This window comes from Abrus precatorius, unplaced genomic scaffold (genome assembly GCF_003935025.1).
Source record: "Abrus precatorius isolate BTA unplaced genomic scaffold, Abrus_2018 Scaffold2, whole genome shotgun sequence".
In the NCBI taxonomy this organism is placed as follows: domain Eukaryota; kingdom Viridiplantae; phylum Streptophyta; class Magnoliopsida; order Fabales; family Fabaceae; genus Abrus; species Abrus precatorius.
Window position 1 is genome coordinate 23,840,504 of NW_020874362.1, and position 72,089 is coordinate 23,912,592.

Below are 72,089 nucleotides of genomic sequence, written 5' to 3' on the forward strand. Positions count from 1 at the left end.
TTAGAGCTTCACCAAATGGATGTAAATACCGCTTTTCTGAATAGTAACTTGGAAGAGGAAGTTTATATGGATCAGCCAAGTGGCTTCTTTGTAACACCTTATGTTTAATTTCAATAAATCATAATTTCACAAATTCGGAATAAAATAAATTTCATTTCAAATAAGGTTCTCAATCCTTAGTTTCATCAAATATTTTAAAATAAGGAAAGGGGTTACAATTTCTATCAAGTCACTACTACAAGACCCATTTAAATACATTAGTTTTAAATTAAAATCCTAGTCCTATAGCAGTTTCATCCGTCCCTTTCAATGAGTCTGGTGCTGATCGTCTTGATTGCCTGAAAAATGAATGTAAGGGTGAGTACTTGATGAATCCACATTTTATCATGTTTTTACTTATCTTTTTAGTTTTCCTTAATAGAAAAATTAGACTTATATAGTGTAAATAGTACAAAAATTACATTTTGAGTAAAAATCATAGGTTTAATAATTTTTAGTTAATTTGCATTTAATTACATAGATATAGATTGCAATTTTAATTTTCTTAATAATTTTGCAGAGTCCCCAAGTTAATTTTTGAGAAATCTTGGCCCTTGGATGAAGGTTGGCTTCAAAGTAGCCACTTTCAAGAGCAAAAGTGGCAACTACAACAAGTTTGGAAATTGAAGGACCCAAAGTAGCCACTATTGCCTATCATAGTGACCACTCCAGGGAGCTCCAGGACGCCGTTTGGGAAGCATTTCTGTGCGTGGACACTATTGGCTCTCATAGTGGCCCCGCGCACCAGAGTAGCCACTTTCAGCACAAAAAGCGGCAACTCTAGAGAAGTGGCAAACCTTTCATCCTGCGCGTGGACACTCTTTTGGCCCAAAGTTGACACTTTCAAAGCAAAAAGTGGACACTTTGCTGACATGGCATCCAATATAAATAGGTTTAAGGAATTAGGGTACGGGGCTTTTTAACACTTTTACACATTTTTCCTTTGCCAAATTGAGACAATTTCCCAGAACATTGGAGTCTTGGGTGACAGCGAAGGGTCCTCTATAGGTTTTAATTTTCAATTTCCCTTTTGATTTTTGTTGAATTTACATTGATGCTGCTTACGTTCTTGCATTTCTTTCTTTCATTTGTGAAGCCCATCCACATGGAGGGCTAAACTCCCTTGTAATTCCTAGTCAATGCACATGAATCTTGAATTCTTGGGATTAATTGCAATACAAATCTTTCTTTCCTTGAATTTATTGACCCCAATCTTTGAATGAAATGGAATTTGCATGAATGGAACATTGCTTAATGAACCCTAAATTACCCAACGAAATTCTAATTCAAAATTGCTTAATTTTGATTAATCTTTGAGGTTTCTTAATCTTAGGGATAGAGATTAGAGCCCATTAAGATGCTTAATTTTAATTGGGATGTTAGAGTTAATTTTTGCTTGTTAGATTAACTTAATTCAAGGGAAAGAAAGGGGATTATTGAATCAGTTGAAAAAATAAGGATAGAACTCATTGATTGACTAGGGATTACTCATTTTAATTGATTGAATTTCATTAATTCACATTTCGTTCTTGATTTAAATATGGAAATTAACAAAAATTTACCCCCATTTTACTTGCTTTAAAATCCATGTTTACACTTGTTCGATGTATGTTCCCATCCAAAAATTCCCTGGAGACAACCTAGGATAACACCCTAGTATTGCATTCATTTCTTGCATATTTGATGAGAATTAACGATAATCTTTTGCATGACGAGTAGCTAAATTCGTTTCATCAGTACTCTACACTACCAAAACATACAATTATGCATAGAGTCTCACCTCCAGCACATTTCCAATACATTAAACAAATACAAACACAGGCAGCATTATCACATCCATAAGCACAATTCATGAACCCATGCATACTCACACCAGCCACACTCACATTGATACTGTGATCACAGATTTATACCATGAATGGTTGCCGGTTACCCCCGCCTCATGGATACCACGTGGGCAGTCACAGGTCGCTCAGCAAAGGTAATGGTCAGAGGTCTAGTCAGGAAGAGAGTGTGTGGCCCGTGGTGCACCCGTTCCACAGTCGGTGTCACCATCACTCCCTTTTTCCTAAGATATTTCTACCGTCCTCATCTCTCACACCCCCAGTGTATCGCTGAACAATTCACAGCACATTACAAAGGCGTTACACGCCCCAATCACACACATTTCAGTATACGGCACATAGCCCACATTTAACAGTAGACGGCACAAGGCCCATATTTGTTCAACTTTATGGCACTAGGCCCACATTTCATTTTCACAGCACACACAACACATAGCCGACAATTCATTCAAGACACACGGCCCCTAGCCTATTTCCATTCATATTCCACGGCCCTCGGGCCCATATTTTCACAATGTTCATTCAGATATACACACATGTATAAACGGCATAAGTGCCCACATCACATATCTCAGCAATTTCCTACTCTCTACTCAGCTACATCATAATATCACACAAAATATCAGCAGATCACACATAAAGGAGTAGGGTAGAGTCCCCCTTACCTTAGATTGAAGACCCATGCCCGAACTCAACCACATAAATGCTCCCCACACGACTTTCGGCCTAAACACATGGAAGAATTCCATGAGAACCCAAAAAATTACCAAGAACAGAGAAAGGGAAGGAAAAACGAAAACCCTAACCGTTTAAAACTCACCTCCAAGCGTTCCCCACACAAATTTGAGCTCCAATCTCGCTCTCGAATGGCTTTGGAGGCAATTAATCAGTGGAATAGGGTTTGGGAGTGAGAAGGGATTTCGAAGGGAGAGGGAGAAATTACTCTCCCCGAACCCTAGCCCCCTTTAAATCCTTTTCTGGTCGCGACACTCTCGCTACAGCGAGATACCTCGCTGCAGCGACACACCCTCTCACTACAGCGAAAAAATCAGAGAAAACTGTACTCTAGTTTCTACAGAATCTTGCTACAGCGAGACCCTCTCGCTACAGCGAGACTGCACCCAGAAATGCACCATAAACTGTCGCTTTGTCGCTACAGCGAGATGTCTCTTGTTACAGCGAGAAGGCGATAGTTCTGGTCCTTTCTCCCAAGACCTTCTCGCTACAGTGAGAATCCTCTCGCTGCAACGAGAACAGCCCAGTATCTCGCCCTGTACTTAGACACTTAGCCCATTTCAGCCCAACCAGTCATACATACACATATCCATGTAATTAATACACATAAAATATCATTTTCAAATAAATCAAGACACATATGAATATATATATATATATATATATATATATATATAAGAATAATAATGATAATAATTAATATTACCAAAATTTGGGACTTTACATTCTTGACCACAGGCAAAGAAAGTTTGGTGTGTAAGTTAAAGAAATCAATATATGGGTTGAAACAAGCTTCCAGACAATGGTATCTTAAGTTCAATGATACCATCACGTTATATGATTTTATAGAGAACACCGTTGACCGGTGTATCTATATGAAGGTCAATGGGAGCAAGTTCATCATTTTAGTCCTGTATGTTGATGACATTCTTCTTGCTACTAATGATGTTGGGTTGTTGCATGATGTAAAATAGTTTCTCTCTAAAAACTTTGAGATGAAAGATATGAGTGAGGCCTTTTATGTGATTGGAATAACAATATTTCGTAATAGATTACAAGGATTACTGGGATTATCCCAGAAAGGCTACATTAACAAAGTCTTAGAGAGATTCAAAATGGAAAAGTGCTCATTACGGGTGGTTCCAATTCAAAAGGGAGATAAATTTAGTAAAATGCAATGTCCCAAGAATGAGTTAGAATGGAAAGCAATGGAATCTATTCTCTACGCATCAATGGTTGGGAGTTTAATGTATGCTTAGACACGCACTCGATCTGATATCAGTTTTGTTGTTGAAATGTTAGGCCGATATCAAAGTAATTCCGGAATGGACCACTAGAAGGCTACAAAGAAAGTTCTTAGGTATTTACAAGGCACCAAGGACTACATGCTTACTTATAGGAGATCTTGTCACCTACAAGTGGTTGGCTACTTGGCTTCAGACTATGTTGGATGTGTGGACTCAAGGAAATCGGCCTTTGGCTACATCTTCTTGTTGGATAGAAGTGCGATTTCATGGAAGAGCAAAAATGAGTCCATTATAACTACGTCTACCATGGAAACAGAATTTGTGGCGTGCTTTGAGACCACTATTCATGCTCTGTGGCTGCGAAACTTTATCTTAGGACTTGGTATTGTTGATAGTATAGAAAAGTCACTAAGAATGTACTGTGATAATTCTGCAGCTGTTTTCTTCTCTAATAACGATAAGTATTCAAAGAGAGTAAAACATCTGGACTTAAAATACTTATCAGTGAAAGAAGAAATGCGAAAACAAAAACTGTCTATTGAGCATATTGGTACTGATTTGATGATAGCAAATTCACTAACTAAGGGATTGTCCTCTAAAACATTTTCTGGCCATGTTGGAAGAATGGACATTATAAACAAGTCCTTGTTAGCATGATTGTGTGATTCATATATATGTGTATAAATTGTTTTGCTCATATCATTGTAGACATTTTTGGGAATTCAATAAAAGTATTGTTTCTGTTTGTTTACTTGTTATCAAAATTGTGCTAATGTACATGTATGGTTTGAGTTTGGTAACATGTTGAGTGTTAAAAACACATCAGAGTTGCAGTCTGTAGTATGATTGATTAAAGCTAACTTGATTTGAGTTGGTTCTGTGATACTTAGAAGGAATCATGTGTTAAATGACTTGTGACCGCCATGATCCGATCAATTCAAATCATCGAAAGATGGTGACTTGATAATATCAATGATATGCGCACTTACAGTTCATTGAATCTTCAAGTTATCACATAGGCCAAGTGGGAGATTGTTAGATTATTTTAATAATCTTATTATAGTGGCCTATGTAACTTATGGTATGACTCTAATTAATGATTTAATGTGATGATGGTTAAATATAAAATATAGAGTCATTGAGAGTATAATTATAAATACAATTATAAGGAAACCCTCCCTTCTCCCTTCAGATATATAAAAGAGCGGTTACTAAATAGAGGCTACGATATTCTCTATTCTCTATCACTTTCACGGTCTTTAACTGTGCTCACGGTAAATGCAAGAAAGAAACTTTCTCTCAACCATTCGAGAGGAGGTAAAAGAGGAAGGAAGAGTTGAAAAAAATACAAAAGGATCAACGACATCATAGAGAGAGGTAACATCAAGGAACAATGAATTCAGGTTAGTGTTTTCTAAACCCTTGATTGTGTGAACATCATATATAGTATTGTGAGAACAATGTAATTCAAGATCATAAATGAGAAATGGTAATTTCATAATAGTCATATCAAATGGAAATTACATAATAGAATAGAAAAATATAACACTATTGTCATGTGTTATGAATTGACAAAGTCTATGTGTACATATGTTACTTAGGCTTTATGCAATAAATATTAATACATTTTAACTTTAATCAATTAAATGAATATTTTAAGTGATTAAAATTCTGTTCTTAGATATTTTCCTTAATTATCAAATTATTAATTGATTATTTAAATTAAATTAAAAGTTATTTTAATGTGACAATTTATAGTGTTATTATGTAGCATCTATACTTTTATACGTTTCAAGTGGTTGTGACTTTTATATACCAAAGTTATTTTGAGTCTCATGCAATACCAACTTATTAAATAATATTTTAATCTTTTTAATAAAATATTATATTCATTAATAATTTCAAATGGGATTAATTTCATATTTTAAATTTTTTTTTAAGCAATATTTCTAATTTTGATAAATTAAATAACCAAAAGTTTGATTACTTAATTTTATTTCTTCATTTTATTATATAAAATTTTACAACATCAATTTGTAATTTACATTACCTTTGATTGTTTAATAAATTATAAGAGATTTATGTATAACTTACGCTATCTTAAATTTTTTTTCAATATAAATTTTCAAATTCAAGCATAAATTTAAGCCTTTTCATTTATAAATAAAAATATTTTTAAAATTATTTATTTATTTTTAACAATTTGCAATATAACTGTGTGATTTTCTCTCGTCTTTTTATCATAGGATATGTGTATAACCGTGTTATCTTGTATCTTAAACGTTAGAATTTTATGAAAATAATTTTAATCTTAAAATAAATTCTCTTTTACTAAACTTAATTTAATCAACCAATTTTATAATATTCTAGATAAAACTATGTGACTTTGAGTTCCTCATTGTACATATGTAGGAGCCAAATCCGTCTAATCAAAATAATTTTCAAAATATTCTTTCTCTTTCCTAAAATTCCAATTAATATTTCAATAAAAAAAATTTAAAAAATAAAAATAGCAACACTTATTGTTTAGGGGTTAAATAAATATTTTTAAAATTAAAATAAATTTGCAGAACTAATTTAAGGTAATCGTTGTTTAAGCAAACATTGTAGGATGCTAATGCATTCCCTACACGTAAATAATTTTTAAACTTATTTTTAGTTTCACAGATCATAACATTATAAAAGTTTTTCTAAAGTTTTTCTTTCATAAACTTTGGTAGCGACTGTTTTGATTTTTTACAAAATATTTTTTTAATAAAAAATATTTTTTTTAAACTTTTTGTCGTATCGTTAACTTAAAATCGTTATTTAAGAACTGAATCAAAATGTTTACTTGCTTAAACTTCAAGTGTTATTATCTAAATACTTGTGTAAAACCACTATTGAATTTTCTCAACTTTTAAACAAAATGGCTCTTTACACTTTTTTAGTTTGTTTGTTTATTTTAATTAAAGCCATCAAAATAAATCACATAAACATTATTAGGTAAATCTCCATTTAGAAAGAAAATGTTATTTTAATATTTATATAGATGACTTTTGATCATATAGGCACATTTTCACCTTATTGTCTTCCAACTAGATGATAATATTATAAAATTTAATACATAATTATGAACCATAAAGGGTAATATATCAAGCACATTATTATTAATTTAAAAGTATACATCCAAAAATAACCTATGGTGAATCATTTTCATAAGTTAAACTTATATTTCTAAAGATATATTGTGTAATCATGCGTAAAATATGTTTTTATTCTTATAAAATTAGAAAAATACAATTTTAGTTCTTGTAACTTTTTTTAAAACAATTAATTGATTCAAAATTAGAATAACCATTATTTTTGTTCATTGTTGTTGATTGCTAAGTTGTTTAATAAATGTTCTACTTATTAATTTACTGATCTCATTGACCTTTTGCTTAATATCTTAAGTATATTGATAATTATAATTAACTAAAAAAATAATTTTATGTCCAAATTAGTTATTAGAAAGATATTTTTTCTATTTCATTTTTACTCTTCATGATCTTTTTTTAACCTTAAAGCATGAGTCTTTGTAACAAAAGTTATTTAATCAAAATAAATTTATGCAAGGAGAACATGACAAGAGGATGCAACATCTATTACTATTAGCTTGCTAGTTGTTTATGTCTTGGTAAGAATATGCCTAAGCCTAGAAAGAATCCAAAATAGGAAGTTGAGCATTTTGTTAATTGGTTCTCATGAGTTAGTGAGATGAAATTTGATGTTACTCATAGCTCATATATATAATGTTCATTGATAGTTAACCTATCAAAATATTCATGGACCTGTAATTTTAGCAAGTATCTTTTATTTGAAAGTTTTAAAATAAATACAAAGAATATTTTTAGTTAATGTGCTAATATATATTTTTTACATATGTTAAATCTAATTAAATAATTTTATTTGCTATGATAAAATAAATATGATTAGTTTTGATATATTTTAAAAATAAAAACTTTAATTAATAAAAATAGTATATATAAAGAGTTAAGATATATTTTTTAAAATATAATGTGTCTTTTTTAAATTTATAAGAATGTGATAATGTAAGACCCTAAAATTTTAAATTTGTACTATGTACATTTTATTCTTAACAATTTTGAAATAAAACATCTATTCCTGGATGTAATGAACTTATTATAGTAAATTAGTGAAGTTTTCTTTAAAATATACGTATGTAGATGAGAATTTTGAATTTTGCAATTCTAATAGAACAATAATAATAAATTAAGGAGAGAATCAATAAATATCACAACTAAAATTTAGTATTCTCAATGGAAAACCTGGATATACATTACATAAAAATTTACAAATTGTTTGTCAAAATATATAAGATTTAAAACAATATTTACATAACCAAAATAATTACATTATATATTCAAATTCAAGTCCCAGAACAGTCTCCGCCATAACCAAATATTGAAGACTGGTCCTATTCATCACCTGTATACCAACTCTCAATCTTGGCCAAATCTTCTGAATCCAAATCATCATTTGATCTAAGGTAACGATCGGCTGAATCAGGTGTAACCTCTGTGTCAGTCACTTGCTCAAAGGTCCATCTGGTCGGTCTTCCAAGAGAGTCATAATCGTGATATGTGAATAGATAGGTGAGGACTGCTGGAGTTGTAACGATACCACTATAGATATAAATACATAGGGTCTGATGTATTCTACTACTAGGAAAATCAAAAGGGACATTATGGAAGAAATTCATTTCTAACAACAAAAATCCTAGGTTCATCTTCCACAAGAACAACAAATTTAAAATAACATACTCTTCGATACTCATTAAATATATAATTAAGCCTATTATGTACTGAGTTATTTATTAGCCTAACTCTTTCTTGAGGCTTCGTCATCCTGTTCTCCTGAAAATATTAGTAAGGATGAGCTTCTATTCTATCATTTACAAAACATTATATCATAGAATCATAACTTAAAATATAAATACAATACATCTATTTTCGCACTTATTCATATTGCAAACATATTCACATATACACAATTCAACAATTTATGGTACATTATCCATTCTCTTATTCCAATACGCATTTCTAGTGCATTGTGATCACAAATATCGATGCCTCCAGCATTTCTTGAGGTCTTACTTAAATAAGTAAATAGTCGCCGGTTAACCTATGCACATGGATATAACGTATACAATAGTCAGGCCCGTTAGCAAAGGTATAGTCAGGAGTCTAGTTAGGAAACGAGTGTGAGGCCATGTGACGCATTCGCTCTTAGAAAGAGTGTGTACACATACGCGAATGTCGCTTACCGCCCCCACGTTTTCTCCAGATTTTCCATCATCTCCGGACTCTATACCCCAGTGTATCTCTGTAACTATTCGCACTAGGTCCAATCCATATTCAACACTTAATGTTAGTCTCAGCGTTATCCCTTTTTTCATTCATAAGATCGTGCTTAGTAAAGTACTTCCAGACTAAATCCATTCCAATCTATCCCACTTATATCCTTATTAATGTAGTTATAATTATTAAATCCTTCAGATCAATATCATACTTTATCATATCATTTCATCCAGACATATTCCATAAAATCACATCATAATCATTTAGCAAGTTTAATAATATTTCACATTGAGTGCTCATCATGTAATGCCTATACCAATCAAATAAACATCTTTTCATTCATTATTTACACAATAGATATCTCAACCACATATTCTCATAAGATGTTCATGTAATAGTGCTCTATGAGCACCAATAAAATACTGTAATATAACAATAAAATAGAGCCCTTCTTAACTCAAAGACGAGTTCACAAAGAGATATTGGAGAAGATTAGAGATCAACTATGGAAGTTCTCTTGAATACCAAAAGATATCCATAAGAAACAAAAAATACAAGAAACAATAGGAGAAAACGAATTTTAATCTGAAGAAACTTACTTGAAGTCGTTTAGATTCAATGTTCAAGCTTGGATTTAAGAAACTTACTCGCCTATTTCATATTATTCAATATCAATTAATGACATGTTTACACATACATTCATTTTTATTCTCAATCACATCATGATATTCAATTTCACATATGGCACGTATGCCCATATTCAATCACATTACACTCAAACATTAAATTTTTATCAAAACTCCACCACAATCAAATTACTTTATCACATAATATCAACGAACGTCTAATATGTCGCACCCAACATGAAATGTCCATTAAAACACACATGTTCCTACATCCTATCTAAATCACATTACAACATATAGCAAAATAAATGGATTCTAAGCATAATGAGATAGGGTAGAGTCTCCCCTTACCTCGAAATGAAGACCCACAATACAAATCGACAATGGAAGTGCTCCTCACACAGATTTTGTCTTAAACACATGAAAAACTTCATGAGAAATCGAGAAAATGAAGAAAGGGACGAAAGAATGAAACCCTAGCCCATAAAACACTTCCAAACACGATTTTAACCTTTAATCTTGAACCCAAACGGCTTTGGAGATAATTTAATCAGCAAGTAAGGGTTGAGGGTCGAGAGAATCAGAGTTTGAATAGAAAGATAGGAAATGAGTTTCTCGAACCTTAAACCCCTCAAATACCCTAGGTTTCACAACACTCTCTCGCTACAGCGAGAACACAACAAAATCATAACCTTCATCCAGGACCTTCTCGCTACAGTGAGAATGTCCATGTAATACACACTTAATCCTATTTTTCAACAAATTCCAACACGTCCTCTTCTCAACATACAATCATTATTCACATCATTACGCATATACACATATATTCTCATTATTATATACATCACCAAACACACATTCATATAGCAATCCACATATTTATATTAATAATAAAAAATAACATTACAAAATTTGGGGCGTTACAACCCTGAGCTGTGATTACCCATGAAATTTTCCTCCTCTTGCTTAAATTCTGGACTTATAAGAGGTCTTACAAGTTGTTCTTAACACTTCATTAAAGATTTTAATTGCTTTGCAAGGGTTGTCATTTGGTTCATTAGTGAGCTGCTGCTCTCTGTTTGGTAGATTAGTGCGCTCTCTTTCCTCTTGATGTCGTAAGAGTTAGCGATATGCCACTAGAACTTAGCAGATGCCATCTCATCTATTAGCTTGTATGAATCATCTAAATCTTTTCTTATGAGGGACCCTCTTGTTGCGGCATCAATTGTAGCCCTATTGGTGATTGATAAGCCACTACAAAAGATCTGTACCTATCTTTATGTCAAAAAATCATGATGAGGACGCCTCCTCAAGAGCTTTCCAAATCACTCTAATGCCTCAAACAAGGATTCTGCTTCATATTATTAGAAGTAACATATCTTTGTCATAAGCTTAAAGGATATTGATGGGGAAAGTACTTTCCCAAAAATTGTTGAATAAGAACCTCCCAAGTTGTGATGGAATTGGCTAGGAGTAAGGCAAACCATACATTCTGTAACATCCTTAATTTATATTAGAATAGATAAAACTTTATAGCGAATAATAAAAAATTATAAAATGAAATTCTGTAATATCTTTGCTTTGAGATTAAATAAAGAGGAAAGTTTTTAAAAAATTATTTATCTTATATCTAATTCAAAATATTTACATATAAATTCAAAACATAAACAATGTTATCTTTCAATAAAGTAGATTTTCTATCTAAATTTAATATAACTAAAATCAAATTGCCAACTTCCAATATTACAAATACTCCAAATCAATGATTACAAGATTACTAGGTATTATAAATTTTACAATTTGTATAAAATATTTACATATCTTTATCAATTTAAAAATTGAAGCTGACTAAAATATTACAATTTTTAAATAATTAAATACTATCAGAGTAGTCCTTCATACCACTTCATCAAAGATATGATCCTAGAACGGATCAACCTTTCTTTATTCTTCAATCTTATTTCTTGGAAAATAATTTGTAAAAGTGAGTATTCCTGTCGCCATTAATTCATTTATATAAGAATCATTCAGAACAACATAAGAGACATAAATTTGTGCCAATATAGTAAATAATACTAGTTTCGATACTAAATTAAGAAAATCATACTAGCATCATATTATTTATACTTTAAATCATACAATATGTACTGACATAATATCAAATCATACATTACATTAACGATTGTTACAACAGATCAACAGATTATTCATCACATCATCACTACTTCAAACATATACTAGGTTCACATCACTTCATTCATTTTCACACCGAGCAGTATGTCATAATAAGTGCATTACAACCATATTAATTAATGCATTATAATTATATCTGTTGATGTATTACAATACCTGTATTATAATTACATTAATCAATTCGTTATGATTCACCTATTACAAACACACATCTCACAAATTTATAGTCATTGCCTCTGAGATCCCTTAAGGTCTTCCATAAATATAGATAGTTGCTGGTTAGCTGTAACAACACAGATACATCGTATGTCGACCTGACCTCTTCTAGCAAAAGGTATAGTCAGGAGTCTTATCAAGAAAATAGTGTATGCCTTGTGAATGTTTTTACTTTTAGCAAATCATTGTGCACCCATTTACAATTAGCATTCACCACCTTCATTTCTCCAAGATTTTTTAAATCTTCTCTGGATTCTATACCCTTAGTGTATATCTATAACTATCTATACAGTGTCTCAACATTCCTCATAACACTTACTTTCTCATGCATACCATTTACATCATCCTTCTATTTATCAAATCTTTCACTAATGAGACATTTTATCATGAATTCATCATATATCATTCTAACACAAATAAAACGTCCATCAATTTCATTCATCACTTCTTACTATTAATACATTTTTCCTTCATCTCTTTTTCCTCTTTCAATTCAATGAATCATGTATAAATTAAAACACACACATATTCAATTCACATTATATGTATATTGATAGAAATCGTTTTAATCATTCTAGATCAATCAAGCATGCACCATCCACTTTACATAATAGTCAAAGATTTCATTCAAGCATATATTGATGAAATCATGAAGCATCTCATCATACAATTCAATACAATTTATAGAAGGTTGGACACCTTCGAACTCAGACTAATCGTATCATTTAGAAATATATTGCTGGAGATCACACTCTATTGGTTTTAATAAAATCACCTATCTTAAAGTTTGACATCATTCAACATTCACATTATGTCTATTATCCAAAGTACTAAATAGCAATTTATAACTATACATGAATGATTTTCAATAATAAAATCATAATATTTCTTAAAACGATTTCATTCTGAGTTTTTCATATCTAAAATCTCCATTCTTAACAATGAGATTTTAAGAAACCTTAGGATTTTAGATTTCTACTAGGAAAAATTAGTATTTTTAATCCCAAAATACATAACTAGAAGTTAGGGTTTAAAGTTTACTCCCCTTACCTGAGAAAGAAGTCTCTAAGATCAAATCCTTCTTAAGGTCCAAAAGAAAGGTACAACACTTCTGATGGGAGGTTTTGTCTGAATATAAAGATCTTCCTAAGTATTACAAGGTAAACACTTGTTGAGAAAGAGAAAACCAAAGAAAAAGGAAAGCTAGAGATTTAAGCTTCGAGAAACTTACTTGAATCTGAATGGAATAGATGTTTGAGCTCAGATCTGGAATAGATTCACAGTTTGGGAGAGTTTTCTCTGATAGGAGAATGTAAGAGAATAAAGAGAAATTAGGAGGGAAGGCTATTTGGTTAGAAATGAACGTTTTTAGAGCTGAGGTTCCTTAAATACCCTTCTAAACCTGTGCGTTCTCGCTTGAGTGAGCCCTACTCTTGTCTGGGCGAGAAAACCAAACAATGATTTTTACCCAGTTTTCTACTATTCTTGCCTGAGCGAGAGGCAACCTCGCCTGGGCGAGAATAGTTCCAGAGAGCTCCTTGTTTTTGCTGCAACTCCTTGCTTGAACAAGCTAGTTCTCGCTTGGACGAGAAGACAATTGGGGCAACCTTATCCTTTCTCGCTTGAGCGCGATTCATCTCACTTAAGCAAGAAAGCTTCAGAACATCTTCTTTTAGGAAAGACTATTTTGCTTAAGCGAGAAACCTTGCACCAAAATATCTATTTTTCTCATATAAGGGCAACAAAATTGAGGGTGTTACACATTCACCTTTTCAGATACCAAAAAGGAAAAAAGATAGAGTCGAATGACATCGTTGGAGACTCTGTTGTATTTGATAGTTAGTCAGAGGAACTTTGTTAGATGGAGATTAGGGTCTTTGTTGGCCATGCTTCCAAACTGTATGGAGTTCTGGACTATGGTTATGAGTGCGGGTTTGAATTCAAAATTGTTAGCCTCCACATTAGGAGCCGCGATGCTTTTGGATTACCTCTAATAGTGGGTGTTATGTAATCTTGAATTGATCTTCTTCCTTCTACTATTCTTTGCTCTCTCACTTCTTTCCTTTGTCTACGCGTTGTTCTCTCAAATTCTGATCAAATAGATAAGCTCTAGAATACTTAGAATGAGTGAGCATACACTAAAATTATTTTATTTTATTTTTATAAAATAATAATAATAATAATAAAATGAGAATAAAAATAAACAAAATTAAAATTAAAGCAAACAAAACAAATAAATAAAATAAAATAAAACAAGGATTGTTCAAATTAATTAAATATGAGATTTTCTTAATATTGAAAAAAAATAATCCCTGATAATGGCGCCAAAAACTTGTTCGATGGACAAGTGTACCTATCGAGAAGTAATAAAGGGTTGTTAAATTAAGTTTCATAATTATTATCCCACATGGATTGTTTTCCAATTAGTAAGCATTTCCTAATTCAATTGTTTGAGTTTTAAAGATATAAAATTAATTAAAACAAGAATTTATAAAATCAATTATAGAACTATGAATAAGGAATACAATGCATGTCTTGGTTGAACTTATCGGAGAGTAACTTAGGGCATATAAGTTTTCTCATTCATTCCTTTATGTTATTTTTCTGTTTAATTTTAAGTTTGATTTCCTTGTGATTACCAATCATTCATACAATTACTATTAATACCCAATGGTCATGCAATATTAATATTCTTTTCTCTAAACTAACATCTCCAATGGTCATGCAAGATATTAATTCAAGAAAGCATAAAGCACCTATAAACTTATTAAGTTAATAACGATTGAAAAAGAACGATTAGTTTAGTCCACCTAATCCTTTATCTCATTTTATCCTATAGATCCATTAACTAATTGAGATACAATTGTCTGACGATATAATTAATTAGAATTATACAATTATGCGTAGTAGAATAAAAACTAATCATGAATGGAAATCGAATTTTGATTCAAATATCAAAATCCCATAAATTCATGAATAAGTATTCCAATAGTCTTAGCTATAAACTTAGTTACTCATGCTAAAGAGAAAAATTAAAACAATCATAAACAAAGCCATAGAGAAAAGCAAACTAGAATAAAATGAGTTCTCAATCTTCAAATACAGTCGCTCGAAACTCCAAGTCCTACAGAGAATATGCCAGAAATCCCGTGCAAGAGAGACAAAATGAAAGATGTATCAAATAGCAAAAGACATGATGTTCAACTAGATGCTTGAGGTCTCTCTTTTGTAGGTTTGAAAATCCTAAAAGTTCTTTATAATTGGGCTTCTCGCAGATGAGCACAGCCGTGTAAGGCCATAGGCACAACCTTGCATAGGCTCGAAGCAACCCTATGCTTGTTGAAAGAGTCTAGGCATACTGACTGGTGTGGAGCTCTGATCTTCCATCTATTTGGGTCCAAAACGCACCCACAATCCACTTATGACCTCCTTATACTAAATTGCACAATTAACATATAACTTAGTGTAAAAATCAAATAAAATAAAAGACAAACATGAATATATAGAATGTGAAAGAGGACCTAATTACAGATTTATCATCAAGCGTAGTAATGTCAATGCTAATGTTTTAACACTTAGTATGATTCCAAAAACTATAAATAAATGTCATAGGTGTTGATTTAAAGCAAGCTAATTTTTTAATTAGTTATTTTTAGTTGTAATATTTTTTATTTTTTATTTTATTTTACTTTTCTCTTTTCTCCTTGAATTTTGAAAGACTTCTTCCTTTTTTATACCATATGATCTCTATGAATTTTTTTCAATTTTTTTTAATTATTTTTAGTTTTGTCATTGTAAATATATGTAACTAATTTTCTTATACTAAGATAAGATGACTTTCTGTTTAAGTCTCCAATATTTTTAATGTTATTCTATTCTTATTTACTTTTTTATTCTTGCATTTGAGTGCATTTTTCTAATCTTAATGTACTCTTTGATTTAACCATTCTAATTTTTCTTAAAAATATACGAGAATAAGGTTGAACTCTCCACTAAGTGAAGTCATTAGTTTTTAACTAAAGAAAAATTATATAATTATGTAAAGATAAATCTTTATTAAATACTTTGTAATTTTTTTTGTAAGGATAATAGTTATTTTTTCTTTATTAAGGTGGCCTTGACTAACTTGAATTCCTTTTACATTGAGGAATTGAGGGTTCTTAGCAGCTTTTGATGAGGTAAAAAAACTAGCCTTCATTTTAAGTTTATTTATAAAATTTTTCATAGTAGATTAATCATTTCACGTATTAAAGATAATTTAGTACTTTCACTTCACAAAGTAAGGACTTTTAAGAAATTCCACTTCTAATTCTTTAAATTCGTCTTACTTTCTCTAAATTATAATCATTATAACTCAATCCTATCATTACCCAAGGAGAATAGACTTAAGGCTTTAAATTAAGGTATTGTCTACGGACATTTTAGTCTTTTCACTAAATATTGTTTGCAATCTTAAAATATAACAAAATTTCAATTAAAACTCAAATAATAAATAAAATAAGTTATAAAAATCTAATGAGCATTTGACTTCAATCTCCTATATACATTTTTTAAATTTTATTTATTTTATCTTTATATATTTCTTGATCTTTGTATATTAATCTTTTAAATTATTTTTTATATTTATAATTACATTTTATTTTTTAAATATAATAAATAAAATAAATTTTTAAAAGTAAAAAAATTCTTATTTAATATTATTTCATTTAGATATAAATCTATCCTATAAGTATTAATATGAAATTTATTTATTTTTACAATAGTATTTAATGATTTAAATTTCAAAACTTTTTAATTGAAAATAACAAAATAAAAACATGTATGTGAGACTAAAATTATAAAAATATTATTAGATTTATTTTTTAAATTGCATATGAATATGAACTTGGAACATACATGTTGTAAATCAATTATTTTCTTAGATTAGGTAAATATATTTTATTTTATTTTATTAATCAACTGTTATATAAATTTAATAATCATAATTTAAAATAAAACTAATTATGATATGCACAAATAAATTTATAAATTAGGATATTATATTAAAGAATTAAATTTTAGAAAATGTAAAAAACAATTCCTAATTTGATTTATAACTAAATAAAATAATTATTTTGATATCATCTGAAAAATTTGTTTAGTATTATAATTTTATACTATCTAAAGTTATATTAAAAAATTATTTAATACGAAGTAAATATTTTAATATTTTAGTAATTTTGATATAATTTTATCATACAAATATATTAATTCATGATATTAATAATATATTTTAAATAAATAAAAATATTATATATTTTATAAATACTTATATCATACAGATACAAAATACAATAATAATTTATAAGTGAAACAATAAGAAAGAAAAGAAAAAGATAAATTAGTGTATTAATATAATATAACTAAAACATTACTCCCAAGTCAGATCCATACTAATATATACGTAGCTGCTCATATACTACACATTTTTATTAGATACATACATCACCCTTGAATACTACAGATCGAAAATATATAAGTTAACAAACTCTACAGAGTACTAAGCAGTTCCTTCACCTAACTTGTTTACGGGTTGAAGAATATTGCAATAAAATTTCGTTGTTTTCCTTCAAATATTTTATTTTTCCTTTTACATAAAGTTAGTATCATTTTCATCCATCCACGTATATTTGGACTGCAAATATTATTCCATAACCCAATTGGGAGCAAAAGAATAAAGCAGAACACATTTTATAAGGAAATCGCGAAAACATAATCATGACGAAAAACAGTTCGGATAATCACTTCTATATATTAATTACAAGATTTAGAGAATATAAAACATCAAAGAAAATTAAAGAGTTGAAAATTTAGAGGGAAAGAAGAGGCACAAATTTATTATATTAATACAAAGGTATTAGGTAATAATTAGCTTTTTAAAAAATTATTATTTCCCAAATAGCTTTCCCTGAATCCCAACAATTCTATAAATATTAAAGTTTATTAAATAATAATTACCTTTTTTAACTAATTATTATTTCCTTTTGAAAAAATAAACATTAGCATTCCAACATAACTATTTTGAAACAAACACTCACAAAATATTTTGTTAATGATTTGTTAATTTAAGTTGAACTGGGAAAAGAACCAAAAAGTAGTTATCAGCATAACTTGGACGCTTATAATCAAGAACAATTGTTGTTCTGGTCTGCTATATAATCAAGAGCTACCATGTCGGCTTATTGATTACAAAAAAAATCAATTAAACGATATATACAATTAATTTGCTGCTGTTATTTTTCTTTTTGTCATATATAGTATACGTAAAAAATATAATTACCCTTCAAATTTTCTAAAAAAAAATGTTTGACAGTGTAATCTGAAGAACTTATCATTACATTAAAAATGAGGAAATATACATGAACAAAGGGGAAATATACAATCTGAACCACTTACCATTTTTGGCGAAGAGGTTTAGCCTACAAGGCATGCGTGTAGTAGTATTGCAATTCACCAACCTAATATCATGAACATTCATCTTTCCATGCTTGTCACTGCTATACATATAGTCGATTAGTCACTACACGAAATTCCAAGCTAATAAAACTCGGGATTTCAGTGGATTTATGTGAATCACACAAGAGATCAAGTTTCAAAATCTTCTTATAAATCTCATGATCCAAATTAACAGATTTACATGTTTTCAGAAGATTATTAACATAAGAAATAATATCAACCCTTCTGTGAGTAAAAACCCTGATTTCACTCTCCTAACTTTACTGCAGCAACGTTAACGAGTTCTGTAGTTTCAGCAGGAATCTTTGTCAGCCATGTGCAGGTTACTTTCACAGCGAAGGTTATGACCTCTCTTTTTTAGCACGTTTTGGATTTTTGTGCCCTCGAATGCCTAGAATTTGTTTGCATGTTTAACTTAAAGGGGAGGGAAGAAAACAAAGGATTTTCGAAAATATGACCTTCTTATATAAGAGTTATAGGAAAGGAGTAAGAGAATGTTGAAGGCCTTCCAAATGACCAACACTTCTGTCAAGTGTGATTGTTAACTTTATTCAATTTAAGAATCTTTTTATAACAAAAATTAACATCTAAATACGGAAAGGTTTAGCCACCCATTTTGCTTATTTTTTATTCATTCCTTACTTTTTAAATATTTATTTTCCTTTAGATGAAACTTAATCCTAAGAATTTCAGTATTAACAAATGTTGAATATATAAAACACAAAGAAGGATACTTTGGTAAACTGTTAAAATAATAATAATAATCGAATCCATGCTTGGTTATATATTAAATAATTTTGTTTCATAGTGTTAAAATAATAATAATGGGTAGCTAGTCTCGTGACCATTAGCACCTATTGAACTAGGCAATACTAGTACACCATCCAGCTATACCATATTTGCTGCCTAGTCTACTTCGTGTTAATTAATTACTATTGTTGTCTATTATATTAAAATATACATTTAATTTGCATATAATAATTATAAATCACTTAGAATCACCTGGCACATAATAAAATACACATATAAACTGCAAAACTTGTCATATATATTGAGATGAGATGAGAGACGTACAAGGCACACTCAAACCCATTACAAAATCATTTTTTCAATACAAAGAAATACAGGCCCTTAGAAAGCAACAAAAACCGTCCCCTGTACATATTTAACTTGGAGCAAAACCCCATAAAAAGACTTGACCCAAACAATTGAAAGGAATGGGATATTCTAAAATTTGCCATAGCATAGTGATTTCAGCTGGACTTATCGAAGGAATGAGATATTCCAAAGGAACAAACCGCATATGAGCATCAAGAAAAGAAACTTGTCATTAACTGAAAGAGAGTTTAAGTTTTATCTAGAAAAACAATATGCAAAAAAATGTAGAATGATAAACTTATAGCAGCGGTAGACCTAATTTTATCAAAATAAGTGAAATTAGACAAAGCTGAAACAATCGATCAATCTTTTCTTTAAATAGAAAGCCGAAATGATGTTCCCTAATAGCAAGTTTTAGATGTTCGAAAGTTAATGTTTAAGGGCATCTAGCTAGATGTGCGAACAAAGATCGACAAGCAGGTACAAAACCCATTCTACAGATAACAAGCAATAAACAATTTACTATTAAGAAAACATAATTATAACACTCCAACTACGATAAGATTCTTTAAATTAGCAACAGTCAATTTCTCATTTTGTTGATAAGTTTTTTTTTTTTTTTTTTGTTAAAATTCAATATTTATACTATTAAGATGTTAAGATTTACTGTCAATTTCTCTTTTTTTTACTATATTTTTTCTTTTTTTCTCTTTATCTCTGTCCTTAAGACTTAAAAAGTTTGACAAACATTTTGAAAATTATATATTTTTTAAATCTTAATATAAATCCATAGTACTTGTGAGTGAAACATTCAACAAAAACATAAAAAGAAAGAGATAAAAAAGAGGAGACGCATTTCAAGATAAAAGTTTAGGATAAATCATAAAAAAAATGTTTAATTCAAAGAGATAAAGTTCAAACCTATTTTAATAACATTGTTTTAATATATTATGCATTATTTTCTCGGTACAGGATATTTTGTTGGTATTCTAAACTTTTTTGTCAACAGTGTTTAAAATTCTGCAAGTGTCCATGTTTGAGGTGTGAAAAAGGGAGTGGTCCAACTTAGACCTGCACAAGCTCAGCACACAAAGTAAGCAACTCAATTGCATTGACCCATGCCCAAAAACAATTGAATTGACCCTAATAGCTTAAAAAACTTGGCCCAGTTAAAAAGTAAGTTTGCGAAATAAGTCTTTTTGTTGGATTGTGGTGTGTTTGGAGTTAATTTAAGGAAAGAAAACCTTAGGTCTTTTATCTATTTCTGGCACAGACAGTCTTTTCTAATTTGCACCCTTATGACAATGGTTCATCAATGCACCAATTACTAACAAATTATGATATTACTCACACGGTGAATACTTCGAAATCTTAAAGCCAAAAATTTATCATTTTTTATTACTAATATTGCAAAATTAATGCTACTTTCCCATAATTTAAGAGAAGTTACAATAATAAACATATTTATCATCTTCAAGGGAAACCCATGGACAAATTACTTACAGCAATATCACTGTTAGAAATTTAGTTAATTTAATACCATAAATGTCTAGTCACCTAAGCATATATATAAATAAATTTAAAATGTTTTAATTATTTGCAATTTTTAAGTTTGGCAAGTTGTTATTTACTCTTTGTTGATAATGATTTTATATTTTTTAGCACAATATTATTTTAATGTGTTTACTTCTAGTCATTATAAAAGTTAAAACAAAAAATTTTAAATTATTTTTTAAACTGGTGATTATTAAAGGTAGTCTTTTTGGTAATTGTCAAAGCGCTTTTTTTTTCATACACAACTATTTACTAATTATAACAAGCTTTTGTTAGTTTACTAGAGCAAATTTTTTCTGTATTTTGTTTTATTTTATGGACTTTCTAATAATAAATTTACAATACATATTTTATTATTGTATTTGTTTAAATTTATATGGTAAAATTAATGAATTACTTGACCCATACTTAATTAAAAATGGAGAGCATGAGTATGTACGTTATAAATTGTTAAGTGTGTAAATAATGACAGGAAGAAAGTATTCACTGGAATGACAGTGTTGGTAGCAAAAGAAAAAAAATGCATATTTTAAGAAGTTTAATACAATTTGAAAAAAGAAAAGGTAACTTACGCCGATTAGTAAATTTGCAAGGTGCATGTGTGTTTAAATTAAGAAAGAATGATGAAGCGTGTGTTTAAATTCACTTTAACATTGACTAAACGAGCATAAATTTTATGATTTTTTAAATTTGTATAACACCACACACAGAGGAAAAATAACTATATATATATATATAATAAGTTTTTATTAAAATTTATAAAATTTTATATAATTTAATATATTAATAATATTAAATATTATATCTTTTATAAAAAATTTATTATATATAAATTATTATCATGTATAATAAGATATAAATTAAAAAATCATAAATAATCTCCTAAAATGATGCGCTCAAGATGGCTCTTACCACTTATCCAAACATGCAGGAGGACGGGTTCCTATTCATGTGCTCATAAAATCGTAAATGATTTCTAAGGTACCTAAAAGGGAACAATATCAGAACAATTGCCATGTTAATCTACGATAGGTGTTTGTTTGAAATAATTTGCCTTGGAAGACATTATTTAGCAAAGTAATTTGAATAATTTTATAATTATTATACTATTTATATATTTTACAAAATCTAAACTACTAATTTCTTATCAATAGATAATTTTAATTTCACGTTTTATCATGTATAACTGTAAGCCTAATTTATTTGAAGTTTAAATATTATTTTCATTCATACATATTTTTAAATAATAAAATATTTTAAAATAGTATCTATCGTTCATGTAGATGTTACATTATATTTAAAATTTTATATTTTAGTCTCAATATATAAGTGGAACTAATTAGGATGAATTTATTTTGTTAACTCAAAATATTTATAGGGTCATTTTTTTTAACTTAAATTCGACCTGATTAAGAGTTAATAATATTAAAGTAAAATAAAGTCAACTTGACTTATAAACAAATTATATTAATTTTAATATTATGTATAGCTAAAACTAAAATGAAGTATAAAACTAAAAATAAAAAAATTAGAAATACAAAGGAAGAAAATTTTTAAAAACATTGAAAGATCTTTAAATCTCTTATCCTTATTTTTAAAATCTCTCAAATAAAAAAAGATATGTTATAAGTCATTTCTTTTTTCCCCCATTTTTTCTATATTAAACTTGCCAAACATAGTCAAAAGGATTGTATTTAAGTCGTATTCATAAAATAAATAATTCTCCATAATTGAACTTAAAAATTTGAACAAATTTAACCATGAATTTCAACCTTTATGTTGGAGAAGCAAAACTAATATATATATATATATATATATATATATATATATATATATTCCACTAATCTCTTAATTAAAAAAAATCACGACCTACTTGAAAATCAATTCACATTTTCTTCTTATAATCTTTTATCACAAATAAAAGATGAACACTTTTATTCAAATATCCAACATCATCATCTCATAATAATCTTTATAACAGTATTAAATTACAATAAAATTATTTAAAGTTATAAAATAATTTTTTAATATATCATGAATGATCATAATAATTTTAAACTTATTTTGATGAAATATTTTATTTTAGCCTCTAAAAATAATTTTTTCAGTCCCTATATAAAATATTTGTATTTTAATCCTTATTATTTGAATTTTCTCATATAAAAACTAAAATAAAAATAAGTGTCATATACAAGGATCACAACATAAAAAAATGTTATATATAAGAATCAACATTTAAATATATGAAGTAACAATATTACAGTAAAAGTTGATATCAAAGATTATTTTATTTAAGACTTCTTTATAGTTTTTTTAAAAAAATCAAGTAAAAAACACAAGTTTCGTATTGAGACTAAAAAATATTTAAACTTTTGTTTTAAAGGAGCAGACTGTTTAAAATTTAAATCTATCGGTTACGGTGTGCAGTTCAAAATGTTAAAAGTCATATTAAATCTTGATCCAAGATAACTTCAAATGTGTGAGACACAATATAAGCCCTCTTTAATGACTCCAGGGCAACTTATGATTGTGTTTTGTACACTAATTTGCACATATTTCAAAGCAATAAAAGATCGACCTCTAGGTATTTTGGTGTAATTTGATTTCAATGCTCAAATTGAGCTTTATTCGATCGTACAAGTGTTAACTGTTTCTAAAAACTGGAATGAATTAATCGCTCAAATTTGTGATGAAAACTAGAACTTTATATAGGTAGCAAACCCACTCAAGTGGTTTTGTCCTCTTTTCTGACAAATTTCAATACTTTCGTGAACCTCCCAAAGGTTCCTTGTTACGTTCATTAATTAAAATGTTTATGCCAAGTGGAGGCTACTTTATTTTTATATGGTTTTTTATTTTTAAAATACAAAAAATAGGAGAATTTTTACTATATTACGTGAATATAGAATTTTCGTAAAAGTTGTCAGTGACGATTTTTTTTATCTTATATATCAAATCATAATGAAAATTTACCAATGGCGAGATTTAAAAATAGTAATAATTTATTTATGGCAAAAATTGCCATTGACGACTTTTGATGTTATAATTAAAAAATATACATGTAAAATCGTCCGTGGCGATTTTTGGAAGTAGGAAAAAAATAAAAAAATTGCCATTGGCGACTTTTGAGAGTAAAAAACAAAAAACTACCATTGGCGACTTTTAAATAATATTAATTAATTTAAAAATTTTAAAAGTCGCTATTGACGATTTTTAAAATATTTGCCTATAAATACCGAGTTTTTTCTTCATTGACGTTGCAAGTGAGTAGATCTGAATTTTTAGATATAGAGAGAGGGAGAGATCATTATAGAGAAAAAAATGAGTGTACTCCTTTTGATATATTTTAATGGCGAGATTTTTACAAACACTCGTGAAGGTGTGTTATTTAGGTGTGAAAAGCCAACATGTGTGTACATGAGAGAAAATATGTCATTTAGCGAACTGTGTTATTGGCTTACTCAAAATATTGAATTTGAGTTTCCAAAAACAGTGGAAAGTATAGTTTATAGGTGTCCAATATCTATATTTGGTGGTTTCACGCAATATTATACAGTTCCAATAACAAACGATGCTGATGTTGCACAGATGTTTCAAATACATCACCAATGTCATCCACCAACTCCTGCTATTGAGTTATATGTTGTTTTCAAAGAAATTGCAATTAACATTGACGAAGAAGATGAGGATGCATATGCAAGCATTGTCCCAAACAGAGAGGTAGAATGGATAAATGTCAACAATGAAAGTGGTGACTCTGAAGGAGAATATGGAAGTGATGAACTAAGTGAAGATGAAGATATAGATGACGATGGTGATGACGAGGTCCAATTGTCAAACACAGTGAATTGGACAACATCAATTTGGGGAGCCACCTTTCATGCGTTCATTAAATCTCGATTCTATGCATGCCTCTGAGTTTTCAGATTATGCAAATTTAGGTATGTGTTATTTTTAACAATGTTGTTGAGGAATAAAAATATAGTTTTTTAATTTAGTATACTTGTGTTTACATTTGATAGGTCATTTTGATTTAAACGGAGACTTGTATGTTGGAAAGCAATTTGCTGATAGAAAAACTGTTATATGAGCAATTAAGTGTTATAGTATAGCAAATGGAGTGGACTACAAAGTGGTTGAGTCAGAACCAAGTACATTTTATTGTAAATGTGTGAGGTATGAAATTGATTGTGGATGGCTTCTTCGTGCTACTTTTAGAAAGAACGAGTTTATTTGGGAGATTAGAAAGTACAACGGTCCGCACACATGTACAAGAGGAAGAATTTCTCAGGACCACACCAAATTGGATTCCGACACAATTGCAGAATGTATAAAGCCAATGGTTGAGTCTGACCCTTCCTTTAAGATAAAACTCGTTATTGGTGAAATTTAGTCTCGATATGGGTTACACGATAACATATAGGAAAGCATGGATGGGAAAACAAAAGGCAATTGAAAAAGTTTATGGTCAATGGGAAGCCTCGTTTGAAGCTTTGCCGCAATGGTGTGCAGCAATGTGTGACTGTGTTCGAGGTTCCGTTGTTCAGTTGGATGCTGTAGATGCCTATCGTGTTGATGAGTTAGTTTCCAATGTTAAAATATTTCGCCGAGTGTTTTGGACTTTTGGTCCTTGTATCAGAGCATTTAGATACTGCAAACCACTTGTCCAAGTTGATGGGACACATTTATATGGAAAATACAAGGGAGTTCTATTAGTGGCTGTTGCACAAGATGGTAATCAAAATATTTTGCCAATTGCTTTTGCTATTGTTGAGGGTGAGACAACAGATGCTTGATTTTTTTTCCTTCATAATTTACGCAGACACATTGTCACCCAAAATAGTGTTGGCATAATTTCTGATCGACACGAGTTAATTAATGCAGCAATAAGAAGAAGTAATGGAGAGTGGGAACCACCAAGAGCTTTTCACATGTATTGTATTAGGCATATTGCGGCAAATTTTTTATGAAGATTTAAGGCTCCATACTTGCATAAACTTGTTGTTCGCATGGGTGTGTTTCATAACCTTATTGTACTTTTAATAAAAATGTTAAACAAATAAATATATACTATTTAATGTACTAATATGAATCCTTGTATTTTTTTCAGGTTATTCAAGAACTGAACATGAATATAATATTCATTATGAGCGTCTACGGGAACGTGGAGAGGTTTACTCAAACTGGCTTAATGAAATTCCTCGAGAGAAATGGGTTCTAGCATTTGATGGAGGACATAGGTGGGGTCACATGACGACAGATTTGGTTGAGTGCATTAATTTAGTGTTAAAAGGTGCCCGAAATCTTCCAATCACTGCCCCATTAAGAGCAACTTACTTTCGATTGGCTGAGTTATTTGCTCGGAAAGGGAGTGAAGCATATGCACGAAAAAAGGCCGGACATATTTTCTCTGAATTTGTGACAACCCGACTTCAATCAAATGAGGTAGGCGCCAGAAACTTGCGTATTAGTCAATTTGATAGACGAAGTGAGAGTTTCCATGTTCAGGATTTATCTAACAGGCAAGAATATAGAGTTGATCTGAGGCAAAGGTATTGTGACTGTGGTGATATGCATACTGATAGATATCCATGTCGTCATGTGATTGCTGCATGTTGTATTAAAAACATTGATTGGCGTGCTTATGTTGATGATGTTTATACGATTAATAAAGTATGCAAAGTTTATAAGAAGGAGTTTGCGGTAATTGGGAATGAAAACACATGGCGCCGTTATAGAGGACCAAAACTTTGTCCTAATCCTAGCTTGAAGCGCACAGGTAAAGGTCGTCCTAAATCAACTCGTTTTCTGAATCAAATGGATATGCATGAAATGAGAAGACCAAAACGGTGTAGTCTTTGTCGAGCTGGGAACCATAGTCGACAAGAATGTCCTCATGCTGCAAGACCAAGTACGTGATTTGTAGTTGTGATGATGTCGTGTAGTGTTAATTTTATTTGTTTGGAGTTGTTCTAAATATTTGTAGCAGTTATCAATGTGATTTGCTTGTGATGTTATAAACATGGTTGTTTTAATTAGTCAAACTAACAATACATAACAAAGTTAAGTACTCAAACAAATTCAAAGAACAGATAACATGCGATTACATTATACAAAGAAATAAGCAAACAACAATAGTACTAACAACCTGACTATCCTCCTTTGCCTTTTTTCTTTTTGATTAATGACGGACTATATCTATCAGGGGGTTGAGTAAAAGGACGTAACAGACGTGTAAAAAATCCCCTGTGTCTTCCTCCTCTATTTGCATCATCACCTACACCCTGCTCCTCCTCGTGTTCATGCTCCTCCTCCTGCTCATGCACTTGTTCCTCCATATGACCAGATGTTAGGGTGAATGTGCTATCTTGTTGTGTGACATCCCATGACATCATTGGCATAGACCATTGATCTTTGGGTGAGAATATTCCCTGTGGTACAGGCCTATACTCTGGTGTCACTGGTAGTGGTCGATACACATCCTCCTCATGTACTTGTTCTTCTTCTACAGTTGCATCCTTATTTAAGTCAAAGTTAAATTGCCGATTGAGTTGGGAACTTTGACCTTCATCAAGTCCAAAGTCATATGTGCACATAAATTGACCAGACATCACAGTAGCACTGTTACAATCAATAGACCTCGTACCTCGTGATTCCCTGCTTATTGATCCATCACGAATATTCCTTCTATCAACCGACATTTGTTGTTGTTCTTGAGGTATGGGTTCTTCATCCTATTGAAATGGTTGCCACTGGTTTGTTTGTGGGGACCAATAATATTCCTGATTTGGTTGAACTGAGGATGGTGGGATACCCTGATGTTGCATGGGTGATTTATCTATGGGAAACTCCTCAGGATGGGAAAGTAGTGGCTCGTTGGGGAACTGCTCCTGTTGGGGTGATAGTTGCTCCATCGGTTGGCATAACCATAGCCAATTTGCCGCATAAAGTGTGTACCATGCCCAATATTCAGCTGAAGGATAATAGTAATCTCTAATCCTTGTAATATGCATTGATACCGATGCTCCCACATTATCACCCAATCATTATGAATGACCCTCCAATTCTTTGGTTCTCTTAATCCCCACAAGTCTTTGTTATGAACCCCTTCCAGACTTTCAGGTGGTCGAGGAATAGGCTGTGCATATTCAAACTATCACATGACACGGTCAGCTGCATGTCACTCTATAACTTCGAAACAAATCAAGGGGCTCATAGTTGACTATACAAAACGTTCTCTTCTCACATTATCTGGAATTAATGCATCAATATCATCATCCTCATATGGTCGCCATAGAAACTGCATGAAATAAGCAAATATTTATTTATTATAAGTTACATATAGAAATTAATGGTGTTAACAATTACAAGAATATTATAATAATTTACCTCATGAACACCCATTCGATCCAAAGCCAATCTAATACTGCCAATATTCTTAAATGGTGAGTTTGCTGGATATCGTATTTTTCTCCATCTGAGAACAAGTGGAAATACTATTAGTTCACCAGGGATTGGAGCCAACCACGGTAGTCGATGCCATGCCCATACTTGCAGCAATATTATACACCCACAAATTTCTCTAGCATCATGTCGTGAACCACGATCCAAACCTCTATAAAGAAATGAAAGGCATGCAGAACCCCCACTATAATTCCCAATTTCATTTACCTGTGCTAGTAACTGTAGAAATTTTGTATGTACCACTGAATTGTTTTTATTTGGCATTAAGACATGTCCCAACAGACTAAGTATATATCCACGTGCATGTTGTGCTCTTCTAATGTCAGAATTAACAGGAAGCCAACCAAGATGTTCTGTAAGCCACTTTAATTTAATTTCTGATCCTTCAATATCATTCATTGATGGTCGACCCCCTAATAACACATCACACATGTTTTAAACCACTGCAGAAGAGGGATTAGTGGACCCAATCACTAGTAGACCATCAATCCGGAGTCCAAGTAGCATACAAACATCTTCTAATGTAATTGTGCATTCTTATTCTTCGCAAAGTAAATGAAATGTGTGTGTTTCGGGCCTCCAACGTTCGACAAGTGCATTAATCAAAAGACCGTTTATTTGCATATGACAAATTTTAGAAACTTAATCAAACCCAGCATTGCGTAATATGTCATTTATTTCTTCTCTAGATGCAATATGGATAAGTGGCGAGAACGTAATTGTCTCATCTCCTGTCATAAAAAATTTATATTAGTCCACACAAAATTATTATGTCAAATTTATAAACAAAAAATATAAAAAAAATTTAATTTATTAAATTTACTAACCAATTATAACTAAATAATAATAAAATTCTAGTCTTACAAAAAAATAAAATATAATAATAATAATAATAATAATAATAATAATAATAATAATAATAATAATAATAACACAACTACAAATATAACATAAACAATTTCACTATCATAAAATTTATACAAATAAAATGTTAGAAATAGAATTTTATCTAACTTGTCGTACTTTTTCTTATTTCTTATTTATATTAAACATATTCAATTAATAATATATGAAAAACTTGTTTTAAATTGACCAAAAATAATTACAAATATAACATAAATTTTTGCAGTATAATAAATATGTCATAAATTATTATATTTATTAACTAATTATACAAAATCAAATAAATTACATTTTTTAACTAATTTATAATATTTTTAAAATATGTTAATAAATGTCAAAAATACTAATTATAGAAATTAATTTAATTTATTTGTGGTACGTGTAAAATAAATATGCTTTTATTAAATATCCATTTTTAGACTCTATGTTTTGTTAATTTTTTATATTAAATAATTTGAATTATTACTCAATATAATTTGTTTCTAAATTTATTAAAATAATAACAATTTATTATATTACTGTAAATATATATTTCAAAGTTTATATTAAGTAACTATGTATACTAACAAATAATTGTTACGTCATTTTTCTAAAAATAATATAATTTAATACTTATGTTAAGACATATAAAATAACTAATTATAATTATTTTACAATTTTAACTTAATAAATGCAGATTTTATTCTTAATTACTCAAAATTATAAATATATTTACCAAAATTGATATCAAATCTAAATTCAAAATTAAATTTAAAAATTAATCAAAATATTAAACTTACATTTAAATTGTGGATTTTCTCTGAAATATGCATCCTCGAATCCAAAGTAAAATCCCTAACCATCTTTAAAAATAAATTAAAAAAATTACACTCAATATATATTTTTTTAATCTTTCTTCACCTTTCTTCAACCTTTCTTCACCCTCACAAATCACCCTTCATTTTTCTTCTCCGAAATCCTTCTTCAGTACCCTCTCAGAACCCTCACACAGTTTCACTTTGCCTTTCTTCTTCGTGCATGATTTTTGCTCAATTGGAGTGCCATTTATAGCACAAAAACTCGCTACTGGCAATTTTTGACTCCACCATTACACATGCTTGTGGACAACAGTCATTTTTGCAGAGATTCCTGAAGCAAAAATCATCATTGGTGATTTTTCAGATCTGAGAGATGCCTGACAAGCGTGAACATCTACAGAGACGGATGAAATAGTGATTTTTCAGAGATTCTTGATGCAAAAGTCGTCAGTAGCGATTTTTCAGATCTGAGAGATGCAGGCAAGCGTGAACATCTACAATTGCAAGTGGAACAAGCTTTACGGAGTCAAAAATCGCCATTGGCGATTTTTCAAAGACTTCAGACTCCATTAATGGCGTTCAAAGGTCACCAGTGGCGAGTTTTCAGGCGCCTGAGAGTTCAGACTCATGTCATTTAAGTCTGTAATTTGCAGGTTTTTTTTGTTTCATGAAAAAATTGTCAATGGCGTTTTTTGGAACACCATATTTACGTATTTTTGCAAAAAAAAAAAATCGTATTTTATGTATTCTATTAACCTGTTACCATATTTAAATTATTCTCCCCCAAGTGGAAGTATATATATTTTTTAAAATGACATGAATCAAACATAAAACTGACTAAAATTCAATATAAGTGGAGGTTATTTTCCAAAACTCATGTTAAGGAGTAAAGTTAAACGTATTAGTTAAATATTTAATAAATTAAAATTAACAAAGTTAGTACATTAACGATATTAAATGATATATATATATATATATATATAATATTTTTAATCCATTAACAATACTCTAGAAGTATTGATTAAGATTTTAGTTTTTGAAAATTGAGGAAAGTGGAAGATTTTCTCTCCATTTTCTATCTTATCAATTGATTGGTTAAAGAGTAGCTTCTAGGCCAGGACAAGTTCCCGAGAGTAGGGTTACAACCCACTTTTCCGAAGACTTGAAACAACTTTATTGCTCCACTCACTTATCACCGACAGCGTTGCTTACACCTAGAGCCGTCAAAATGGGATATGGATGAATTAATCTGCTTGATCTGGGTTAATTTATTATGGGTTGAGTTTAACAGTAACTCATTTTAACTGGACCCACCTTTTATGGGGTGTTTATAAATTGCAACTTGACTCAATCTATTAATTCACTAGATTAGTTCACGGGTTGCTACTCTAAATTAAAATAATAAAAAATAAAAATTGTATTTTCTTTTAAAAATATCTTTAAAATTTATAATTAGTAAGCTATATTACTAAATAATTTTTAAATAATTAAATTATGCAGCATTATTAATAACGATAGGGGTTGAAACAACATTTATATGAATTGTAACAGGTTGATCTTAATCCTTACCTACTCAAATTTTTTTTAGTAATATTTATACAAATGTTAATTTAGGTTGAATTAATCTTATCCTATATATTATTAAATTAATCAAAGTAAAACTTAAATTTATCTTTAAAATATATTTAATTTAATTTTTAAATTTAAACCTATCAAATTAATTTTTCGGCCATGACATGTTAGTAAAATGGGATAAGTCATGAAATCCGATAAATAACAATATATGTATTAATTTGTCTAACTATAATATGTATTATTATTGTTATTATTATTAAGCCTTAGGAGTATGACTAAAGAATTAGTAATAAAACGGGTGGGTTTTGAAACTAAAACACGTTGTGTTGGCCAAGGTTATCCGAGTATTCATCACTCGAAACCAGTTATATTAAATTTTTCCAAAGAAAACAGAAGATCGATAAAATATCTCGTATGACATAATTATTTTATTAAATGTGGGTGGATTTTTACGTACGCCTGAATTGTGCGTCATGCTTTCTTATACGAGTGCATCTTCTAACTCTTAACATCCAAAATTTGCAACGAAGTCTTGTCAGCAATGTGCTGTGTTTGAATAAACAAATGCTCTTACAGTAGACACCCATTATCATGACGAGAAGCTTGTGGTGTTTCTAGTGTAGCAAGGAAATGTGCGCGACAACCAGAAGGATCGAGAGAAAGGATAACGACAGAATATGATGATCGTGAGATGCGTAACATATGGAGGAGTTTTGCTTTAAAAAGATATGAAAACATAATGAAAAATTTTAGATATAATGAAAAATGAAATTTAATCCATTAATTGTGCACCAATCATACGCTTAAACAATCCAAACAGTAGAACTACTTGAACTAACAGTTGAATAACTTCATTTTTATTACATTATATCAATTTAAATATATCCTTTACGTCATTCAGAAAATGTTTAGCACCAATTGGTGTTAGGTGAAGGAGAAGGAGCTAGTTTCCTAATTAGTAGTGAACCATTGGTTCAAATTAATCCTTGCTGACAGAGGCACCCATACTTGGAGAGTTCAACTATTGCTCAAATAGGATTGTTTCTTGTAGGGTGGGCAAGATGAGAAGAAGTAGGCAGCATGGCCCAATTGGAGTGCTTTCTCTGTCAAAGAAGAACGATGGCTTAGGCATAAGGATGTGCGCAATTGTTTAAACGTTTCCCTCTATTAAAATGGCAGTGGAGAATATTTACTAAGGATTAATTGCTTCTCTTCAAGATATGGTGATTTTTTTTATTTTTTTATTTTTTTGGTTGAATTCAATGGTATCAATAAAATATAACTCAGCATCTGATTCCTTTTGCTGGAGGAATATTGGAAAACTTGATTTTTGCTATAATGTGTGACCGGGTATTCAAGTATGGAAGTTCTACTCTTTTTGGTCTATTTTGTTAAGTAGAAATGAAATAATTTTAATGAAAAATAATTGAATTTGTATAATATATGTGGTGGATCAATGTTGTCAAAATCAGGATTGATTGTGCGATCGCACAATCCTATAATTTTGCTCAACTTCCATGATCTAGATCGCAAATAGGATTGAACTCTTTTAAGATTGTTTGGGATCATAATATTAAGATCAATGATCATATTCAATCTAGGTGTTCAAGTCACATACAACAACCAAATTATAACAAAAAAAATCAATTTCTCATATTTTGACTTACTTTCACTATTCAAACTTTATCTTATGCGCGATGACTACTTCCTTTTCCTTCTTAGTGTGTGTACTTCTGCATAAGTGGCTATGTCTTGGGTGCTTCTGCGTGGCTGCATTGGTGGTTTGCGGTTCTCTGGATGGCTACATGGTTGTTCTATTTTGTTGCTACATTGTGGGCACTAGGTACTTCGTGTTTATTTTGTGTTCTCGCATCCTTGCATGACTTCTAATACTAAAAATGAAGTTGGTAGCAGTAGAAAAGGGAAGAAGATTTAGTTAAGTGGAGTTGTAGGAAGTAGAATTGTAGGTAGTACTTTGAGATAAAAAATAAACAACAATGCTACTGAAACAAGAAATGATGTGACATGGAATCATGGTATTTATGTTACTGAAAATGCTAGGAAAATTAAATATAAACATTGTGAGAATGAATACATTAGAGAAATTTATCACTTCAAGTATCATTTGGCAGGAACAAAATAAAATGTTGGAGCTTGCATGAATGTCCTTGATGATGTTCAAACGCAAATGTGGGATAGTGTTGTTAGATTGCAAGAAAAATTCATAATAATAATAAAAAAGCAAACACACGACTAGTGAATGTGAAAATGTAGGAAAAAGAAAAACACAAGGTGTTGTTGAGACTCCAACAACTCTTTTAAGAAAAAGAGAGTGACCACTCAAGCTACAATCAATACAATTTTTAAACAAAGTTTGAGAGAGGATGCATGTTTAGACATTACTTCATTTTTCTACAATAATGCAATATCTTTCAATGTTGTGAATAGTGAAGAATTTAAAATGATGTGTGACATGATTGCTCGACATGGTATCAGATTTAAGCCACCATCCTAACATGAGATTTGGATAAAATATTTAAAGCAAAAAGTTGATGATACAAATATAGTTTTAGAAGATCAGAAAGCTTGTTAGAAAAAAAGTTGAACGCACCATAATAATTGATGGATAGACTAACAAATAGAGGAGGTCTATACTTAATTTATTGACAAATAGTTCTACAGGAGCTATTTTTAAAGTCTATTAATGCATCTAACATATGCAAACAACAGACAAAATTTTCAAGATGATAGATGAGGTCGTTGAATAAGTTGGAGAAACAAATTATAAGGCAACAAGAGAAATATTGATGGAGAAGAGGAAAAGACTTTATTGGACACCTTGTGTTGTACATTGCATTGATCTTATGTTGGAAGATTTTGAGAAGAAGATACTGTTACATAAAGAAACTATTACAAGTGATAAAATATCATAACTTACATATATTCTAGAGCTGGTATTATATCTTTGTTGCATTATGTTTGAATGATAATAAGGAATCATTATTAAAAATGTTTACATCCAAAGAATGGAAAAAAGTAAGTTTGCAAAAACTAATGATGAAATAATTATTGAAAATTAAGTTATAAATAAGAAGTTTTGAAAAATATCATGAACTATTTGAGAGGTGCTTATCGCTTAATTAAAGTGTTGCGTATGGTGGATGCAAAAGACGTTTCTAGACATGAGTTTCATTTACGAGGAAATGGAATGAGTTAAGGAGAATATTCAAACCAACTTCAATAGTGTTATAAAAAGGTATATAAGGCTTTAGTTTAATTTGATAATTTATAACTTCGATTTGAAAAGTTCTTTTCATTCTTTAATCTTTAGTTTCATGCAACTACGGGATATAATTGATGGAAGATGCGATAACCAATTACATAGACCTTTGCATGCTGCGGACTATTACCTTAACCTAATTTTACATTATGCTTCAAATTTTGAAACTGATTTTGAAGTTAAGCATGAATTATATGAGTATTTAGAAAGAATGGTAGAAGATATGGATGAAATGAATGATTGATGGTCAACTAAACTATTTCGAAGTTAAAAAAAGGTTTTTTAGTACAAAAGAAGCAATTATTGGACTGAAACTCAAAACTTCAGTACAATTGTGAGAATCTTATGATGGACAACATTAAGTGTTGCAAAGATTTGTCATTTATGTATTAAACATGACATATAACTCATCTGGTTATGAGCATAATTAGAGTGCTTTTAAAATGGTAAGTAAATTATTTCTTAAAATTATAAAGTAGACTACTTTACTTATTGTGTGAAACTATTAATTAATTTTGTTGTTATTTAGGTTCACAAAAAAAAAATCGTTTAAATCAAAAGACAATAAATGATGTTCTATTTGTCATGGCCAACTCAAAATTGGGCAAGAGTATTAAGATGAAGAAAGAGCCTAACTTTGACACTGAGGATGTTTCTTCTAATGATGATTAGATTGTGGAGGAAGAGAATGAGCTAAGATCAAATAAGGATTTAGATGAGAACTTGATTCAAGTTAGAGAAGCAAGTAGTGGTATTGGTAGTGCAAGTACATCTATGGATGATTTATATGAGATATCTCTCACTGTAGCAAGAATAGGTCGTCTAGAATGAGGCTTTCTAGAGTTGTAATGCCCCAAATTTTGTAATAATATGTGTTCATTAATATAAATACGTGAGTTATTATTTGGATGTGTATATATGAGCATATGTGGTGTTTTGATTCACGATTTTGATTTATGTGATGACGTGAATGTGTGTATGTATACGAATATGAGTATATGTGAGTATGTAAGTGTGTGATGATTTGAAATGTGAATATTGATTTGTAAATTGGACAGGATTGGTTGGAAAAATAGGCTAAGTGTATGTTGTAGGGGCATTCTCGCTGTAGTGAGAAGGCCTTGGGCAAATGGTATGACTCTGTTGTGTTCTTGCTGTAGCGAGATGGCAACAAAGGATGGTGCATTTCTGGGTGCAGTCTCGCTGTAGCGAGAGGATCTCATGTAGCAAAATTCTGCAGAAACCAGAGTGCACTTTCCTCTGATATTTTCTCTAGCGAGAAAGGGTCTCACTGCAATGAGAGATGTCTCGTTATAGCGAGAATATTGTGACCAAAAAGGTATTTGAGGGGTTAAGGTTCGAGGAAACCTACTTTTCACCTTTCCCTTTTCTTCTTCCATGATTCTCTCAACTCAAAACCCTATTTCACCAATTAAATTGCCTTCAAAACCATTTGGATGCAAGATTAAAGGTTGGAATCACATTTGGAGCATTTGGAAGATGAAATACTGCGTGGGAGATGTTTTCTACCAATAATTTATGTTAGGTCTTCATTCCGAGGTAAGGGGGGACTCTATCCTATCTCATTTTGCTTTGAATTCGTTTATTTTGCTATGTATTACAATGTGGTTAGAATAAAACTTAGGAAAATATGTATTTGATGAGAATAGTTTGATTGTAATGGGAATGGTGATGGAAATGTTGTGTGTTTGAGTGTAACGTGATTGGATGTGAGCATACATGTCAATACGTGTCATGTGTGAAAGTGAATATTATGATGAAATTGACAATATGGTTGAAATTATGTGGATATGCCATTGGTTGATAATGAATAATGTGAAATGATTGAAAATACGTGTGAATGACATGATGGTTGTGTTTGAATATGCTGAAAAACTATGAATAGTCTAGCGATACAGTGGGGGTGTAGAAGATGGGGTGGTAGAAATACTTTGGAAAAGAAAAGGTAGTGGTAACACCAACAGTGAGCGTCGGTGCACCACAGGCCACACACTCTCTTCTTGATCGGGCCTCTGACTAACACCTTTGCTCGGGGGCTCAACATCGTACACGTTATATCTGTGGAGCAGTTGCTATCTGGTGACCATCCATGGTGTGAAACTGAGTAAGTTCCTGAGGTTGAGGGCATTGGGAACTTGTGATCACAGTGAACGTGGCTACGTGCAGTGAGCGTACGTGTGTGTGGATTATTTGATGATGCAGTAAGCGCACATGTTTATGAATTGAAATGGAATGTTGAAAATATATTATTTTATGCATGCTCGATGTGTGATTTGAATAATGTTAGAAAGGCGTGTAATGTGTGAGGGGAGTCTCTACGCTTGTGTGTGATAGTGTGATGAATCCACTTTTTATTATATTTTTACTTGCCTTTTTTATGCTTCTTGATAGAAAAAATGGACTTAGATAGTGAAAATAATATAGAAATCACATTTTGAATAAATATCATAGGTTTATTAATTTTTGGTTAATTTGCATTTAATTACATAGATATAGATTGCAATTTTAATTATCTTGATGATTTTGCAGAATGCCCAAGTTAAATTTGAGAAATCTTGGTCCTTAGATGAAAGTTGCCCCCAAAGTAGCTACTTTGAGGAGTAAAAGTGGCAACTACAGCAAGCATGGGCATTAAAGGTTCCAAAGTAGCCACTTTCAAGCCCAAAAGTGGCAACTCCAGAAGTTCCAGGGACGCCAATTTTGAAGCATGATGCGCGTGGTTACTATGGGCTCTCATAGTAGCTACGCGCATCCAAAGTAGTTACTTTGAAGACCAAAAGTGGCAACTTCAGAAGCTCCTGGACGCTGATTTTGAAGCCTTCCTGCACGTGGTTACTATGGGCTCTCATAGTAGCTACGCCCATCCAAAGTAGCTACTTTCAGCACAAATAGTAGCAACTCCAAAGAAGCGGCATTCCTTGCATTCTGCGCGTGGACACTTTCAAGGCCCAAAGTGGACACTTTCAAAGGCAAAAGTGGACACTTTGGTGACATGTCATCCACTATAAATAGATTTTAGGAATTAGGGTACGGGACTTTTGACACTTTACACAATTTCTCTTTGCCAAATTGGGATATTTTCTTACGACATTGGAGTCTTGGGTGACAGCCAAGGGTCCTCTATAGGTTTTAATTTCCAATTTCTCCTTTGATTTTTGTTAAGTTTACATTAATGATGTTTACGTTCTTGCATTTCTTTCTCTCATTTGTGAAGCCCATCCATATGGAGGGCTAAACTTTCTTGTAATTCCTAGTCAATGCACATGAATCTTGAATTCTTGGGATTAATTGCAATACAAATCTTTCTTTCCTTGAATTTATTAACCCCAATCTCTGAATGAAATGGAATTTGCAAGAAGGGAACATTGCTTAATGAACCCTAATTTACCTAACGAAATTCTTATTCAAAATTGCTTAATTTTGATTAATCCTTGAGGTTGCTTAATCTTAGGGATAGAGATTGGAGCCCATTAAGATGCTTAATTTTAATTGGGATGTTAAAGTTAGTCTTCGCTTGTTAGATTAACTTAATTCAAGGGAAAGAAAGGGGATTATTGAATCATTTGAAAGAATAATGATAGAACTCATTGCTTGACTAGGGATTACTCATTTTAATTGATTGAATTTCATTAAATTTACATTTCGTTCTTGATTAAAACCCGGAAATTGACAAACTCCCCCCAATTTACTTGCTTTAAAATACATGTTTACACTTGTTCGATGTATGTTCCCAACCAAAAATTCCTTGGAGACGACCTAGGATAACACCCTAGTACTGCATTCATTTCTTTGCATATTTGATGAGGATTAATGACAATCTTTTGCATGATGAGTAGTAAAATATCGTTTCATCAAATTGGCGTTGTTGCCGGGGAATTATTGGTGCTGAACTTATGTTGAACATGATTGGTGCTCTGTTTTTGTGTTTTGCATGTTAGTACGTTTGTTTCATTCTGAGTTTTTGTATTGTGTTGATAGTCATACGAATTTTATGGTCTGTTTCTGCATTATCATTGCATGATTTTCTGCATCATTCCCTTCATTCTAGTGCTGCAATTTTTCAATTACTCACTTTCAATTTTCTGCACTCATTTTGCTGCATATTTCTCTGTTTTTCTGCACTTTTTGCTGCATAATTCTGCAGAGAAATTTTAAATTGTTCTTGTTATTTCATTTACTCAATTTGCTTTCAATTTAGTTAGTTGATATCTAGTGCATGACCCGATCAAACCCTGGAGATTTGTATCCATTAGACCAGGAGATTGATATTAGGACACATAGGGATCACTCTGAACACTCTGAACCATCATCTCCTACTGCATCTTTGCAATCTGTGACACCAATTTCTGTTTACTCTTCTACATTTTCACTTGACTCTAGTTTTGGAGCAATGGTAGGTGATGAGAGGACTCTTAAGGAGCTAGCTGCACCGGATGTCACATACTAAACATTGTGCATCCAATATCCAGATGTGGATGCCCCTTTTGTTTTGAAAACTGGATTAATTCACCTTCTACCTAAATTCCATGGTTTTGCAGGTGAAGACCCTCACAAACACCTGAAGGAGTTTCACATTGTATGTTCCACTATGAGACCTCAAGGAGTTCTGGAGGAGCATGTCAAATTGAAGGCATTTCCATTCTCTCTTATGGATTTGGCTAAAGACTGGTTGTATTATCTTCCACCTAGCTCTATTACAAGTTGGGACACCCTTAAGAGATTGTTCCTAGAAAATTTTTTCCCTGCCTCAAGAGCTGCCTCAATAAGAAAGGAAATATGTGGTATTAGGCAGTTGGAAAGGGAAAGTTTGTATGAATATTGGGAGCGTTTCAAGAGGCTTTGTGCTAGCTGCCCCCATCATCAGATAAGTGACCAGCTCCTAATCCAATACTTCTATGAGGGCTTACACCCAATGGATAGGAGCATGATCGACGCAGCTAGTGGGGGAGCCCTAGTTGACAAGACTCCCGCTGCCGCTAGAAACCTCATTGAAAATATGGCAGCTAACTCTCAACAGTTTGCTACAAGGCAAAATTCTCTCATGTCCAGGAGTGTCAATGAGATTCAAACTTCAGATTCACACAAGCTGGAGCATAAGCTAGATGAGTTGGCTTGTATGGTAAAACAGTTGGCATCCATCCAAAAGAATTCTGCTGCATATACACCTCCACATCCATCCATTCCAGCAATGCTTTGTGGGATTTGTTCATCTACGGATCACTTCACTAATAGTTGCCCCACATTGCAAGAAACTGAATCTTCGGAAGGTAATCCTCAAGCTTACGCTGCTAATATTTATGCTAATAAATTCCCTTTTCAGCAGCCGCAGCAACAACAAAACTGGGATTTATCTTCCAATAGATATAATCCCGGTTGGAGGAACCATCCTAACTTAAGGTGGGAAGGAAATGCACAGCATCAAGGCTCTAGCCAACCATCAAACAACCATTTCCAACCGCATCAAGCTGGACAAAGCAAGCCATATTCAGCCTAACAACATCACCATCCATCATCTTCATCTCAACAACACCATCAAACATCCCCTTCACTAGCTCCTGCACCTCAAAAGAGTGAGTCATCTTTGGAAGACCTTGTGAAGCAACTCACCATGAGTAATCTCAATTTCCAGCAACAGAGTCAGGCCTTCCAACAACAAACTCAAGCAAGTATCAAGACCTTGGAGAATCAAATGGGTCAACTTGCTTCATCCCTAAATCAACTTCAATCTCAAGGTTCAGGCAATCTCCCTGCACAAACTGTAACAAACCCAAAGAATGTGAGTGCCATTACCTTGAGATCTGGTAAGGTGATGCAAGAGCCAGAAATGCCTAAGAAGAAGGATCTTAGTCGCACTTTAGCTGCAGAAGGTGAAGGAGGAGAGATTAAGAGTCAAGAGCAGCCTGCACCTATGCTCACACCATATCAACCAAAAGTGGTGGACAAAGAGGAAAGGTCCATTCCTATTCCCTTCCCTCAAAGAATGGTTCAGCCCAGCAAGAAGCAAGAAGAGGTTGATAAAGAAATTCTGGATACTTTCAGAAAAGTTGAAGTCAATATCCCCTTGTTAGATGCTATCAAGCAAATCCCAAAGTACGCCAAATTCCTTAAGGACTTGTGTACTCATAGAAGGCGGCTAAAGGGTAATGAAAGAGTGAACATGGGGAGGAATGTATCAGCTCTTTTTGAGAGGCAGAAAACTTCCATGCCTGAGAAATGCAAAGATCCAGGGACGTTTACTATTCCCTGCATTATAGGCAACAATAGGATAGATAATGCCATGCTTGATTTAGGTGCTTCTATTAATGTTATGCCTTTATCTATCTTCACATCTTTGTCTCTTGGACCATTGCAGCCCACAGGTGTCATCATCCAGCTAGCAAATAGGAGCACAGCACATCCAGCTGGACTTGTGGAGGATGTGTTAGTGAGGGTGAATGACCTCATTTTTCCAGCTGATTTTTACATCCTTGACATGAAAGAGTCAATGGATAGTGTTGCACCAATCATTTTGGGAAGACCGTTCTTAAAGACTGCGAGAACAAAGATTGATGTGCATGCAGGATCACTTACTATGGAGTTTGGAGACAGTGTTGTCCGCTTTAACATACTGGATGCCATGAAGCACCCAAATGAAGAACACTCTGTTTTCCACATTAACCATCTTGATGAATTAATAGATGATAGTTTGTCTGAATTTCTAGGAGGAGACCCTCTCCTTAATTTTTCTGATTGTATAGATACTTTCAATTGTGAATCGTGTAATAGCTCTTCTCTGTGTGACATTTGTGCTGAGATTTCTGATTATTTGAATGCAAATTCTACTACTTTCAACATTGATGAACCTGAAAATTCCATAGGGTTGGAATGTGATGTTTTGAGTACAAGTACAGTTGAATCTAACGCCTTTGGTTTGAATATTGCAGAGACTTTGTCAAATGAAAGTGCCAAATCACTTCCTTCTATGGAGCAACCTCCCACATTGGAGTTAAAGCCCCTACCAAAACATTATGAGAAGCTCCCGGTCATTATTTCCACCAAGCTTGAAGGTGATCAAGAGGAGCTATTGTTGGAAGTAATTAAAAGGCACAAGAGAGCTATTGGATGGACTTTAGCTGACATTCCAGATATTAGCCCTCTCCTGTGCATGCACAAAATTCTGTTGAAAGAGGGAACTAAACTAGTGAAGCAGCTTCAGAGGAAAAGAAAGAGAAAGAGGAAGAGGAAAAGGAAGCCACAACTCCAAGAACTAGAAGTGCTGCACTTAGGAGCATATGAAGACTCAAGAACCTACAAGGAGAGAACCAAGCAGTATCATGATAAATTGATAGGTAGAGGAGAGTCCTGTGTAGGTCAAAAGATGCTTCTATTCAACTCATGTCTCAAGTTCATGACTGGAAGGCTGCATTCCAGTGAATGGACATCGCCTGAAGCATTTTTTTTGGAGAACTCAGTTCCCTTGGAGGAGATTGAAGAGGTGGATGTGTACTCCCCCATCAATTCCTTCAACCAAGACCCCTATCATGAGTAAATCACTTCGCACGTCAAGCTAGTGACGTTAAAGAAGCGCTCTGTGAGAGGCAACTCACACGTGAATAAGGAATTTTGTTCTTTCCCTTTGCATTCTTTCAATTGAGTTTTTGTTTTTATTTGTTTTCATTTGTAGATACAATTCAATTTTGTGTGAATAATTTTCTGTGGACTTAGAATTTTTGCAGGGATTGTGGCAGCAGTAACCACTTTGGGCACTCATTCTTGTTAGGTGCAATTCATCCTTCATGAAAGTGGCCACTCTCGTAGGCTATAGTGACTACTTTGGCTCAAGGTAAGCAAATCCTTCTCTGTAGTTCCTACTTTTAAGAGTGGGAGTGACCACTTTGGCGCCCAGGAGCTCAATCATTTGCGCGTGGACACTTTGAAGCTCCAAAGTAACCACGCGCAAATCTCCCACAAAACACCTTCTCTGGAGTTCCCACTTTGAAGCTCCAAAGTAGCCACGCGCAAATGACATGCCACACATCTTCACTGTAGTTCCCACTTTGAAGCTCCAAAGTAACCACGCGCAAATCTCCCACAAAACACCTTCTCTGGAGTTCCCACTTTGAAGCTCCAAAGTAGCCACGCTCAAATAACATTCCACACACCTTCACTGTAGTTCCCACTTTGAAGCTTCATAGTGGCTATGCGCAAATTGGAGCCAAACTTTAGCCTTTTAGGTGCCCCACGTTACTTGTTAAGCGTAGGCACGTACACCATTTGCACTATTCCCCTTGGGCCCAACCCATAGTAGGCACTAATTCCCTTCAAAGTGAACACGTTCACTATTTCACACACACTCCTCCCACTTCACGACGCATTCACACCGCCCAACATCCAGCACGCACCATTTTCATCTCACCCACTCACACCCACTCACTCCTAAACCCAAAACGCACCTTCCCTCACCACACCCAAGGCTTCAAACAAGGTAATTCTCTCAATTTCTCTCCATTTATGGTTAGGGTTCATAGATTCCCCAATTTGGGGCTTTTCAATTTTACTTATTTTTTCTTGAAATTGAGGTGTAATTCTTGTGTAATTGAGCATTCTTACTTTAATTAGAGAGGGTGAGGTCCCTAAATTACACCCAAAGGGGCGTATTACTCCCATTCAATTGGGCGTTCCCACTTTTGGCCCCAATAGTGGCCACGCCCACTTCCTCCTTGCCATGACTTCCATTTATCGTTTTTGTTATGCTCCCCTCCCTCATTTTTATCCTCTAAACATGCCAAAAATGATATTAAACTTCTTGTTCATGTATGTTAGTGCCTAAATTTGGTTCGTGCCTATTTCTATTTAGTTTTGACCCCTCCATTTTGCTGTTTTGCTTTTCAATCCCATGCCATTTTACTTTTGTTGCACTTGATTCTCATGCATATTACAAAATTAACCATAATTGTTGCTCTTTCTGGGTGTTGAACATGCTTTTTGTGACTTTAATTTCACTAATTGCTGCATTATGATCCTTGAGTTTCAAAGCTTTAATAGTCATATTCTACTATCCATTGGATTGCTATACATAGTGTACGTATGTCACACCATTCTTTGTGCTTAATTGCTCTTGTCTATACCATTTGAGCTCTATGTTTGTAGGCTATGATTGAAATTCATTGCCCTCTGGGTCATATGTAGCACTACACACCCTTTTGCACACAAATCACTTAAGATGATATCAAATTATTTTGCAGCCCCTGCACTATTCATTCATATATTCTCTCTTCTCTGCAGATAATGTCGGGCAATCCTAGAAGGAACACACTTAGAACCAAGAGGAGTAGGATAGCTGAAGCCTCTTCATCTCAACCCCCTCCTACTCATGACCCAAGGTTTAGGTCCCCAGAGCATGAACAATATTTCAAAGAGAACATCCTGAGGCGCCAGATCGTCCAGGACAGGAATTTTGAAATCCAGCAGGGGACATTTCCACAGTTTCAGGAGGAGATAGACAGACGTGGCTAGGGACTTTTCACTTCTTGTGCAGGCAATGGGTGGAAGGACATCACCCAGGAGTTCTATGCTAATGCCCTGCACCTGGAAGATGACATTTACCCCCCCAGGCACACCATGGTCAGGGGTAAGCAAGTTAGTTTCACTCCAGCCACCATCCAGAGGGTTTTAAACATCCCTCCTCTGCAGAAGCAACCTGACCAATTGGATTTCACTGCATTCTCCAAACAAAAGGAAAAGGATTACCAGCCTATACTTCAAGCAATCTGTATTGAAGGAGAAAATTGGGATTTGATTGTAAAATGCAGCCCAAGAATCTGACCACTAAACACCTTCTCCCTCCTGCCAAGGTGTGGAGTATCTTTGTTGTCAGCTCATTCATGCCAGTCATCCACACCTCCACCATTGCAGTAAAGAGGGCAGAACTCATCTATGCCATTCTCACTGGCATGCCTATCCATGTTGGGGAGGTCATCAGCAGAGCCATGCTGGAAGTCCTTAAAAGGAGCAGAGATTCTTTAGCTTTTCCCTCTCTAATCACTATGTTGTGCCAGGATGCAGGTGTTGATTTTGGAGACTACCAGCAGAGAATTAGAGCACTTCCTCCCATTTCCACTGCCTTAGTAAAGGACCTATTTAAGCCAAAGAAGTCTTCAGACCCCGGTCTCACCTTGCCACCCGAATACAATAAGGAGACCCCTGCAACAATCAAGGAGCAGCTGCAGCAAATAGCACAGAGGCAGTCTGCCATCCACTCTGGTCAAACCAGCATGCTCCTCCTCATGGAGACCATGATGCTGAACATTGGCAAGAAGATGGGGATGACTTCAGACCAGATATATCAGGCCCACTGTTTCCCTGCCCCTTTCCTCCGAGCTGCTGTTCAGAATGACTTGCCCCCATTCAATCCCAATGCTCCCAGAGATGTCCGCAACTCCAGTTCCTCAGAGGAAGCAGAAGAAGTAGAAGAAGATGAAGGCGCCACCTCATCCACCTCTGATGAAGATGCCATTTAGTCCACTTTTTGTGTTTTCTTTTATTTCTCTGCTTGTACTTATTTTCTTTTATTTTTCCAAGTAATTAGGAACCACTTGTGTCCTTTTATTGTCTTTCCGTTCCTGCTTTTATGTTACTCTCCTTCAAACGGTTATGTTACCTCCCTTTTCGTTCTTTTTCTGAACTCTTGTTATCATTGTGCAGAGATGCCCTCAGTTCCATCAAGAGGAGCATCATTTTACCCTGAACTTTGAATACATCATCTATAAAAGGGGGGTGAACTCTTTGTCTCTATTTTGCATTTATTTGTAGCTTACTTTTTCTGCACCGTACTAGATAAAATACAAAAATATTTTCCTTATTTCATTTCTTCTAGTTTCCTTTTAATTTACTCCCCTGTTTTATAATTTTGCTTTTATGCTTTGATTGCATTTCCCATCCATCCCATACTCATTCTCATTTTTGTACATATTTTTGTTCCTAACATTTTGAACATATTTTCTTGCCGGGTGAATTGTGCTCTCATTTTGCAAGTTATTATCACTTTTACCATGGTAGTGAATTGGGCCTCTTACTTCTTTTTCTGTGTGCATATTACATGTATTGTTGCATTCATCCTCTAGAACTTGCCTTGTTTCTTAATTCAATATGCATTGTGCAATTTTCCATCTAGATGATTGAGGCCTTCTTTGCACATACCCCCCACCCTTGCACCTCCTTTCCCTTGTTCCCCATGTCTTACTTTCACCAAACTTAGTCTGCACCAATAATTTCCCTTCCTTAAGAGAGACATTTCTTTTGAGTTGCCTCAAGATTTAGTGCAAGCACCTAAGTTTGGGGTGCCGATTATGAGTGTAGTTGCTTGAGGACAAGCAACATCTTAAGTTTAGGGTGGTGGACAGCATACATGTTAATAATACATGTAAAAAAAAAAAAAGAAGAAAAGAATGATTGTCAAAGTCCATGACATCATATAAATATGAATGAATGAATGAAAAAGGAGAAAAGAAAGAAAGAAAAACATAGCAAGGCTTTTGAGTTGAAAAAGGATTTCCACATAAGGCAAATTAAAAAAAAAAATGTGTGGTGAAAGAATGCTTGAACCTCTTAAGCTACATCATTTAAGGCATTCCACTCTAGTTGTTGTACTAAATCACTCAAAAGAACTCCCTCCTCTTGAGTACCCACTTGATCTTGTCACCCTCCTTGGTTAAAATTTGAGCCTATCCTAATCCCATTTGTGACCAACAAAGCCCTCATGATAGGTGGTTCGTTGTATCTAGGCAAAGGAGATTGAGAATATGGGCAAGCCTATGGTAGGGTGAGGCTAAATGCATAGATTGAGGGAAAACACTTAGCCTGAAATGTTGTTGAGTGATGAGTGAAACACCACCTTGTGAGATGGATAGTTTCTTTGCATTATGAGAGTCACATGAAACCTTGCTTGATTCTTTTGTTTCAATTTAGTGGGACTTTGCATGGAATATTTGACATGAATATGATTCCTCTGTTGAATGAGTCTTTGGTTGTGAAGATGTTGGAAATGCTAATTAAAGCATGAAGTTGAAATGAAAATTTCTAAAATTTTCTTTGGACAAATTCAACCCTCTTCATTTGAATTGTTTGAATTTTGATTTGCTTGAGGACAAGCAAAAGTTTAAGTTTGGGGTTGTGATGAATCCAATTTTTATTATATTTTTACTTGCCTTTTTTATGCTTCTTGATAGAAAAAATGGACTTAGATAGTGAAAATAATATAGAAATCACATTTTGAATAAATATCATAGGTTTATTAATTTTTGGTTAATTTGCATTTAATTACATAGATATAGATTGCAATTTTAATTATCTTGATGATTTTGCAGAATGCCCAAGTTAAATTTGAGAAATCTTGGTCCTTAGATGAAAGTTGCCCCCAAAGTAGCTACTTTGAGGAGTAAAAGTGGCAACTACAGCAAGCATGGGCATTAAAGGTTCCAAAGTAGCCACTTTCAAGCCCAAAAGTGGCAACTCCAGAAGTTCCAGGGACGCCAATTTTGAAGCATGATGCACGTGGTTACTATGGGCTCTCATAGTAGCTACGCGCATCCAAAGTAGTTACTTTGAAGACCAAAAGTGGCAACTTCAGAAGCTCCTGGACGCTGATTTTGAAGCCTTCCTGCACGTGGTTACTATGGGCTCTCATAGTAGCTACGCCCATCCAAAGTAGCTACTTTCAGCACAAATAGTAGCAACTCCAAAGAAGCGGCATTCCTTGCATTCTGCGCGTGGACACTTTCAAGGCCCAAAGTGGACACTTTCAAAGGCAAAAGTGGACACTTTGGTGACATGTCATCCACTATAAATAGATTTTAGGAATTAGGGTACGGGACTTTTGACACTTTACACAATTTCTCTTTGCCAAATTGGGATATTTTCTTACGACATTGGAGTCTTGGGTGACAGCCAAGGGTCCTCTATAGGTTTTAATTTCCAATTTCTCCTTTGATTTTTGTTAAGTTTACATTAATGATGTTTACGTTCTTGCATTTCTTTCTCTCATTTGTGAAGCCCATCCATATGGAGGGCTAAACTTTCTTGTAATTCCTAGTCAATGCACATGAATCTTGAATTCTTGGGATTAATTGCAATACAAATCTTTCTTTCCTTGAATTTATTAACCCCAATCTCTGAATGAAATGGAATTTGCATGAAGGGAACATTGCTTAATGAACCCTAATTTACCTAACGAAATTCTAATTCAAAATTGCTTAATTTTGATTAATCCTTGAGGTTGCTTAATCTTAGGGATAGAGATTGGAGCCCATTAAGATGCTTAATTTTAATTGGGATGTTAAAGTTAGTCTTCGCTTGTTAGATTAACTTAATTCAAGGGAAAGAAAGGGGATTATTGAATCATTTGAAAGAATAATGATAGAACTCATTGCTTGACTAGGGATTACTAATTTTAATTGATTGAATTTCATTCAATTTACATTTCGTTCTTGATTAAAACCCGAAAATTGACAAACTCCCCCCAATTTACTTGCTTTAAAATACATGTTTACACTTGTTCGATGTATGTTCCCAACCAAAAATTCCTTGGAGACGACCTAGGATAACACCCTAGTACTGCATTCATTTCTTTGCATATTTGATGAGGATTAACGACAATCTTTTGCATGACGAGTAGTAAAATATCGTTTCATCATAGTGTAGAGTACTTATCCTTATATTTTTTTTCAGGTCACCATGATAATCAGCACTAGGCTTAATGAAGGGATGGGTGAAACTGCTATTTCTTTTGAAATTATGATGTATTAATTAAGTCCTATAGCAATGACTTGATTCAAATTTGTAATCTATCCTTATTTTGAAATACTTTAGTGAAAACACATATTGGAATCCATTTGAATGAAACTTTTATTATTCTTATTATTGCGAAATTAATTTATTTGAAATATATTGGAAATTAAATTAAGGTGTTACAAGAGTTCTCTTGCTGTAGCGAGAAAGACCCTTACTGTAACGAGAGAAGCTTATTGTAACGAAAATGATAGATAGCAAAAAGGTTCAATTGTCTGGTATATCTTGCTATAGCGAGAATATTGAGCTGAGGGGTATTTAAGGAGATTTTGAGCTAAAAACTTTCATTTCTCATCAAACCACCAACTCCTTTTTCTCTTTCTCTCTGTTCTCTAACTTCCCTTCCCTCAGGAAAAACCTTCTCAATGCCAAACGTCTTCCCAATCCAAGTGGGAAACCTCAATTTAGAGCGAATCTAGGGAGATCTGAGGATTTAGAGCTTTATTTTCTTCTGAGAACTCACAAAAGCTTTGGTCTAAGAAATCTCATTTCAGGTAAGGGGAGCTTACATGAGCTGACCTTGTTCATTCACTAGATGTTAAGATATTTAGATGTCTAGTTTCGTTTTAGCTGAGATTAAGTTAATATAGGGACAACCCTACGGTAGAACACCAGGTATCTGTGTGATTGATTGTGAAAATTAGATTGTTGTGTTGAGACATGTAGGCTGAAATATTTAATAAAGACTATGAAATATTTAACATATGTTGTGCCGAAATGAATGGATGAGTGCTGGTGTGGTGCTAGAATAAAAGTTATAAGTGTTGAGCTGTTGCTGTACATGTATGCATGTTGCTAAATATTTCTGAACTGTTAAATACATAATTGTGACTGAGCTGTGTGAATACACATTTTTCCCTTATTTCAATTAAATAATGCAAAAAAGTAGGATATGCGAAATAGGGAACACGCAAACTGTTCACGTCGCCTGCAAATATACACTCAGATATGAAAGTTACAAAAAATAGGATTGAGTGTTTGAGCAAGGGAGAAGAGGTGTGATTCAGGAAGCGAAAATAGCATAGGACTGAACATAAAGGAAGGCAACTGAAAAAAGAAGAAAAGGGGAGGCAATCGAAGAAAGAACACAAAAAAAAACTACAAGAGAATGAGATAGGGAGAACAACCAAAGAGAGGAGGAAGGGGAAGACCGGAGAAGGAAGAGGGAAGAACGGATCAGCTATCAGCAAGAGAGAGAAAATTCTTATAGAACAGAAAAGAGAAAGAGAGGAAGGGTCTTCTTCTTCATTTTATTTCTCATCTTCTCCCTTGTCATATATTTTTTTGTCTCTATCCTCCAATTCGATTTGCGAGAAAGTCTGGGTACCTTCTGCAACACTTTCCTTTTCGTTTATGCAATGTAGTTTTGTCTTTTTATAATAATATAAAATAATATGTTGGATGGCTTTGCAAAGAAGTTCTAGAACTTTCCGCAGTGCTTTCCCTTTCATTTAGGTACTATACTTTTATTTTTATAATAATATAAAACCTGCATGATAGCTTTACACTAGGTGCTGTCGTGATGCATCTCATAATTGTCATAATATTATATATTGATCGCAATCCAGATATATGTATATTTTCCATCTATATATATATATATATATATATATATATATACACACATTGCAGTAGCACCAGTTATATAAAACTTTTATCATTCATATATGCATATACGATATATTTTTACCTTTTATTTATTTTATTTTATTTTTTTAATTTTTTTTTCTTTCCTTTCTTTCTTTCATCCTTCGTTGATTTGGCACTTTTATGATTCATAAATAGTAAGTAAAAATTAACTAAATCAGATAAAGAAAAATAATGTTAAAAATTTAAATTTTTTTTGTCTAATATTTTTATTGTTGCTATATTTGTTTAATCATACACCTCTTATTTATCTATTAATGTTCTTATTATTGTCATTGTTTTACTTATATACAAAGTGAACATAATGTAAATTCCTATATCAATTCTTTATTCAATGATAGGTAAATTTCATTTTATTCAAAAATTATATCACAAATAAATAAAGTGATTGCATTAACTTAGTATAGCTTCTTTGTCATCATGCATTATAAATTAATAAGATCCATGTGTACCCACGTTACCATTGGTCTTTTACAATATAAATTTATCATATTTTAATTCTAATTAACTAGGTAATTATTTTATTAATTAATTTAAAATATTTTTCTATTTAAATATTATTATTTTTATTAAATCAAATATATTTTATTAAAGCAACAATTTATAATGTCATTGTGTAGCATCTCTACCTTTATATGTTTTAAATTGTCGATACCTTTGTATACCAACATTATCTTAGTCTCATACAATACAAAATTATTAGAAATATATTTTAAGTTCCCTCAAATAAACGTCTATATTTATTAATCAATTTAAATATATTAATTTATTCTCTTTAAATATTTTTAAAATTGATTTCATATTTAAAAATTTTTAAATCATGTTTCCAACTTAAAGAAAATATTTTTACTAAATTTTAACAAAATATTCTGCGATATAGATGTGCAATTTACATTGCCTTCGATCAACAAATAAATCATGAGATATTTATGTATAACATATGCTATCTTAAATTTTTTCAAATATTATTTTTTTAATTAAATTATATATTAAAAATACTTTTTTGTAAATTAAAATATCAGATTTTAAATACAACAATTTTTACAGCGACTTACAATATGAATGTGTGATTTCCCTTTGCCTTTCGTATTGTTTCTCATAAGGTACATGTATGACCACGTTATCTTGTATTCTAAACATTATAATTTTATAAAACTAATTTTAATTTAAAAAATATAAATTTTCTTTTTATAAAACTTAATTTTAACCAACCAATGTCATAATTTTAATATAGAACTACGTGACTTTGAGTTCGCCATTGCACCTGGAGATACGTAGGAGCGGAATCATATCGGTCGAGTCAAAACAATTTTTAAAATATTTTTTCTTTTCTAAGATATAACTTAATATTTTTAATAAATAGATATTCTTTCTTTAAAAATAAAAATAGCAACATTCTTTTTAGGGTTAAAAAAATACTTTTCAAAATTATAATAAATTTGTACAATTAATTTAAGGTAACCGTTATTTAAATAGACGTTATAGGGTGCTAAAACCTTCTCTGCACGTAAAGGACTATTGAATCCCTTTGAGGTTTTCTTTGATAAACCTTGGTAGCAAATCTACTGATTTTTCTTAAAAACGTTTTCGCCGTACCATTGCGACCGCCCGGTTGCGACATATGCCGACTCCACTGGGGACATTTTTTTAGAGAGTTAAGCCTTTGATGATTAATTGTGCAAATTTATGTTATTTTGTTTATATTTGTTTAATCCTTTTCTCTTTTCTTATTTATTGGAATTAGTTGTATTATATTTCTTTTATTTGTACATGAATTTTGTAACCTCATTGTATATACTTTTGATATTGTTGTTAATCCTAGGGTAGATGACTATTAATAATTTGTATGGTATTCTTGTATTGTTTAATTTTGCAGCTTTTTATTTCTGTTGAGTTGATAAGGTTTGTATGCTCCCTCGCACACTACCACTTACACATTCATCACACACTTTGAGCGGGGCCCTATACCCGGGTCTGAGTTTGCTTAGAATTAGAAGGGTTATGTAGCGGTATCGTTTTGGATGCACGTCCTATTTGACTATCGTGAAAACCCTAGCTAGAGTTTGATCTTTTCTTGATGTCCCACATCTAGTAGACTCCCTACTATTGTCGTCAACGTTAAGGATTGGATCTTGACTGTAGTGGCCTTTTAGGATTACAAGCTATCTTTGATGAGTCTTTACACGTAAAAGAACGCCCTAGACCTTTAGGTTAGACCCTTAGGTGATCCAAAATAGGGCACAAAGGGAGTATCTTTTTCTTATCTCCTCTTTTAGAAATCATGTGAACTATTAACATTTTAAAGTTTCAAAAATAAAAGAAAATGAGGAAATTTTGCTAAAGTTTGGAATAATGTTAAAGGCCAATATTGATTCACATGATTCTCTATGTTAATTTTCTTTATATCATTATCATTTTGCATGTTATGGCATATCATAAATTCAAAGATCATGCTTGTTGTCATCCCTACAACACTTATTATAACTGTAAAATAAGTTTTTGATGACAATTGGCATATTTCTTGCATCATTACATTGTCATGTGAAGCATTATCCTTCTAATCATCAATTTAGATTTATGAAAAAGTAAAAAATAATTTTTAAAGAGATGTTAAAGAGGATAATGATTCATACTGTTCTTTCATTATCATGATTATCACATATTTGTTTCATCGATGTAAGTGCCTAGTGAATTTTTTTTAACCTGTTTAAAACCAATATTGATTCTTACATGGATAATTTATCTATTTAGAATCAATATTAATCCTTATCACCACTAGTATCCTATATCAATGAAATAAATACAAGATTTTGAATAATTTCTCATCTATTTCCTTTCTTTTATTTTATTTATAGGTTAAAGATCACAAAGTTGTTTGAGTATCCAAGGAAAATGGAAATTAATATGGGATCAAGTAGTAGTGGGGTAAAATCAGTTGAATTGAGAAGAAAGTTGCATCTAAAAGTTAAGAAAATTGACACCACCAGCCTGAGAGAGTTAGGAAAGAAGTTGAAAATAGTTCAACAACTTACTTAGTGAGGAGGTTTGGGAACATTATGAGATTGATGGAGGTGGATGTACAAGAAGATGCCATAACAGCCCTAGCCCAATATTATGATTCTCCATTAAGATGTTTCACCTTTCAAGACTTTCAGCTGGCTCCAACACTAGAGGAGTTTGACCAGATTCTAGACTTGCCTTTGGAAGGTCAGCAGCCATACCGTCCCTTAGAGCATCATGCATCCCTCCCAACCATAGCTTATGTCTGAAAGATCCACCCAGCAGAATTGCAACAAGCTTGTCAAGAGAGACATCAAAATAGAGGGTTCGCGAGAGATTTCCTTGAGCGACATATGCATAACCTAGCAAGCAGTGAAGATTGGGAGACTTTTATGGATATTTTAGCACTCACTATCTATGGTATTGTCCTTTTTCCCAAGCATGACAACTTTGTGGATTTAACGGCCATAGATGTATTTCTCACACTCAAAAATCGACTTGAAAATCTTGTCACTGCTATATTGGCTGATATTTATTGTACATTGAGCTTTTGCCATGAGAAGAAAGGAAAAAGAATAATATGTTGTCTGCCTATACTCTATATATGGCTCACAGCCCATATCTTCAAAAGACCAAGTGAGATCAAATGCCCGATCACCGATTTGTTGAGGTTTCAGATTGGGACGAAGAGTGGTCAAGAATGGGCCAACCATCTGGCTAGCTTGAATGAAGGACACATTAGGTGGCACATTCCATGGCAGCTGTTCGGAGGGTAAGTGTACCCATCGAGAAGTAATAAAGGGTTCTTAAATTAAGTTCCCGAAATATCGTCCCACAAGGATTGATTTTCAATTACTAAGAATTTCCTAATTCAATTGTTTAAGCTTCAAAGATACGAGATTAATTAAAAACAATAATTTATAAAATTAATTATAAAACTAAGAGTAGGGAATACAATGCACGTCTTGGTTAAACTTATCAGAGAGGAACCTAGGGCATATAGGTTTTCTCATTCAATACTTTATCTTATTTTTCTGTTTAACTCTAAATCTGATTTCCTTATGATTACCAATCATTCATACGAACACTATTAATACCGAATGGTCATGCAATATTAATATTCTTTTCTCTAATAACATCCCCAATGGTCATGCAAGACATCAATTAAAGAAAGCTTAAGGAGCCTATGAACTTGTTAATTTAATAACGATTAGAAGAGAAAGATTGGTTTGGTCCACCTAATCTTTTGTCTCGTTTTACCCTATAGATCTATTAATTAATCGAGGTACGGTTGCTGGACGATATAATTAATTAAGATTAAGAAAGAAGCGCAATAGGATAAAAGCTAATCATATAGCGGAAATCAAATTCAGATTCAAACATCAAAATTCCATAAATTCATAAACAATAGTTCTCATAGCCCTAACTATGGACTTAGTTACTTATGCTAAAGAAAAGAACTAAAACAATCATAAACAAAGCCATAAAGAAAAGAAATAGAAAACTAGAGTGTGAGATGTGTTCCCGATCTTCAAGTATGATCGCTCGAAACTCCAAGTCCCGCCAAGAGTGTACCAAAGATGCCGTGCAAGAGAGACGAGATGAGATGTATCCCAGAGCCAAAGACTAGATAAAAATGGTGTGTTAAAAACTCTTCATTATTATATATCCATATACGATATATTTTTACCTTTTATTTATTTTATTTAATTTATTTAATTTTTTTTTCTTTCCTTTCTTTCTTTCATCCTTCGTTGATTTGACACTTTTATGATTCATAAATAGTAAGTAAAAATTAACTAAATCAGATAAAAGAAAAATAATGTTAAAAATTTAAATTTTTTTTGTCTAATATTTTTATTGTTGCTATATTTGTTTAATCATACACCTCTTATTTATCTATTAATGTTCTTATTATTGTCATTGTTTTACTTATATACAAAGTGAACATAATGTAAATTCCTATATCAATTCTTTATTCAATGATAGGTAAATTTCATTTTATTTAAAAATTATATCACAAATAAATAAAGTGATTGCATTAACTTAGTATAGCTTCTTTGTCGTCATGCATTATAAATTAATAAGATCCATGTGTACCCATGTTACCATTGGTCTTTTACAATATAAATTTATCATATTTTAATTCTAATTAACTAGGTAATTATTTTATTAATTAATCTAAAATATTTTTCTATTTAAATATTATTATTTTTATTAAATCAAATATATTTTATTAAAGCAACAATTTATAATGTCATTGTGTAACATCTCTACCTTTATACGTTTTAAATTGTCGATACCTTTGTATACCAACATTATCTTGGTCTAACGCAATACAAAATTATTAGAAATATATTTTAAGTTCCCTCAAATAAACGTCTATCTTTATTAATCAATATAAATATATTAATTTATTCTCTTTAAATATTTTTAAAATTGATTTCATATTTAAAATTTTTTAAATCATGTTTCCAACTTAAAGAAAATATTTTTACTAAATTTTAACAAAATGTTCTGCGATATAGATGTACAATTTACATTGCCTTCGATCAACAAATAAATCATGAGATATTTATGTATAGCATATGCTATCTTAAATTTCTTCAAATATTTTTTTTTAATTAAATTATATATTAAAAATACTTTTTCGTAAATTAAAATATCATATTTTAAATACCACAGTTTTTACAACGACTTACAATATGAATGTGTGATTTCCTTTTGCCTTTCATATTGTTTCTCGTAGGGTACATGTATGACCACGTTATCTTGTATTCTAAACATTATAATTTTATAAAAACTAATTTTAATTTTAAAAAAATAAATTTTCTTTTTATAGAACTTAATTTTAACCAACCAATGTCGTAATTTTTATATAGAACTACATGACTTTGAGTTCTCCATTGCACCTGGAGATACGTAGGAGCGGAATCATATCCGTCGAGTCAAAATAATTTTTAAAATATTTTTTCTTTTCTAAGGTATAACTTAATATTTTTAATAAATAGATATTCTTCCTTTAAAAATAAAAATAGCAACATTCTTTGTACGGTTAAAAAAAAAATAATTTTCAAAATTATAATAAATTTGTACAATTAATTTAAGGTAACCGTTTTTTAAACAGACATTGTAGGGTGCTAAAACCTTCCCTGCACGTAAAGGACTCCCGAATCCATTTTTGGTTTCAAAGATCCAAATTTTAAGTTTTTCTGAGGTTTTCTTTGATAAACCTTGGTGGCGACTCTACTGATTTTTCTTAAAAACATTTTCGCCGTACCGTTGCGACCGCCTGGTTGCGACAGACTGTATTATTAAGTTGATATTTATCATTCTAAGGCCCACTTGCATATTTAGGTAAGGTAGGCAAGTATCGATTAGATAACATGCTGAGCTGTATATTTGCATCTAAGTGTCGGGATGGATCGCTCCCAGACTGGAGAATTGTAGGTCCTTTGGGATTATTAGGGTTATGAAACCAGTTGAAACTGAGCTATTACATCTTGCATTACATGGATTACATTGCTGTGTTGTATGCTGAAAACATTGAAATAATGAGCTGTATGAATATTTGTATTATATGTACTATACATGTATTATCTTATAAATGAATTTGAATTAGGAGCAGTAACTTAGGATATCCATGATCCCTTACAAAAAAAAAAAAAGGATTGTCACAATAAAAGATTAACAAAAGGCCCTCCAAAAAGGCATATCTATAATTTTCAATGTTATCAAATTTAAATCAAATCTAGAATTTTAAGCAGTTAAAACTAACAACTTTTCTTAAAAGCTTTACAACTAGGGTAAATTTTCAAAGAGAATACCAATTTTTGTAATCATTTAGAAAATTTTTAACTCATAATATAATGATTGGTCCATATTATTTATTTCTTAAGAATCATCAGCCTTAGAAGAAATATTAAACTCCTACGTAAACTCATGTTTATAATGGTTAATTAAAAGGAATTTGATTTGCAAAATGTTTACCAAAAAGATCTTCTTGCATGATTTTCATTGAGCCATCCTTAGATAGATCACGACTCATTTTCACCTTCTTCTTACTACACCATCAAAATCTTCTTCTTCCATTGAGACTTTCTCTACTTCGAGCCACTCCATACTACGTTAAATTCTCTTAAAATTTGCTCATTTTTTATAACAAAAAAACCTACACGAGTTCATTGGTCAGCCACCAAAGATATAGCAACCAAAAAAAAAAAAGGTAGGTTTAAAAAAACCTTAGCAAAGTCACTAACCAATTTTCATCCGCAAGTTTAATGTTGCTCTTAAATAGACATTAATTTTACGTTGGTTATACACCACTAAAGAACTAAACATTATCTCAATAAGTGACTTTAATACGATGCTAGTGAATTATCAAAGAAATATAAATAAAAAGAATTTCACAAATGCAATTAATTCATGATAAAAATAATTCTTAATTAATAAATAAATATTATTAGATAATAGTATTTTTTTTCATCTAAATTTAGTGCAGATCTAGGGAGATCTGAGGATTTAGAGCTTTATTTTCTCTTGAGAACTCACAAAAGCTTCGGTCTAAGAAATCTTATTTCAGGTAAGGGGAGATTACATGAGCTGACCTTGTTTATTCACTAGATGTTGAGATATTTAGATGTATAATTTTGTTTTAGCTGAGATTAAGTTAATATAGGGAAAACCCTACGGTAGAACACCAAGTATTTATGTGATTGATCGTGAAAATTAGATTGTTGTGTTTAGACATGTAGGCTAAAATATTTAATAAAGACCGTGAAATATTTAAGATATGTTGTGAACCTTGTGTGCCAAAATGAATAGATGAGTGCTGATGTGGTGCTATAATAAAAGTTATAAGTGTTGAGCTGTTGTTGTACATGTATGCATGTTGCTAAATATTTTTGTGTTGTTAAATACATAATTGTGGCTGAGTTGTATTATTATGTTGATATTTATCATTCTAAGTATCGATTAGATAACATGCTGAGCTGTATATTTGGATCCAGGTGTCGGGATGGGTCGCTCCCAGACTGGAGAATTGTAGGTTCCTTTGGGATTATTAGGGTTATGAAACCAGTTGAAACTGAGCTATTACATCTTGCATTAGATGGACTATATTGTTGTGTTGTGTGCTAAAAACATTGAAATAATGAGCTGTATGAATATTTATATTATTTGTACTATACATGTATTATCTCATAAATGAATTTGAATTAGGAGCAGTAACTTAGGATGTCAATGATTCTTTACCCAAAAAAAAGGATTGTGACAATAAAATATTAATAAAAAGCCCTCCAAAAAGGCATATTTATAATTTTCAATGTTATCAAATTTAAATAAAAAAATCAGCATTCAAATATAGAATTTTAAGTAGTTAAAACTAACAACTTTTCTTAAAAGCTTTACAACTAGGGTAAATTTTCAAAGAGAATACCAATTTTTGTAATCATTTAGAAAATTTTAACTCATAATATAATGATTGGTCCATATTATTTATTTCTTAAGAATCATCGGCCTTAGAAGAAATATTAAACTCCTCCATAAACTTAGGTTTATAATGGTTAATTAAAAGGAATTTGATTTGCAAAATGTTTACCAAAAAGATCTTTTTGCATGATTTTTGTTGAGCCATCCTTAGATTGATCACGACTCATTTTCACCTTCTTCTTATTACGCCATCAAAATTTTCTTCTTCCATTGAGGCTTTCTCTACTTCGAGCCACTCCATACTACCTTAATTTCTCTTAAAATTTGCTCATTTTTTATAACAAAAAAACCTACACCAGTTCATTGGTCAGCCACCAAAGATGTAGCAACAAAAAAAAAAAAAAAAAAACCGTAGGTGTAAAAAAACCTTAGCAAAGTCACTAACCAATTTTCATCCGCAAGTTTAATGTTACTCTTAAATAGACATTAATTTTACGTTGGTTATACACCACTAAAGAACTAAACATTATCTCAATAAGTGACTTTAATACGATGCTAATGAATTATCAAAGAAATATAAATAAAAATAATTTCACAAATGCAATTAATTCATGATAAAAATAATTCTTAATTAATAAATAAATATTATTAGATGATAGTATTTTTTCGTTTAAATTTTTTTAATATCTATACTGATAAATAATATAATATACTTATGTTTGTACATTGATAATATATGTCAATATTCTGCTCTAATAGAATATGGACAAATTACATTCATACTCTTTGAATTTCAAAAGTATTTTATTTGATGTCTGTTTTAAAAAAATTACTTTAAATCTTATCTATTTATATAATTAAATAAAAAATTAAGAGTTATTTGTCTATTATTAGTATGAGCTTCAAATATTTATGCTGATAATTTATTTTTATTAAAAGTTTATATAATTGAGACTATTTTAATATTAAAATGTTAAGAAACGATATCTTTTTCTTAAATATATTTTTACCTCTTAAAATAAATCATTTTAATTTTAGTTTTTATAATTCTCTTTGTTTTAATTTTTGTATTTTTAAAACTTATTACTTTTGGTCCTTCTCATTTATATGGTTTCACACAAAAAATAGACACAAATAATAATTAAATTAGTTACATAATCATTTATCAGAAATTAAAGATAAAAAATAAATAAATTTAGAAATATAGTATTTTAATTGACAAAACATATTTAAACATCAATCTTTTTTACAGGATCCTTGCATTCGTAAAAAGTATTGCTTAACAAATGAAATAACTTGTGCTTAATTTGCATCATTTTAATATTTAAAATATGTAATAGAGGCAGAACTTTTGACGGAACGTATAGGACGTGCTTGGTGACCCTTTGACCGAGCATGTCCTACAACAACAACTTTATAATTTCTAATTAGCCTTGTGACATTGCATTTAGTGAAAGCTTATCCTACAACGACTACTTTTTATTTTGTCTAAATTTGAATTACATTTTTCTACTCGTGTAACAACCCATTTAATGAAAGGATGTTGTCATCTTTATAAAAATCATTGCATCATTGTGGCTTTACGGAGCATCACAAAAGTATAAGAGAAAAAGGAAGAAAGAAACGTACAAAAACGAACCAATAATACATTTCGTCATTAGTGACGCATTTAGAAATTTTAATTTATAGAAGCAATATGCGTATATAAAATTTTTATTATTAATAATATAATATGCTATTATAAAAATTGCAAAGATATATTATAATTATTTTTAAAAAACTTTGAATTATTTTCTTATTTTTAATATTATCAAAAGGTTATAATATTTTTTTTAATTTAAAACACTCTCAACCAAAATAATAATAATAATAATAATAATAATAATAATAATAAAAGAGGAAATATTATACTGTTAACATTAAGAAAGTGCATAAAAAAGTGCATCATAGACAATATTAGAGAAATAAAAATACAAAAATTGAATATAAACTTATAATAAATCATTTAAAGTTACTAAAACATAATTAAATAAAAAAAATGATAATAAAAGTAACTTGTATCAACGTACGTAACAAAGCTTTTTGATTTAATAAAACTTTTACAACAAACATTTTAAATTACTTTTTACATGTATGGATAAATAATAAAATAAGTATATTGATATTAGTTATTAAATTTGAATACTTATATTATTTAATAATTTTAAAAAATATATAAAATTGATTAAATTAATTGTGTGAATTATTTATTATATATATCAAATTTCATATAATGTTAATAATTTTAGATATGTTATTTAAAATTTAATAATTATTTATAATTATAAAATAATTATTTGTTAAAATATAATATTACAATAAAATATTTAATAATTTTATTTTTTTCATAAAATTGTATAAATTTACTTGTTTGATAGAATTTATAAATTAACGATTAGATTATTTACTTTTATATTATATAAAAAATTATTAAAAAACCAATGTTTATATAATTTGACACATTAAAATATAAGAATGACGGAAACTCATATTTATATAATTAATATGGGAAAAAATATCTAAAAATGAAACTAAAATATTAAGATGATATTTATAAATTTAAAAGAGTATTCTGTACTCTTTTAGATTATTAGTTGTAATTTTTTTAATATTTTTAAAAAAAGAGAATATTAACGTTTTTTAAAATTAAATAATCAACTTTACTATTTGTTAACATAAAATTAAGGATAAAAGTTATTTCACGTAAAAGAAAAATAAAATTATCAAACCATCTCACAGGAGATTTTATCAAATATTAAACGGGGCATTTTAGTTTATAATAAAGAATAGTTAGAATGTTAGTGGGAGTAATTGCCCCCAACATGTCTTGCGTGGAATCGTCCCTGTTGGCCAATATATGTAGGTAGAAAAATGATACCCCACGACCCTCTCTTTTATATACACTTGTCGTCGTCGAAGTTTGATTATAGTTGAGATTGCTTTGGACGCAAAAATATACAGATAAAGATAGTCAAAGCAACACTATATACTGTAACATTAGCCAACAGGTGTTATATGGCCATTTCTTTAATTTTATCTCAATTTTCGTTCCTAATTTTACTTGTATATTGTAATCATTTTTCATTCCATCATAGCCCAAAAAGGATAAACAAATTAATAAAAAATATTCTATTGCAAATGTGCTTTTAAATCAGATAAAAAGTTAATAGGTGTGACAATCTTGTCATCCACCAGAAATTGCAAAAGAAAGAATGAGTCATCTTCAATACGAAAAGGGCCATATATTTGATTAAAGAAAGATCCAAAGCAAATGTAGAATCATCCTTTAGTGCAAGAAGACAAACATCATAGCAATTTTAAATATCTACAAAATTCCTTTAATAATTACATTAACTGATAACTTGACTTTTAAAAATCAAAATTTCAACACTATTTTACCCAGATATAGAATTTTTTTATATTATTGAAATAAATATTCACTTAACTAAGTTTTAATTATAACAAATTCTCACCAAATATGTTTTTCTGACTATAGATGCTAATGCTATATTTACATATTAAAAACAAAGAGCACTCCAAAAGCCAACAAAAGTTGCTTAACAAGCTGCATAGAAAAGGTCGGCGACTGTGTAAAAGATAAACATCAAATATAAATCTGACTGCACTCTATTCAAAATAGGAAACCAAATTAGCAAGCTGGTTCTTTTTCCCTCTTCAGACAAATGAATAATCTTCGGTTCTGTTTCATAAAATTAACGAAACGCTTATAATGTATAATTTATTGTGCATAGGTAATTTTATAAATATCTAATTCAATTATAGTTATTTAGTAAAATTAGTTAAAATATATTAAATAATTAAGTTTCAGTCTGGGTAAATTTATAAAAAAGCATTCATAACAAAATTAACATGCAAAATAATACTTCTCTCACAAATTGAAATTAATTTATATTTCTCAAATTTTAGAGGATTTAAATAAAAAAATAAAAAATAAATTATTTTTTATTTATTTATTTTAATATTTAATTGCTTGCCTTTATAAATACTTATTAAGAAGTTTATTTAAATTAGATCTAAAATAGATATGTAATATTATATTAGAATTAAATAAAGCGAGAGATTTAAAAATTAAAAATTTTAATTTATTTTAAAAGATAAAAAGAAATATGTGATAAAATTATTGATAATTATAAACTTAAATATTACTTTAATAATTTAAAAAAAATTAAAAATTATGAATTCATTCTATTTTATTATTATCAATCAGCTATACTAATTTAATTTTTATAAATCTAAGCTATAAATTTCAAAATAGGATGTAAACTTGCGTTAAAAGACACAAGTTCCCAGACATCAGAAGTTTGACGCTGAAATTAGTCTTATTGCACTTGGATGAATGCACCAAATATAATATTCCTCGTCACTGAGAAAGAAATATTCTGTCGGAGATTATTTTATTTGTTTTGCTATTTAACCCCTCACGAATTTATATGTATTAAAGAGTGCAAAAAGAAAAGAAAACATCTACCACCTAAGAATGTTCAAGAATCGATTTAAACTGTTTTAAAATTTTAAACTGGTAAACTGATTAAAAAGTAGAAAAAAATTGAACAAACCAAAATATTGCAATTTCTTATGTTGTTCAATTTAGTTTTTAATTCTCGTATCTCAAATTAAATTAAATCTACCACTATAGTAAATTTATATTAAATTTCTGTTCTATTATTATTATTATTATTATTATTATTATTATTGTTATTATTATTATTATATCGTAAAATATATTTTATTGAATATAGTTATATATATTTTTTAAAATTAAGTTTATTTTAACTTATAATATATAATTTAGACTAAATTATAATTTATAATGAGATTTCATGCCTTTATAAAACTTAGTTACTAAAAAATTATACATTAGTATAAGACTCAATTTATTCTTTAATTGATTAAGTTTTATTTGCTTGAAAATAAAAAAAAATTAAATATTATTATTTAAAAAAGATGAAGAAAAAATTAAAGTAATTAATTTAATTTAAATAAAAAATTGATTTAGCTTGATTCGATTTTCATATTTTAAATTTATCTAAACTAAATTGTGAGTTTATTTTGTAATAAGTTTAGATGACATTTTACTTTAAAATTGATGCAAACCTAACTGCAACCTACACCATTCATTGTATATTTGGTAAAAACGCCTTCAAAATTAAAAAGTGTGCTTGTAGGCTGCAGCAGATATTGAGCTATATAGCTTATTAGGTGGGTGACAAAAATCTTTACAAAATGGATAGTGTTTTTAAAATATATTCTTAGAGGCAACATTGTTATACCCAAAATTTTAACAAAATTTAAGAAAAGTATCAAGGCTTCAACATTTTTTTATAAAATTAATATGTGTTCCAAGTGTTCAACTAATTCAACATAGCTTTATTAAAATGGTGTATGATAAGATCAATGAATAAAAGTATCCACATCCGAGTGGTTTGATTAGAATGAAAAGTAGATTTTGTGCTTGAAACTCAAAACAATGTATACGCTTTTATTAAAGGTATGGAATCATTTTAACCGAGAACTTTGAAAAACTACAAATTTATCTTTATTAGTTAGAAGAATGTTTAAGAGCTATAAATACATGAACCTATTAAACTACATAGCTTCATTTACCTTGACAATTTACCTTGACAAACATTCTTTCTTTCTTTGAAAAGCTCTAAATTTTTAGTATAGTATTTAAGTTGCATTCATTTTATTTATTAGCCATTATAAAGCTTTCACTTTATATCTCCAGAATTGAATTTTTATAATTATTCGAAACTCATCTTAGGAATGTGAATTTGGCAAAATTCATCTACACTGAAAGCACAAATATTTTATTTATTTTTAATTTTTAAATTTATTGTAAAATATTTTTTAACTTATTAAACTTTGCTTAGATTTGTGTTATGCACGAGTATACCCATTAAATAATAATAAAGAGATTATGAAATTGCGTTATTAGAATATCATCATTTTCAATTATCAAAACTATCGTAATTTAATTGTTTGAATTTAAACGCTGTGTGTGAGAAATGTAAAAGACTATACTAAAAAGAGTAATTAAAAGAAAATATATTAGCACAACTATTAACACAAAACTTTTCAAGACAAGTCTAGAACTTTTGGTTTCACCTATGCTCCTTATATTGACTTTTAGTTTAGCTTCAATTCTGATTTTCTTATGATTATCAATTTACTTATACTAAAATTACTAACACTCAATAGTTATGCAATGCTAAGATTTTCTTTCTAAATTATTACCCTTAATAGTCATACAAGGTAAAAAGAAAGGAAAAATATTTAATAACCAATTGAAAGAGAAAATTTAAGTTTGGTTCACTTAATTCTTTATCTCATTTTATCCTATAGTCGCCTACAATGCAATCAATTATAATATGTTAAGATTGATCAATTCTAAACACATAGATATAAATATGCTAGAGCAAAATCAATCTAAAAAAAAAATTGCAAATGTCATTAAACATAAATATAACATAAAGTGTGTAAAAGACTTACCATATCCCTAACTATGAATTTAGTTACTCATAATGAAATAAACCAAGAAAACAATTATAAAGAAATACATATTCATTCAAAATAGAAATGTAAACTAGCGAAATCTCCATGAAAAAGAGATGAGAAGAATTCTTGTTTCCAAGACACGCTATTGATCACTCGTTCGGACTTCGAAAAAGTATTCTTTCTTCGCCAATAATCCCTACTCCTAAAAAACTTCAAAAGTTGTCAGAAGTTAGGGAAGCAAAAGCTTCTCTCACAGGCACCATAAGTTCTTTTAAATAGGATTCTCAAAATATAAAAAAGACACTCTTCATTTGAATCACCAAGTGATTAGCATGGTCATTCATACCATTAAGCACAATCATGCTTAGCCACAAAGCACCTTCAGGCTAGCTATTAAGCAAGGCCATGCTTCATGCTAAGTGTGATCATGCTTTCTATCAAATTTTCTTTAATTGTGACCAAAATGTATTCTCAATTCATTGGTGATTTTTTCATGTTAGGCTACAACAAATTATAAAAAAAAATAAGTGCCAAATCTCTATTAAATAAGGGTCAAGTTTATGAAATTAAGCTATGAAAATAGTTCAAAATACAGACTTATCAATTTTTTTACTCTAATTTTCTCAGCTAAATTACATTTAAATAATTTTTTCTTGAATGATCTAATTAGTTTTGCTTCCAATTCATTTTTGAAATAACTTTAAAAAATTTATTTAAAGTTTAGCTCTTTAATTTTGACATTTTAATTAATTTTTTTTTATAAAAAAGTTCTTCTTCTATTTAATTCTAATTTTGTCATTATGAGAAATATAACATTTTATAAATATGTTGTTGTCCTTTAAGTTTGAGATAATGGTTAATCTTATTATACATCTATTTTAAGTTGATAAATAAAGCATTTTTTATTCTCTCTTATAGTTCAACATATCTTAATATTTCTAATGTTGGTTTAAGTATTTGCACATCAAAACTTAGCATAAACTCATAAGACCAAGTCAAAATATTTACTAGTGTATGAATCATTTATTACATTAATTAAAAATGACATTTTACATTGATTGGTCAATCAATGTAGATATAATTGATATATCTACATCGGTTAAAGGCTAATTGATCTAAAATGTGTGGATTTTCTATATTGGTTATGGTAGAACCAATGTAAATTGTTAAGTGTTAACTAATCTAGAAAGTGTAAGATTTCCACCTTAGGTATGGATAGAACTGTTCTAAAATGTTAAATTTTTGAAATCATTTATGTCATAACTAATTTAGAAAGTTATATTCATAATTAGTTAAAGGATAAATTGATCTATAAATTCACATTCTAAATCGGTTATAGTGTTTACTAATCTATAATGTTTTATTTATTTTTTAAAAGCTCAGTGCTTTCTTTACATTATCAATTTATCAAAACTAACCAAACAAAATGACTATGATTTCAACATTTATGTAATATTATTATTTCAAAATTTCAATACAAAATATTCTTATTCTAACTAAAAAAATTTATAAATACAAACTATAACTACTATAAATTTCAAACTATATCTACTATTTCAAAACTCTATACAAAGTTAAGATAAAAAAAACCATACAATAAATAAATAAATGTAAGTGTTATGGAAAAACATCAATTATTAGCAATTTGAATAAGCAACATTGCCCAACATTTTTTAATATCATAAATTTCCTCTTTTGTTATAAAAGATGGATTTTTTAATATTTATAAATTAAAATTACATAAAAATTATATTATTGTTATGTTATAAATAAGTATAACTTAATGTATGTTTTAAATAAATATATTTGAGTCCATAAATTAATAATGGTTATTGTGATGATAATGAACATATGTTTTATGACACAATATTCACAATCTCAAATTTTCATTTGTTTCATTACAGTAAAATTAACCATAATTGATTCAAATTAAATCCAAAATAGTCAAAAATAATAATAATAATAATAATAATAATAATAAAATTACATTTCTTATTTAAAAAATTACATACACGTGAACATATCTATGTAAATTTCTTTCTTATTATTTAGTGTCTACCTTCCAAGATATTGCATGCTTTCATAGATCTATGTTGAAAAAAAAATTATGTTAATATAAATTGATTATATATAAGGTGTTTAAAATATATGTTTTAACATAAAAAAAAAAAACTTGCATGATAATAATGTTTTTAAATTCTTTTTTGAGTTTATTCCACAAGGAGCACAAGAAGATAAATTCATTGTGCCCCAGACACAATATCACCAATTTCTAATGGATCCTACAAATTGGTATTCCTATTAGGAAATGTCAAACATTATTTTAAAAACCTATTAAGGTTTAACTTACCCGAAATGCTATGGGGTAAGGTAACACTCTTTTTCACCTCCACATAGCCTACTTTAAGTGTGTGCCTGGATCACATCTAACTTGTTCTCTATATTCTAAATGTGAATATGATTAAAGAATTTATAACAAATGAGTGATCCTTTTGAAAAAGGCGATATAGATACATATAAAACTAATAGAAATATTAAATGTGAATGTTTTAACATTTAATTTACTAATTTGTAAAAAAACAATAAACTTACATTAATAACAATTGAAGCACCAATAGGCAAAGCATCTCATTACTTATAGAAAGCTCCAAAATATCCTTTTAGGTAATATAGATTAGAATTAGAGTTATCTTGCCTATAATTTCATCATCCAATTGTAGTTGTATAAATTGTCTTTCAACATTTATTGCCAATATGTACATATGCCCAAGTATATTAACTTTAGGGTCAGACAAACTGATAAGAAACATTTTATTCAATTTCAACAATATCTTAAATACTTTGATAATATTAATAAATATAAATATAATATAATTGAAATGTAATACACAATTTCAACATAAATATCACATCAGTAAGAAGATGAACAAGTCATCTAGGCCAAAAAATAAAATAATGAGAGACTTTCCCCATTGTCTAAAGCTGTTCAATTAGTATAGTGATAAGATCTTCAACATCTTTAATTTGTACATCCTCTTTTTTAAGCAACTCATATCCCCACAAAAAAAATAACTATAGAGGTAAAAAATATTTACTTAAATTTTTTGTACACTTTTCTTTTTCTCCTGTTATTAATAAGTTAGTGAAATTAATTAACATACAAATAAAATAATGCCTTCAGTTTTTTTAAAAAAAGCTTCAATTGACCTTTATAAACTTTAGTCATGTCTCCTTATTGATGAATTGATATTCTCGACAAGAAGACGTGTCCTTTAATTGTCCAAAAATTTATATACTAGTAAGTTATGTTTTAAAGGCTCTCCAACATTTCCTTGCAAATAATAGTCACTTTCTATTCAAGAAGTCAGGAATGTCATATGTGAATTAAAACAAACAACAAATATATAAGGCTAATGATATTCATTAGTTATAACAAATAAGATGGAGGGATAGAAAATTAATATATAATGATGCTTTCACAAATTTAGTCCTTCACACGCATCTCTATATCATCTCATTCTTTGGTCTGAATATTGACCTTACTACGTTTAAGTAGTACAACATAACTTTTGAATTGCTTCTGATTCGATCTTAAAGCATTTCTGGTGAAGTTTTAAAACTCAATTGGTATCTTTTGCTAAACAATACAACTAAGAGTTAATCATCTTAATCTTGTGACATCTCTACCTTTTTTTCTGCATCAATTGGGTAGATAGTTGGATCTATGAAGGAGTGTTTTCAGATGGATCATCCATGTCTATTTACTTAGTAAAATAAAGGCTATAAAATAAAAGAAAGTACAACATTTGTAATACAATCACTAACTAACTTGTAAAGAGTCATTTTCAAATATTCCTCCATATCTCTTATTCATGATCATCTCGTGTGGCATATATATCATTCACTTTATTTTTATCATTTGAAGTATGCATTCTTGATAAGAAAAAAAGACCTTAGAGAGGTGAAGATCTAAATCTTGAATTTCATCATTACTAGGCATTATTTGTAACATCCTTATTTCTTATACAATATAAATAGCAATTTATATCTATGAATGAAAATTAAATGAACTTTCTTGTTATATTCACAGCTCAAAAAATTGAAAAAGAGTAAAACCTGTTTTATATTATTAGATTCATGAAAACTCAAAGATATTCAATGTCTTTGAAATGAAATAGTTTTGAAAACTTCAATTTATCAATAGAGCAAAAACTATGATTTTCATGTTAACAATTTACTTACTCCATATTATATATACATATAAACTTAAAACATAAACAACATTACTTCTTACGAAGTAAATTTCTAACTAAAACTTGAATGTAAACTAAAACCTGAATGTAAACTAAAACCAAATAATTAACTATTAATATTGCAAACACTTCAAATCAATGGTTACAACAAAATATATCAATGTGTAATAAATTCTAACTTTGACATTAAGATAATTACATAACTTTATTAATTAATAATGAAAGCTTAATAAAATATTATAAACTTCAAATGATTCAAATCCAACAAAGCAATCTTTCCTCACAAAATCACTAGACTATGATTCTAGAACCGACTAACCTTCTTTTAATTCTCTTTGATTTTGTCTCATGAAAATAAATTAGTAAAGGTGAGTATTCTGAGCCTTATCAAATCTCTTTTATTCATAAATTAATCAAAATAACAAAAGAAATATAAATTAGTGCCAAATATAGTAAAAAGTATTATTTTCAATGTCAATTTAACAAAATCACGACAACAATAGTTCTATCCTTCATACTTTAAATTGTATAATATATATTGAGATAATATCAATTTATACATTACATTAATTAGTATTATAGCATTTCAAACAAACTATTAATCCTTTCATTTCACACATTCCCATATCAAGCAACATGTCATAATATGTGTTATAACCATATTAATTAATTCATTACAATACATGCATTATAATTATACCCGTCAACGTAGTACAATACCTTATTATAGTCAACCAATCAATCTGTTATGACTCACCTATTACAAACACATATCTCATAATTTCACAACCATTGTCTCTGGGATCCCTTGAGGTCTTACATAAGTGTAGATAGTCACGGGCTAACTCTAACAACATGGATACAACGTGTGTTCCCCCGTCTTTTTTAGCAAAAGTGTAGTCAGAAGTCTCGTCAGAAAATGAGTGTGTGGCCTGTAAATGCTTTTACTTTCAGCAAATCATTGTGCACTCACTTACAAATAGCATTCACCACTGTCATTTTTTTAAGATTTCCCAAATCTTCTCCGAACTCTATACTAGTGTATCTCTATAACTATCTATACAGAGTCTCAACATTTCTCATGACACTTACTTTCTCAACATTTCACGTAACCCACAGTTTATCAACATTTTTCTTTTCACTTTGATAATATAAACAACTTTAATTTTTCCTACACTTCCATTCACATTAGCCCTCTATTCATAAATTTTACTAATAAAATATTTTATCATTTGAGGGTAATCAGACACTTTTCATATATTTTTAACATGCATCAAGTATCAACCAAAGACTCACACTCATTGTATCATGTCAGTTCAATACAAAGAAATCATCAACTAAGATTTTAGAAGTGGACAATTTGGTGAAAGTAAGGAGTGTTAAAGTTTTTACAACATCGTTCTCTTTTGAGAGTAAACTCTTTAAGTGCAAAAATATGTCAAGTTATGGACAGAATTTTTGGGAAACTTCTATAGAAGAAGTGATAGAAACAGAATTATCTTATATAGCGCAACATAAGTTAACTATAAGGATTACATTGGAACTAGTTTAAGGTCGATTGTGTCATGTAGTGTCACTAATGGAGTTAATTGGGATGAAGAGATTGTGGTAGAAAGAATTTGTGAAACTAACTATGATGTCATAACTATCGAGAAAAAAGGGGAATCATATTGCAGATCATCATCAACTTAATAGAGTAACTGGTGCTGAAAGCAAGTGATCTTTTGAGACAATCTATAAATTTTCTTAACTGATGACATCACTAATTGAATTGGCTTGATGGGAGCATGTTTTATTTAAAGGAAAAAATAAGAGAAATGATTGACGTTGGTATTGATTTTAGATTTTTTTGATCGAGAGAAAGAGAAATGTAACGCCCTAAATTTTCATAATATTAATCATTATTGTTGATGTAGATAGATATGTGAGTATTTATATGAAAATGAAT

The 72,089-nt window shown here is 30.6% G+C and overlaps 2 protein-coding genes and 1 non-coding gene across 3 annotated transcripts; 1 reads left to right on the forward strand and 2 right to left on the reverse strand.

Annotated features, from left to right (window-relative positions):
• The first annotated feature begins 25,789 nt into the window (after positions 1 to 25,789).
• LOC113859642 lies at positions 25,790 to 27,308 on the forward strand. Its single transcript, XM_027492361.1, has 2 exons — positions 25,790 to 26,165; positions 26,500 to 27,308. The coding sequence occupies exons 1-2, from the start codon at positions 25,790 to 25,792 to the stop codon at positions 27,306 to 27,308; spliced, it is 1,185 nt and encodes a 394-aa protein (XP_027348162.1).
• Positions 27,309 to 28,611: 1,303 nt separating this feature from the next.
• LOC113859643 (serine/threonine-protein phosphatase 7 long form homolog) lies at positions 28,612 to 29,285 on the reverse strand. The gene is made up of 2 exons (XM_027492362.1): positions 28,779 to 29,285; positions 28,612 to 28,689 (listed from the first exon to the last, which is right to left on the reverse strand). Exons 1-2 carry the CDS (start codon positions 29,283 to 29,285, stop codon positions 28,612 to 28,614), a joined length of 585 nt encoding a protein of 194 aa, XP_027348163.1.
• A 10,905-nt stretch (positions 29,286 to 40,190) lies between these two features.
• LOC113860409 lies at positions 40,191 to 40,295 on the reverse strand. Its single transcript, XR_003503861.1, has one exon. It is a non-coding gene; the product is annotated as a small nucleolar RNA R71 (small nucleolar RNA).
• Between the last annotated feature and the right edge of the window lie 31,794 nt (positions 40,296 to 72,089).

Coding starts and splice junctions, on each gene's coding strand:
- LOC113859642 (XM_027492361.1), top strand. CDS start 25,790: ATGGGTTACACGATAACATATAGGAAAGCATGGATGGGAAAACAAAAG. Junction 26,166..26,499: donor TGCTTTTGCTATTGTTGAGG/GTGAGACAACAG, acceptor TATTTTTTTCAG/GTTATTCAAGAACTGAACAT.
- LOC113859643 (XM_027492362.1), bottom strand. CDS start 29,285: ATGTGTGATGTGTTATTAGGGGGTCGACCATCAATGAATGATATTGAA. Junction 28,690..28,778: donor ATCGAATGGGTGTTCATGAG/GTAAATTATTAT, acceptor TATTTCATGCAG/TTTCTATGGCGACCATATGA.